The sequence below is a fragment of the Trachypithecus francoisi genome, unplaced genomic scaffold, assembly GCF_009764315.1.
Source record: "Trachypithecus francoisi isolate TF-2019V2 unplaced genomic scaffold, Tfra_2.0 Contig00781, whole genome shotgun sequence".
Lineage (NCBI taxonomy): Eukaryota > Metazoa > Chordata > Mammalia > Primates > Cercopithecidae > Trachypithecus > Trachypithecus francoisi.
Genome location: NW_022680893.1, coordinates 1 through 56,757, shown reverse-complemented (window position 1 = coordinate 56,757; position 56,757 = coordinate 1). Strand labels below are relative to the sequence as shown.

The 56,757-nt window shown below is 45.2% G+C and overlaps 2 protein-coding genes and 1 long non-coding RNA gene across 4 annotated transcripts; 2 read left to right on the top strand and 1 right to left on the bottom strand.

The window, feature by feature from the left end:
- The first annotated feature begins 4,704 nt into the window (after positions 1 to 4,704).
- On the top strand, positions 4,705 to 17,390 carry LOC117088709. Its single transcript, XR_004439288.1, has 3 exons — positions 4,705 to 4,724; positions 8,438 to 8,445; positions 17,249 to 17,390. It is a non-coding gene; the product is annotated as an uncharacterized LOC117088709 (long non-coding RNA).
- A 1,254-nt stretch (positions 17,391 to 18,644) lies between these two features.
- On the bottom strand, positions 18,645 to 23,829 carry LOC117088716 (protein FAM182B-like). 2 transcript variants are annotated; one of them, XM_033219907.1, is made up of 3 exons: positions 23,578 to 23,829; positions 21,238 to 21,337; positions 18,645 to 18,986 (listed from the first exon to the last, which is right to left on the bottom strand). In XM_033219907.1, the coding sequence occupies exons 1-3, from the start codon at positions 23,650 to 23,652 to the stop codon at positions 18,727 to 18,729; spliced, it is 435 nt and encodes a 144-aa protein (XP_033075798.1). In that variant the 5' UTR covers positions 23,653 to 23,829; the 3' UTR covers positions 18,645 to 18,726. The 2 variants fall into 2 exon arrangements, with proteins under 2 accessions (XP_033075798.1, XP_033075801.1); XM_033219910.1 differs by lacking the exons at positions 18,645 to 18,986; positions 21,238 to 21,337 and adding an exon at positions 21,515 to 22,107.
- Positions 23,830 to 24,574: 745 nt separating this feature from the next.
- LOC117088734 (chromodomain-helicase-DNA-binding protein 6-like) lies at positions 24,575 to 31,949 on the top strand. Its single transcript, XM_033219914.1, has 6 exons — positions 24,575 to 24,637; positions 25,909 to 26,030; positions 28,207 to 28,450; positions 29,616 to 29,792; positions 30,411 to 30,554; positions 31,844 to 31,949. Exons 1-6 carry the CDS (start codon positions 24,575 to 24,577, stop codon positions 31,901 to 31,903), a joined length of 810 nt encoding a protein of 269 aa, XP_033075805.1. The 3' UTR covers positions 31,904 to 31,949.
- The last annotated feature ends 24,808 nt before the right edge of the window (positions 31,950 to 56,757 follow it).

Genomic DNA, 56,757 nt, shown 5'->3' with positions numbered 1-56,757 from the left:
TTGGGAGGCTGAGGCGGGCAGATCACCTTAGTCAGGGGTTCAAGACCAGCATGGCCAACACAGTGAAACCCCGTCTCTACTAAAAATACAAAAAATTTAGCCAGGCGTGGTGGCGGGCACCTGTAATCCCAGTTACCAGGATGTTGAGGCAGGAGAATCGCATGAACCCAGGAGGTGAAGGTTGCGGTGAGCTGATATGGCGCCATTGCACTCCAGCCTGGGCAACAAGGGTGAAACACCATCTCAAAAATAAATAAATAGATAAACAAACAAACATCTATAGCAAAGACATCAGATTGACTCTTTGTGTCCATTTCTAGCATTTTGCTCTTTCCCACAAAATAACCATGAGAATGGAGCAACAACCTGCAATAGGCCACAGCAGCTCGTTCCCTGCCCTCCTGGAAGCCGGTGCTGCAAGAGGCAAGAGAGCAAGCCGACCTAAACTTTCAATTCCTTTTGGGGAAAGCAGCTTCTCCTGCCTTCGCCACCCTCCAGGACTCTAAGGTAGCCCAAGAGCTGCCTCTTCTCCTTTGATATGAACCTAGGACCCAAAGTTAGACCAGAAATCGGCAATTAGCAACACAATTCAAAGCAAAAGCATCCCCTTTGTCCCCCATGTGTATCCATCACTCAGCATCAAATAAGATCTTTCTCCATTTTGCTCCTCAAAATGTCCGAATGGGTGGCTTTGTCCAAATCCAAGCTAAATGTTCAAATTCTTATCAGGACTAGTTAAAACTTCAAAATCTGTCTTGCCATGGTCACGGCTTTAAAAAAGGAATACAAATATTATAACAAACAAAAATTCCTGGGTGCGGTGGCTTACATCTGTAATCTCAGCACTTTGGGAGGCCAAGGCAGGCAGATCACTTGAGGTCAGGATTTCGAGACCAGCCTGGCCAACATGGTGAAACCCCTTCTCTACTAAAAATACAAAAGTTAGCCAGGCACGGTGGCGGGCACCTATAATCCCAGCTACTGCAGAGGCTGTGGCAGGAGAAGCACTTGAACCCAGGAGGTGGAGGTTGCAGTGAGCCAAGATTGCACCATTGCACTCCAGCCTGGGCAACAGAGCGAGACTGTCAAAAAAAAAAAAGAAAAGAAGAAAGAAAGAAGGAAAGAAGGAAGGAAGGAAGGAAGGAAGGAAGGAAGGAAGGAAGAGGAAGGAAGGAAGGAAAGAGACAGAGAGAGAGAGAGAAAGAAAGAAAGAAAGAAAGAAAGAAAGAAAGAAAGAAAGAAGGAAAGAAAGAAAGAAAGAAAGAAAGAAAGAAGGAAGGAAGGAAGGAAGGAAGAAGGAAGGAAGGAAGGAAGGAAAGGAAGGAAGGAAAGGAAAGAAAGGAAAGGAAAAGAAAAGAAGAAAAGAAAAGAATTTAAAATAAAATCTGAAAACCTCAAAATCATTCCAGGAGACCCAAGTCAAGGGTGATAACCCAGGGCGATGTCCACTGTGTTGCACACCCCACAGAATACAGTGTCCACTGCATCCTGAGTTGTGCTATGAGGCAGCATTACATAGTGGGCAGAAGAGAATGGGAGCAACAGGTGACTTGTGCTGCATATTTCAGACGGCAGCAGACAGCACCAACACAGACACCAGCATTTACCACTGCTCACTGGGGCATTAGTGGTGGCCCCTGACTTAGCACAGCCCTCCTTATTTCACCTCCAGGCCTAGATCCCCCAGCCCTGCATCCCACTCTCTCTCTACATATACTCTATGCTAACCTTTGAAAGGGAGGCCCTGAGAATGAGCCACTAATTCAAACCAGAAAACTGAGGCACAGAACTGAAAAGGTTATTTCCAGCCTGTCTGAAAGATCTCTTGCTCGTGAGGATTTGGCTTGGTTACTCGGCTCACTGCTCTCAGAGCCAGAACCTATTTTCTTCACTCCTGCAAGTAAAAGGAAAGGAATATGTATATGTGGTTTTGCAGTGAGCTCTTTTTGTGCTTATGAAACGGGTTGGTGGTGAACAGACTGAACAGACAGCATGGACGTAGGTGAGAAGCAAAGGTTTAAAGCACTGGCTGCTGGGATGTGGTAATACATCTCTGAATGGATGATACACAGTATTGGTAGGTCAGGTGCTTGCTTCTTGCTCTCCTGTTTTCTAATCCTTGGAAATCAAACAAGTGCTTCTGTCTTCTTTTCTTTCTTCTTCTTCTTCTTCTTCTTTTTTTTTTTTTTCCTTTTGAGACGGAGTTTCGCTCTTGTCACCCAGGCTGGAGTGCAATGGTGTGATCTCGGCACTGCAACCTCCACCTCCTGGATTCAAGCGATTCTCCTGCCTCAGTCTCCCAAGTAGCTGGGATTACAGGCGACTGCCACCATGCCCAGGCTAATTTTTATATTTTTAGTAGAGGCAGGGTTTCATGACGTTAGCCAGGCTGGTCTTGAACTCCTGAGGGGTTTCAACATGTTAACCAGGCTGGTTTCGAACTCCTGAACTCAGGTGATCCACTCGCATCAGCCTCTCAAAGTGCTGGGATTACAGGCGAGAGCCACTGCACCCACCCAAACAATGTTTATTATTTGTGGCTCCTTCTCCTCGGATGGAAGAGGATAATTTATGGACTAACACAGAGGAGTTCCTTGGTAAGAATGAAAATTAAGCGCTGAACAACTGTTGACTTGTCAACACACCATCAAACGGCCCTTGCAGCCTCACATAAATGCAGGCAAGAACCAGGCTGTTACAGGGAGCTGACACACCTGCCTGGGTTTAGTGCCCAGAGTCAGAGACCACTCACAGGCGCAGCGGTTTAGTTTCTCGAATGAGAAGCTATTTTATAAAGGCAAAAAGCTGCTGTTGTCTAACAAAAAGCTAAGTCTGAAAAGCCTGGGAAGGTGGATTTCTGCCTGTTTAGCTAAAGGGATGAGACGTTACTTGTTTGTTTTCCCCAAGAAGTTAACGACCCCAAAGCTGCTAGGTCTCAACCCAAGACCACCACACTGCAGGATGTGAAAACCAGAATGTTGTCCACTGCGGATCTGTAGTTAAAAAATTAATAAATAAAAAGCAGCCAGATTTGGTAAACTCTGGCCATTCTCCTGGGGTACCCTTCCTAAGCGCCCCGGTGGAGCCTAGACAGTGGCCCCTAGCCCAAAGCCTCTCTATGAACAGCATCACTTTTCTAAGTAGCAAGTTCCTTCTGTGCTTTAAGAGTTGCAGAACAGACGCAGCCCGGAGCCAGTCCTAGCAGCGACCAGGCACACCTTGGGGACTATAGCTGCAGTGTCCTAGCGGGAGGGAACGTCTCCGGGGTGTCTTGGCCCCCAGGACCGGCCGCCCGACCCCAACCCCGGGTCCTCAGAGCAGCGCCTAGCCTGTGTGGCAGAAGATGGGGCTGCGCTCGCCCCTGCAGCGCGGAGCTCCGAGCTCACAGCTGGCGCGGGACGCCCCTCCCCTCCGGGCCCCGTACTCACCCACTGGCATGCAGAAGCCCGCGCGGCGGTCGCAGCGCCCTCTCCCCGCCAGCCCCTCAAGCCAACCGCGCGTCCAGGAGCAGCGCGTTCCGGAGCACGCGTTCCAGAGCACCGCCTTCCAGGAGCGTCGTTCCAGGAGCAGCGCGTTCCAGGAGCAGCGCGTTCCAGGAGCAGCGCGTTCCAGGAGCAGCGCGTTCCAGGAGCAGCGCGTTCCAGGAGCAGCGCGTTCCAGGAGCAGCGCGTTCCAGGAGCAGCGCGTTCCAGGAGCAGCGCGTTCCGGCTCTACGGAAGGCGCGGAAAACCGCGCGCCCGCCCGCCTCCTCCGTGGCTCCCGCAGTCTTCTGCGCCTCCAGCCAGCACAGCACTAGCGCCCCCGAGCCAGGCGCCAGCTGCACGGGTCGTGCCATGCTTTCGCGGGCGGCCAGGAGCCCGCAACCCAGGGCCTCCGCAAGTGCAGCGGCTGGGACGCCGCTCCCTAGGCGGGAGGATCGGCCGACTTCGCGTGGCGCTGGCTGCAGGGGCAACGGAGCTCCAGGGGGCGGGGCTGACTGAGCGTGGCTGGCCGGGGTGTGGTGGCCCCGCTTTGGCCGGCCGAGCGCTCTGGAAGGGTTTCCAGAGCCCAGCGTTTGGCTTAGTTGTCCACACCTGAGCAGCAACTCTGCTACCTGGCAACGCCCTGGACTTCCAGCCGCCTAGAGGTCCCGAGCTACCCTTCCCCCAGGGGCGCACTCTGGGGCTTTTCCAAGTCCCGGGCGCCCCGAAGCTCCTTGGAGAGCTTGGCTGGCTGCATCCATCCGCCCTGTGAACTACAGGGCGAGGAGTTCCCAGGGCTGGGAGACTCGCCTTCCACCTGGCTTTGGGGCCATTCCAAGTGAGAGGCCAGGAGGAAGAGCCTGAGGTGCTAGCGGGCTGGGGTCGTGGAGTGTGGGGGTTGAGCAGGAAACCTAGGTTTGAGTCTCAGTTCTGCGCCTAAGCTAGTTGTTTCTATTTTCATATTTTGAGGCAGGGTCTTCCTGTGTTGCACAGGCTAGAGTGCACTGAGTTCTGGGCTCAAGCGATCCTCTCGCCTCAGCCTCCCAAGTTCGGACTACAGGCGCCGGCCACAGCTCCTGGCCTGCTCCTAACGTGTTCACGCAAGTTGTTTCCCTTCTCTGGCCCTCAGAAATGTCCCAGCTACTATTTCACACCATAATAAACTGAGGACCCTTTCATCCATGACTTTCTGAAGTTCTAGGATCTGATCCCGCCCCGGAGATATCCCATACTCTTGAGTGCTGAGGAAAAGAGAATGGAGAGGTGCCACACTGACTGGTGAGGCGCAGTGGTGATAGCGTAGGATTCTGCCCTGGGTTAGATGTGAACATTCTTTTTTTTTTTTTTTTTTTTACTTTGGGCTCAAAGTACACAGAAGAAGGAGACTTCTAAGAAAGTGTGAACATTCTGAAAAGACGGACACTGTCCTGCCCCAGAAGCACCCAGGGGCAGAGGGAAAGCTTGTGATGTGTGGCGGCAGAATGTGACCCATGCCTCAAAGCAGTGAGGGCCAGTTCAGACTGAGGACCCAGACTGAGGCCCAGCGGGAGGACTCCTTGAGAAAAAAAAAAAAAATTTGAAAACACAACATGCTAAAAGAAGAGGAGGGGCCAGCGCGATGGCTCACGCCTGTAATCCCACACTTTGGGAGGCCGAGGTGGGCGGATCACAAGATCAGGAAATGGAGACCAGCACGACCTACAAGGTGAAACTCCGTCTCTACTAAAAATACAAAAATTACCGGATGTGGTGGCATGCGCCTGTAATCCCAACTACTCAGGAGGCTGAGGCAGGAGAATTGTTTAAACCCGGGAGGCAGAGGTTGCGGTGAGCCGAGACTGTGCCATTGCTTTCCAGCCTGGACAACAAGAGCAAAACTCCATCTCAAAAAAAGAAAAAAGAAAGAAAAAAAAAAAGAACCCTTGAGGAAGATTGAGATGGCTTATCCTGGAGAAGAGGGAATGGGATGTGGCCAGTGCCTTACAATGAACTGAGGGAGTGACCCCAAGAGCACCCCATATGGAGGAAACTTGCCTGAGCTTATGGAGACTAGACTCCAAGATGTCTCTGAGGCAATGCAGTCAGGACCATTGCAGGGCCTTTCTGAGCCAACACAGAGCTTTGGAGCTTGGTGGTTGGTGGAGGTGGAGGAGTAGCCCTCCACATCAGTACCCCATGGCCGCAGGTACCAAGGTAACCATCATGAGCATCAGGGCGCGTTTCCCCATTTTCTGGTGCTGGGAGTCAGATTTTATTTGGTTTAGAAAACTCAACTTGAGGGCCGGATGCGGTGACTCACGCCTGTAATCGCAGCACTTTGGGAGACCGAGGTGGGTGGATCACGAGGTCAGGAGATCAAGACCATCCTGGCTAACACGGTGAAATTCCGTCTCTACTAAAAAATGTAAAAACTTAGGCAAGTATGGTGGCAGGTGCCTGTAATCCCAGTTACTTGGGAGGCTGAGGCAGGAGAATGGCATGAACCTGGGAGATTGAGCTTGCAGTGAGCTGAGATTAAGCCACTGCACTCCAGCCTGGGTGACAGAGCAAGACTCCATCTCAAAAAAAAAAAGAAAAAAAGAAAAGAAAACTCAACCTGAGGCCCTGAGGCCAGGCGCAGTGACTCACACCTGTAATCCCAATACTTTGAGATGCTGAGGCAGGAGGATCACTTGGGCCCGAAGTTCAAGACCAGCTTGGGCAAGATAGTAGACTCCCATCTCTACAAAACTATTTTTAAAAGATAGCCAGGCATGGTGGTGTGTGTCTGTAGTCCCAGCTACTCGGAGGCTGAAGTGGGAGGATCTCTTGAACCTGGGAGGTCGAAGCTGCAGTGAGCTGTGATCTCACCACTGTGCTCCAGCCTGGGCCACAAAGTGAGACCCTTTCTCAAAATAAATAAATAAATAAATAAATAAATAAATAAATAAATAAATAAATAAAAAGGAAAGAAAAGAAAACTAAACCTGAAGGGAAACAAATTCATACCTGTTTTGTTATAACCTCTACAGAAGATAAATTGGACCTCTTTACACTCATGTCTGCCTCGTACCTTCCTAACTAAGGCAATCTGTTTTTCACACTCTGGAACCTAGCCTAAACCCTTTTAGCTTCATTTCCACTTCTGTCAATGCTCTCCTCCTAGTTCACACCAAGGACCTCATGCTCCTGCCGCACAGTACACACCTTCCAAGAGCACATGCTCCCACCATCTTTGCTCACATTGCTTCTGCCTAGAAGGCCTTTGCCCCTTTCCACCAGGTATTATCCTACAAAACCCAGCTCATAAAATCTGTGACACATACAGAAAGATTTCATTTGCTGTCCCAGATGTTGTTAACCCTTTTAACTTTTAGCCCTCTTAGCTTGTCTGATAAGAGCTATAATATTTTAGTTACCTGTCTCATCAGACAACCTGAGATTCCTTGAGGGCCCTGACACTGAACCCAGTGTCGGGCACAAGGATTTGTTCAACCTGAGTCAAATCAAATTTAATTAGTACTTGATACAAAATAATACTGCTTTTGCTGCTTTCTCACTAGCCTGGTGTTACCACACACAAGAGTATGTCTGGTTTACAGGGTGAATCACTCGGTTATCCAGTAGTCAATGGCCAGCATATAGCCTCAAGGAACAGGTCTCCTCCCATACCCAGACATCTAGATGTCAGTAGTTTCTCTGGAGTCTGTTTATAGCACATATGTACTCAGGATGATGTTTGGATTCACAATCTCATTTTTTTCATACCGAAATTCATAGGCTAAAGTTCCCTTCCCTTAACTCAGACAAGCCTTGACACTTAAAGCTGATTTAGAAAGCATTTCCTATCTGGATTATCTTTATTAGGACCATTTCCTCTTCTACAGCACCTTTCTGCCCCTTACCCAGGAAGCAAACAAACAAACCTGGAGACACTTCTTTCTAGTTCTCAAAAGGAAATGTGAGGCTTTGCTAAACAACTATGTTGACTCAAAGGAGGTGAGGGACAGGGGATGTTAAAGAAAAGTAGACAAGACCGGGTGCGGTGGCTCATGTCTGTAATCCAAGCACTTTGGGAGGCCGAGGTGGGTGAAGGGTCCAGAGATCGAGACCATTCTGGTGAAATGGCCAACATGGTGAAACTCCATCTCTACTAAAAAATACAAAAATTAGCTGGCCGTGGTGCCATGTGCCTGTAGTCCCAGCTACTCAGGAGGCTGAGGCAGGAGAATCACTTGAACCCGGGAGGTGGAGCTTGCAGTGAGCCGAGATGGCACCACCGCACTCCAGCCTGGCGACAGAGTGAGACTCCGTTTCAAAAAAAATAAAAGAGAGAAAAGGAGATGAGGGCAGGAAATGTTAAAGAAAAAGCGATTTGTGACACTTGCTAAAGATGGTACCAGGAAGGCTGTATTCAGGCAGACCATGGTGATAAGTATAGGGACTACTGCAATGGGGTCTGGCAGTGGGGGAGGGAGGGGACTCAATTCCCCTCTTGTCCAACAAGGAAAGTTACTAAGAGGAAACATCGGGGTAAGCAGGATTCTATTTTCTTTCTTTCTTTTTGAGACAGGGTCTCGCTCTGTCACCCAAGCTGGAGAGCAGTGGGGCTATCTTGGCTCACTGCAACCTCTGCTTCCTGGGTTCAAATGATTCTCCTGCCTCAGTCTCCTGAGTAGTTGGGATTACAGGCCCACACCATCAAGCTTGGCTAATTTTTGTGTTTTTGATAGAGAAGGTATTTCTCCATGTTGGCCACGCTGTTCTTGAACTCATGACTTCAAGTGATCTGCCCACCTCGCCCTCCCAAAGTGCTGGGATTACAGGTGAGCCACTGCACCTGGACTGTTAGTGAAATCCTTGTTAGAACAACTCGACAAAATTCTTGCTGAAAGCAGGACAGGGTAAGAAGATAGTGAGGGTGGTCAGATATTGAGGGTAGGGGGTTTTCACTAAATTGACAAGATTCTTGCTCAAACTGGATTCCACAAGGACAGAGAGGGAAGTTCAGTGTGAGGCCTAGTCAGAAGGGACTCAGAGAAGTTCGACTAAAGTTTTGATCAACGGAGACTTTGTTAGGAAAGGACATTTAATACCTTTTTAAAAAATTTCTTCCATTTGGCTGGGCACAGTGGCTCACACCTGTAATCCCAGCACTTTGGGAGGCCGAGGTGGGTGGATCACCTGAAGTGAGGAGTTTGAGACCAGCCTGGCCAACATAGAGAAAACGCCTCTCTACTAAAAATACAAAAAAATTAGATGGGCATGGTGGTGGGCACCTGTAATCCCAGCTACTCAGGAGGCTGAGGTAGGAGAATTGCTTGAACTCTGGAGGTGGAGGCTGCAGAGAGCTGAGGTCATGCCACTGCATTCCAGCCTGGGTGACAGAGCAAGACTCTATCTCAAAAAAAAGAAAAAAGAAAAAAATAATTCATTTGCTTTGTCTTTGCAATGGTCAGTGGCAAGAGTCCAAATATATATTTATATATTTATAGGAGAAAAAAAGATTCTTAGTTGGAATAGAGAAAAGTTGACTACTAGAAACCCTTTTCTTGCAGGGAGCAGGGGTAAGGTCTAGTTCTGTCACCCAGGCTGGAGTACAGTGGTGCAATCTTGGCTCACTACAGCCTCGACCACCGAGGCTGAAGTGATCCTCCCACCTCAGTGATCCTCCCACCTCAGTCTCCCAAGTAGCTGGGACTACAGGCACGCCACCAGCATGACTAGCTAACTTTTGTTTTTGGGTATTTTTTATAGAAGCAGGGTCTGTATAAATCTTTTTTTTTTTCTTTTTGGAGACAGAGTCTCACTCTGTTGCCCAGGCTACAGTGCAGTGGTATAATCTCGGCTCACTGCAACCTCTGCCTCCCAGGCTCAAGCCATCCTCCCACTGCAGCCTCCCTAGTAGCTGGGACCACAGGCATGTGCCACCATGCCCGGCTGATTTTTGTATTTTTTGTAGAGACAGGGGGGTCTCACTTTGTTGCCCAGGCTGGTCACGAACTCCTGAGCTCAAGTCATCTGCCTGCCTCAGCCTCACAAAGTGCTGGGATTACAGGAAAATCCTTTGATTCTGAGGTGAGGAGCCAGTTCACACTTCCCAGTACTCTGACTTTTCCCACCTTCTTAAAAGAACAAATACCCATGAAGCATTTAAAACATTCCATAATGTTTGAGGAGGATTGATTGAGGATTGGAATAATGATCATTATGTTAACAGAAATTATTTCTGGGTGGTGAGATTACAAGCAATTTTCTTTATTTATCTGAGCTTTCCTATACTTTCCAAAAATTCTACAACAAAGAAAGGCCTCAATAATTTTTGGTTTGAAAGGAGTTAAGGCAGCTGGCTCTCCTGCACTTGGGGCCATCAAAACCAGTAAGTTTTCTAACCAAAATGAGGAGACCCCACCATTCTATCACCCCATTGGACTTGGGGTCAAAGGACAGGTCTCAAAGCCTAAAAATATTACCTCCTTGAAAGAATGCTGGAGCCCCAGTCTGTCAAGAATGTTTGCAACCAAGCACTCTGGCACAAGAGCAAGTTAGCAAAATTCTTATTAATTGAAACATGGAAAATCAGACTGACCCTTCTGGCTATCAAAAAAGAAAAAGAAAAAAAGAAAGAAGAAGAAGAAAGTATGAAAGCCTAAGGCAAGATGACAAACCTAGTTTCAGGATTATAAAGGAGAAATCACTTCTCTTCAGTTGTGTTATAACAGAGGGTGTAAAGCTGGGCCTCATATCCCACTCTTTACATGCAAATCCCATCAAAAATGAGCTGGCTGCACTCCAGGTGCCCAGATCTCAAAGGAACTCTGTTTCCAATGAAGCCCCTGTCCTCTAGCCCCAACTTTCTCTTTTCTCTGCTTTCTTATGGGAGAAGGAGAGAAAGGATGCCTTGGATCTCTTTCCTTTTACCCTGAAATTGGTTGAAAAACAAACTGCTGCTTTCTCCCTTCTCACATTGCACCTATTACCAATTGTTTTTTGAGACTGAGTTTCTCTCTTGTTACCCAGGATGGAGTGCAATGGCGTGATCTCGACTCACTGCAACCTCTGCCTCTTGGGTCAAGGGATTCTCCTGCCTCAGCCTCCCTAGTAGCCTGGAATACAGGTGCTCGCAACCACACCGGGCTAATTTTTTGTATTTTTAGTAGAGACAGAGTTTCACCATGTTGACCAGGCTGGTCTCAAACTCCTGACCTCAGGTGATCCACCTGCCTTGGCCTCTCAAAGCACTGGGATTACAAGTGTGAGCCACTATGCCCAGCCCTATTACCAATATTTTTTTTTTTTTTTTTTTTTTGAGAGGGAGTCTCGTTCTTTCACCCTGGCTGGAGTGCCATGGTGCAATCTCAGCTCACTCCAACCTCCACCTCCCAGGTTCCAGCTATTCTCCTGCTTCAGACTCCTGAGTAGCTGGGACTACAGGCGTGTGCCACAATACCTGGCTAATTTTTTGTATTTTTAATAGAGATGGGGTTTTACCGTGTTAGCTAGGATGATCTCAATCTCCTGACTTTGTGATCCACCTACCTCGGCCTCCCAAAGTGCTAGGATTACAGGTGTAAGCCACGGCACCAGGCCTCGAGACCAAAACTTTTACATGATACCCACAATACTCTGGCTAAATGTCATAGAAAAAAACTGGGTCCACCCCCATCTCACAGTAAAGGCCAGTTGGAGAGCCTAGACTTCCATCCTTGCCAGGTTGTAAAGATGTATCCCCAATTGTCCTCATGTGCCACCCAATTTATGCAGTGGTGATGGAGAAGGCACAGTGGGGAGCACTTCATCCTGGACAGTGTCAGAGGAGACCACATGGGGAGCTCGGACTTCTAATGTTACCAGCTGAGATAGAAATTCAAGCTCCCTATGGGGAGAACTCCACTCCATGCCCCACTGCCCCAGGTAGTGTCAGAGACAGCCTAGTGGAGTGAGGACTTTGACCACAGCTCTGCAATAACAAGGCCACCCTCTGCAGTGTCAGTGGAGGCCGCGTGGAAAGCAGTAACAAGGAGCCCTTCTACTTCCCAGCCAAGGTGGTACCAGCAGAGGCCTAGTGGAGAGCCTGAACATCTCTCCCCACCCAGAGGCACCAATACCTCCCCACTTATCTCTCCTTTCACTGTTAAGGATGCCTGAGTGGAAAACCTGGACTTCCACCCTGATCTGGCAGTAAAAAGGTGGCAGCCATTTTCTCCCACTAGAGCAGTGTCAGGGATTTGAGTGGTATTGGCTTAAATAACAGATTTAAATAAAATCCAGAGTTTTATAATATCAAAATGTCCAGGTTTCAATTACAGACCACTTGTCGTAGAAAAAACCAGGAAGATCTCAAAGTGAACAAGAAAAGACTCTGGCTGGGTGAAGTGGCCCATGCCTATAATCCCAGCACTTTGGGAGGCCAAGGCGTGCGGATCACTTGAGACCAGGATTTCAAGACCAGCCTGACCAACATGGCGAATCCCTGTCACTACCAAAAAATACAAAACTTAGCATGGTAGCGTGTGCCTATAATCCCAGGTACTTGGGAGGCTGAGGCATGAGAATCACTTGAACCGGGGAGGTGGAGACTGCAGTGAGCTGACGTCGTGCCACTGCCTCCAGCCTGGGCAATAGAGTGAGACTCTGTCTCAAAAAAAAAAACAAAAAAAGGAAAAAGAAAGAAAGAAAAAAAGAAGGACAGACACAAACACAGGCATGGCACAGATGTTAGAGTGATCTGACAAAGACTTATGTCAGAGGCGTCTGAACCTAAGGAACTCCATCTTGAATAGAGGCTGAGTAAAATAAGGCTGAGACCTTCGGGGCAGCATTCCCAGGAGGCTAGGCATTCTAAGTCACAGGATGAGGTAGGAGATCAGCACAAGATACAGGTCACGAAGATCTTGCTGATAAAACAGGTTGAGGTCAAGAAGCCAGCCGAAACCTGCCAAAACCAAGATGGCCATGAGGGTGACCTTGGGTCATCCTCACTCCTCATTATATGCTAATTACAATGTATTAGCATGCTGAAAGACACTCCCACCAGCACCATGACAGTTTACAGATGCCATGGCAATGTCAGGAAGCTACCCTATATGGTCTAAAAGTGGAAGGAAAAAATTTTTTAATTAAATAAGTAAATAAATAAGTAAAAGGGGGAGGAATCTTCAGTTCTGGGAATTACCCACCTCTTTCCCAGAAAACTCATGAATAACCCACCCCATGTTTAGCACATAATTGAGAAATAACTGTTAAGTATCCTTAGTCCAGCAGCCGTGTTGCTGCTTTGCCTATAGAGTAGTCGTTGTTTCTTTCTTTACTTTCCTTATAACCTTGCTTTCACTGTACTCTATGGATTGGCCTTGAATTATTTCCTGCATGATATCCAAGAACCCTGTCTTGGGGTCTGGATCAGGACCCCATTCCAGTAACCCTTATAGCAGCCATCATAGAAACACTTCAGTGAGCGATTAAGAACCTGATTGTGCCAGGCAAGTTGCCTGTAGTCCCAGCTACTGGGAAGGCTGAGGAAGTGGGATCACTTGAATCCTGAAGTTCAAGACCAGCCTGGGCAACACAGAGAGACCCTGTCTCTAAGCTACAACAACAAAAACACACTTGAGGCTGGGCATGGTGGCTCATGCCTGTAATCCCAGGACTTTGGGAGGCTGAGGCAGGCTCGATCATGAGGTCAGGAGATCAAGACCAGCCTGGCCAACATGATGAAACCCTGTCTCCACTAAAAATACCAAAAATTAGCTGGATGTGGTGGCGGGCACCTGTAATCCCAGCTATTCAGGAGGCTGAGGCAGGATAATCGCTTGAACCCGGGAGGCAGAGGTGGCAGTGAGCCAAGATGGCACCATTGCACTCCAGCCTGGGTGACAGTGTGACTCCATCTCAAAAAATAAATAAAATTAAAAAATAAAAACACACTTGAGACAAACAAAAATTAGGCTGCTCTGTCTATGGAGAAGCCATTCTTTTGTTTTTTTACTTCTCTAATAAACTTGCTTTCCCTTTATGGTCTCAGCCCAAATTATTTCTTGCATGAGATCCAAGATCTGTCTCATGGGGTCTGGATATGGACCCCTTTACCATAACATTTTCCTGGCCAGCCACAACATGATGATACTGGAGAGACCCTTGACCCAAAGGAAAATCGTCTGCGCAGCAGACTCAAGGTGTACATCAGAACCCAGGTTGATCTTCAGGCCCCAGATCGACACCAGGTAATAGGTGGACATCAGGCCACTGGAGGATATGCAGGTGCCAGGTGGATATCTAGCTCTAGGTGGAACCCCCAGGCCTCAGGAAGACATCAGGGACCAAGTAGTCACCCATGCCCTAGAAGAATATCCTGGACACATGCAAACAACAGGCCCCAGATGCACACTTAGGCCACAAGTAGACATTAGGCCTGAGGTGGACATCAGGCTCTAGGTTGACACCCAGGCCCCAGGTGGACAAAAAGTCCCAAGTAAACTCCAGGTCCAGCTGAACATCACTTCCCAGGTGGTCTCCCAGACCCCAGGTGGAAATCAGGCCCCAAGTGGACATAAAGTCTCAGGTGGATAAAAAGGCCCCTGGTGAACATCAACCCCTAGGTTGCCACCCAGGGCCCAGGTGAACACGAGGCTTCAGATGAAAACCAGGTCCAAGGTGGACATAGGCCCCTGACAGACAACAGGTCTCAGGTGTATAGCTAAGCCCCAGGTTGCTACTAGTTTCCCGGAGAATATCCAGGCCTATTAGGACACTCAGACCCCAGGTGGATATAGGCCCCAGGTGGACATCGGGGTCAAGTGGACACACAGGTTCCAGGTGTATATCAGGCCCCAGGTATACACCATTTTTCTGGTACATAAGGTGTACATCAGGCTCACAGGTGGACACCCAGGCCCCATATGGACACCAGCCTACAGGTGAGCATCAGGCTCCAGGAGGATACCCAGGTGTCAGGTAGCTATCAAGCCCTAACAGGACACCAGGCCCCAGGTGGACATCAGGGCCCAATTGGCATTCAGGTTCTACGTAGACACCCAGGCCTCAGGTAGCATCAGGGCCAAGGTGGATACTAGACTCTAGATGGACATCAGGCCCTAGTTGGACACTAGGCCCTAGGTAGACACCTGGGACCCTGGTGACCATCAGGTCCCAGATTAACTCCAGGTCTTAGGTGAGCATCTGGTCCCAGTTGGATATCAGCCCCCAGGAGCACATCCGTCCCCAGGTGGATATCAGCTTCTAAGTTGACATCAGGCCACAAGTGGACACTGGGCTTGAGGTGTACATCAGGCCTCAGATGGACACCCAGGCCTCAGGTGTACACCAGGCTCAGGTGGAAATCAAGGCACAGGTAACACCATGCCCTAGGTGGTTACCTATGCTTCAGGTGGACATCAGACCCCAGGTGGACACCTGGGCCTCAGGTGGTCATCAGGCCCTAGGTGGAAACTCAGGCCGCAGGTGCACATCACGCTCCAGATGGACACCCAAGACCCAAGTTGATATCCAGGTTCCAGGTGGGCACTGGGCCCCAGATGAACATCAGGCCCCGGGGTGGGCTCCAGGTAACATCAAGCCTCAGGTAGATAGTCCTCAGGTGGAAATAAGGGCCCAGTTCGACACCACACCCTGGGTGGATACCTAGGTCTCAGGTGGATGCATAGTCTCCAGTTTAACATCAGGATCCAGGTGGACACCCAGGCCCTAGGTGAACACTGGGTCTAGGTGGACATTAGGCCCCAGTGGACAACCAGCCTTAACATGGACATCAGGCCCTAGGTAGACAGCAGTCCAAGGGCACATGAGGCTCCAGGTGAACACCGGTCCCCAGGGACACCTTGTCCCCAGGTGAACACCAACACCAAGGAAGACATCCCCTCCACCTGGACACCATTCCCAGGTGTATACCTAGGCCCTATGGAGCACCAGGCCCCAAGTGAGTACATAGATCCTGGTGGCCATTAGGCACCAGGTTGACACCCAGGGCTTAGGTGGACATGAGGCCCCAGATGAATACTAGTCCCCAGGTGGATATATCCCCCCATACATCGGTCCAAGGTTCATACTCATCTTCAGGTAACACTAGGCCCCAGGAAGACACCAGACCCCAGGTGGATACCAGGCCCTAGGCACACCAGTCTGCAGGTGGACAGCAGGCCCCCAAAGGACATTATGCCCATTATACCCCAGGTTGACACCTAGGCTCCGGTGGACACTAGGCTATAGGTGGTTATCCATGCCCCAGGTGACATCAGCTTTAGGGGAATTCCTAGTCACCATCTGAACATCAGGCCACAGGTGGATGCCCAGGCTCTTGGTGAATATCAGGTCTCACATGGACATCAGGCACCAGGTGAACATCAAGCCCCAAGTTGATACCTAGGTTCCTGGTGAACATCAGGACCCAGGTGGCACTCAGGCCCTAGAAGAACACTCAGGCCAAAAGTGGAAATCAGAACATATGTGGACACTCAGGGCCCAGGTGGCTACCAGGCCCCAGGGAAAACTACAGGCTCCAAGTGAACACCTGGCCCCAGGTTCCAGGTAGACACTGGAATCCAAATCAGCACCAGGCCCCAGATGGACACCTAGACCTGAGGTGAACATCAGACCCCAGAAGATCGTCCGGCCCGAGGTGAACATCAACCCCCTGTGGTACCAAGTCCCAAGTGGATATCAGGCCCCAGTTTGACTTCAGTCCTGGGTAGATACCTAGCCTCAGGTGGATATCCAGTCTCTAGGTAAACATCAGGCTCCAGGTGGACCCAGGCCCTAGCTGACTGGGGACTAGTGTTCACATGGGGCCACATGTCCATCTGGATGCTTGTGTCAACTTGGGGCCTGATGTACATCAGATGCCAGTGTTCATTTGTAGCCTGATGTCAGCCTGGGAGCTGGTGTTCGCTGGAGGGCTGAAATCCTCCTGGTGCCTGATGTCCAACTTGGGACTTTGTTTCCACCTGGAGACTGATGCCTACCTGGGACCAGATGTCCAGCTGGAGCAAGATGTCTACCTGTAGCCTAGAACTTCACCTAAGGCTTGATGTTCCCCGGGGCCTATGCATCTACCTAGGGACTTGTGTCCAGGTGGGGCCTGAGGTCCATCTTGGGCCTGGAATTAACCTGGGAGCTGATGTCCACCTGGGGCCTGGGTGTTCCCAGGGACTTGGGTCCATCTGGCCCCAGTAAACATCAGCCTGGGCCTAGTTGTCCATTTAGAGACTGCAGTTTTCACTTAGGCCTGAAGATCACCTGGTACCCAGGTGTCCACCTGGGACATCAGGCACTAGTTTACACCCGGGCCCCAAGTGAACATAGGCCCTAAGAGAACTCCAGACCATATTTAAACATCAAGTCCCAGGTGGAATGCCCAGGCCCCATGTATACACCAGGCCCCAAGTAAACAGTGCGCCCTGAACATCAGCCCAAGGTTGACACCCATACTACAGGTGGATATCAGGCCCCAGATGAACACCTATGCTTCAGGTGTTCATCAGTCCCCAGGTGAACATAGGCCGAGATGGACATCAGGGCAGGTGCACATCTGGCTCCAGGTAAACATCAGGCCTTAGGTGGATAATCAATCCCCAGGCGGACATCAGAGGCCAAGTTGACACAAAAAATTCCCAGGGTGTCACTTCCCAGTGGACATCCAGGCTCCAGGTAATACCCCAGCCCACCATAACCTAACCACCATACCGAGAAATGGTAGGTCTAAATACCATCATGCTCATTGCACACAAAAGGAGCTTAGCTATTTTATTCAAAACACAACTTCATTATCACTCTGAGCAGCAATGTACAGAGAGGAAAAGAAAAACCAGCCTCAAGGAATCCATCCAAAATGAGTTAGATATTATAAGGGACAGAAATCCCCAAATGAAATGTTATAGTTGACTTAGAATAGTCTTTAAAATCCATTAATTTCTTGCATGTTTGATCCAAACATTATTTCCAGAGACTGAACCTAGAAAGGTATTACTTAAGACTGGAAGTCTTGTTCTGGTCTGGATCCCACACTATTGAACATCTGTAGGTACTACACCACATTATACATAGCACTGGCATGACCTGTGCATTTAATTTTCTAATACTTGTTCATCTCTGGCATACTTTATATATAGATATATATTACATATGACATACATACATACACACAAGTACACACACACAAAGTATATAAGGGTAGGATAGTATATTGTGCAATAACGTTTTTGTGAAAGTGGTGCAAAGTGGATTGCTTTGGGCGTCCTGCTGGAATGTGGCCTCCATGGCAGAAGTAAGGCTTCAAAACTAGTCGTTCTCATTTTTTCTCTAGCAATGGGAATATTAATAATTGAAGATGTGCCGGTATAAAAATAATCATAATAATCACAACAAAGTGGTGTTAACAATTATATCACAAGATATAATAGACATATAGATATTAAAGATGTCAAAAAAAGTCATAAATCTTTGAAATGATTGACACGTTAAATGCGGCCCCTTGTGCCGCCCTGGGGCGCCACTCTAGCTGGGTTCTTAGCGGTGCTCGCCCTGCTCTGCCTGCTCATCCCAGTTTCCTGCGACCCCGAGTCGCGCCATGGGAGCGAGTCTTTTGCCGCGGCCATAGACAAGCAATGAGGAGTGGGTGCACGTGGAGTCTCCGCGGAAAGGCTGGACTCCTGCGAGACTTCGCGGATGGGCGCAGCCTCATCTGCAAGCCTTGCTCACTGCCCGGTGCCTGCTGCGCCCTGCAGCTCCGCGGCGGGGAGCCAGGCCCGCGCTGCAGGCTCTCGGCCCTGCCCTCGGACCCTTGTCCTTGGTCTTGACCGTGGGACCCGGGCTTCAGCTGGCCCACGGTTCCCGAAATTAGCTGACCATGGGCTGGCGTCTGGGACTGGGTCGTGGGCCTTGTGCTCTGCCTGCCGCGTCACCAGCGCCGGGCCTCCCCGGGGTGTTGCTGGCGATGCAGGATGCAGGGGCTCGCGCTCTGCTTGGTAGCCTGTCGCTGCGAACCCCGGCACCTTCCATCGCGGCCACCAAGCTGCCCGCTAGTCAGCCGTGGTCTGCAGCCTTCCTGGGACCCCTCCAGCCCCAAGGCGGCATCACTCACATCCACTTGCGACACCGGGGCCTAGCTGTTGTGAGCGAGCGCTGGTGCTGCCTTTCTTATCCAGGCAAGAGGGGATCCCCCAAACCAGGGGCCCACACCGTCTGCACCTCCGCCGGGGCTGCTGTGCAAGAGTCTCCAGCCAGCCAGCTCTTGCTGGTGAGGGGGACTTTCCGCTCCCCAAGAAGATCACCCTCAGCAGGGATACACGGCTACGGAGAATGCAGCGGACACCTTCCAAAGTTTGTGGAGACTCTTTTGCCACGCCAAAAGTTTCATCATCAGCTGTGATGCCGACTGGGGCTCAGAGACCCCTCTGGGATATGGAACAGTGGTGCCTTTCCTGGGCACCCGCAGTGCTGACCAAGTGCAGACACCCAATTCGTGTTCCTCCTCCTCCACGTTCCACATCCAAGGTTCTCTCACCGTTTTGAAGCAGGAAAAATCAAAAGAAACTGAAATCAGAAAGAAAGAGAGAGAAAGAAAGCCATGAGCAAAAAGAAAAAAGAAAGAAAAAAGAGCAAAACCTTTGGAAACCATTAAATACCCCAAAGCTAATAACATATTCTTCTCTCTTCAAACCTTCTGGGCTTCTTCAATGATGAATGATTTTTTTTTTACCACTGGCAATTCGTAATTATTAAATTCTCTAGCATTAATGAATAGAAAGTGAATGAATTTTCATTAATGAATCCTATGTGGGAGTGTAATTTGAATTACACGAAGCTTTTCATAAAAAAAATTGTCCAATTTTTCTCCATGGATTAACAATTAAAGGGAAATTTTCAACATTGCTGTGTTAATGTCTCCAGAAATAATTAGATGTGAATAACCAGGAGTCCCATCATCAGGACCTCCTTGAGCCAATTTCTATTGGGGTGGGGGGGTTCAGGGGGCCTGCTGAGGTCATCTCATGAATCCCCGAGATCCGATTCTGGATCCCTCTGGGGAAGAATGGATGAGCTGAGCACATCGACTGAGGCAGGCAGGGCTTGGCTGCAGCCCAGAATGATCCCATGGGCGTGGAGTCAGCTGAACGTTCACTGACCCGTGGAAATTTGCCTCCCTTCTTTTAAGAGGGGTGACCTGACGTGCTTCTGAAGGGCCTGGGGCTCCATCAAGGTGATCCTGCTTTCCAGGACACCTGTCAACAGGTCAAGGGGCAAATCTAAGGTGGAGCCAAAGTGGGGCACCGGCGTACTCTGGAGCAGATGGTGTGAACGTGTGTCACTGAGGGCACACGGGCCGATGGTAAAAGAAATAATGGTGTCCAGGCATGCGCCCGGTGGAATGGGGGCACAGGTGACCTTTCCATGAATGCCAGGGAAAATCAAAGAACATCTGGGATCTAGCAGTGGGCCAAAAGTTTCAGGGGGTCATTCCACCCAGGAGCAGAGGGGGTCTCATTCTCAGGAATGAGACTGGGTGTGCAGAGGAAATGCGACAGCACCTCTTCCAGAAGACAACCACTTGTTTTTCAAAGGAGGAGGGAGGGAGATGACTCAGAAGCGTCTGTGAACTTTCAGTTGACAGCACGCCTTGAGCCTGTGGGATGTTTGTAGGCTGCAGCGAGACCCTGTCTACCTCACTAGATGTGCTCAGTGCATGCATTCTCACTCGGAGAAGTCCAGAATCAGATCTGAAGCGGAGCCTTAGATCCCAGCAGGCACCCTGAAGATCTCCCTCCCCTGGACGAAATCGGCTCAAACCGAAGCAGGTTTGGAGCGAAAAACAATCATGACAGGGATCTCCAGGAAGTGTCTCCCTGATGGACTGGGAAGTGATCCTTACGGAAGACATCCAGCCAGACCGAGAAGCGTCCAGGCCCTGGAGAAACAGGGGATACACAGCCAGAGGGAGGACGAAGCAGAGGCCAGAGCCCAGGTGGGGAAAAGGACCATGCAACCACCACAGGCTTAAGGGGAAGGGTGCCAAAAGGGTGGCTTATCCAGTGAGACCAGCGTTCCAGTGACTGGGATTGTGGCCATCTCCCATTTCCGGCTTCCTCTTTCAAACTGTGTCTTGGTGTGGCTTCTTTTCTGAGAGAAGAGCCCTGAAGAGATACAAGCCTCTTCTGTGATGTGGGTCTGCTCCTCTCCTGCAGGACAATGAGCTCCCATGTGGCTTTTGTCCCTGGCTGCAGTGTGTTCGTCTTGATCAATGTAAACAGGATGTACAGGCTGGGGATGAGATTTCAGCTGCTCTGGGAGCCACACATCTCCTCACGTGGTCCAAGCCTTCACAAACCCAAAGTGGAACCGCCTCGAAAACGATTGAAAACTGGACACATGACCCAGGCACAGAGGCGGAGGGAGGCTCACCAAAGACAGGCCGACATGAAAGAAATCGCTTTTAGGCGCACGGTTCAGTTTCCTCCAAACACACACACACAAACACACACACACACAGCCGAACCGAAAGAGAGTTTGAGAAATTCACAGAGAGTGAGGGACAAAGAGACAATCGAAAATAGGACACACACAAACACATAGACACACAGACAGTCATGCAGGAGTGGCACAGAAACAAACAATCCCAGGCAGCCACTGAGGATACGGCGTTCGGCTCTCGACCCAGAACGACGCTCCGTGGAGAGATCAGCCCACGGGTCTGCAGGCCGACCCGTCCTCGAGATCACGGGGGGGTGGGGGGGTGGGGGGGGGTGGGGGGGTGGGCGGGGGGGTCACGACTTCAGGGGAGACTCACCCAAACAGCGTCCGGGCGGGCCTGAGCCTGGGATGCGGCGCTGCTTCCCCTGGACCCCGCCTGTGCTTTCCACATCCTGGTCAGCCCTTTGCCAGGACTCCTGCCATCGGGAGACAGTCCTGTCGACCCCGTGGAGAGGTCAGGCTGTAGCCTCGGAGCCCCGCCACCCAAGCACTGCCAGGGAGGGCTCCTGTTTGCCAGGCCTCAGGGCGTGGTTCCTATGACAACCGTGGGAACCACTGTGACGCGAGCACCCGCTTTCCGCTCGCACCCGCTCGCCCGTTCGCCGCTCGCGCATGCGCATTGGCTGTGCCGCCCCGCGCTCCGCTGCCAGCAGTCAGGCTGCCTCCCCTTTAAAGGACGGCGGCCGCTGGGCGCCAGGGGCTCTCCTGCTGCAGCCTTGGCAGCGGCTGCATCTGGGGTCCTGTAGGGCCCGCGTGGGAGAGGCGGCCGCAGGCGGCGTCCCACGATCCAACCCCCAGGAGTCCCGACTTCAGAATATCCTGGAGCCGATTTCCACCAGGGGAAGGGGAGCTTCAGGGCACCTGCTGGGGTCATCTCATGACCCCCCATCGGATCCGATTCTGGACCCCTACGGGGGAGAATGGATTGGCTGAGCACATCACGTCGACTGAGGCAGGCAGGGCCTGGCTGCAGCCCAGAAGGATCCCATGAGCCTCAAGGCGGGGAGTCAGCTGAAAGTTCACTGAGCCCTGAGCCCTCTGCCTCCCTCCTTTCAAAGAGCGGTGACCTGCCGCGCTTCTGAAGGGCCTGGGGCTCCTTCAAGCTGATCCCGCTTTCCAGGACACCTGTCAACAGGTCCAGGGGGGGCGAATCCGAGGTGGAGCCAATGTGTGGCACTGGCGTGCCCTGGAACAGATGGTGTAAGCGTGTGTCACTGGGGGCACACGGGCCGACTGCGAAAGAAACAACGGTGTCCTGGCATGTGCCCGGTGGAAGGGGGGCACAGGTGACCTTTCCATGAATGCCAGGGGAAAATCAAAAAACGTCTGGGATCTAGCAGCGGGCCAAAAGTCTCAGGGGGTCAGTCCACCCAGGAGCCGAGGGGGTCTCATTCTCAGGAACGAGACTGGGTGTGCAGAGGAAATGCGACAGCACTTCTTCCGGAAGACAAGGACCTGTCTTTCAAAGGAGGAGGGAGGCAGAGGGCTCAGAAGCGTCAGTGAACTTTCAGTTGACAGCACGCCTTGAGGCCCGTGGGATGATTGTGAGCTGCAGGGAGACCCTGCCTGCCTCAGTCGATGTGCTCAGCCCATCCATTCTCCCCCGTAGGGGTCCTGAATCGGATCTGAAGCGGAGTCCTGAGACCCCAGCAGGCGTCCTGAAGCTCCCCCTCCCCCGGACCAAATGGGCTCAAACCGAAGCAGGTTTGGAGCGAAAAACAATCACGACAGGGATCTCCAGGAAGTGTCTCCCTGATGGACTGGGAAGTGATCCTTATGGAAGACATCCAGCCAGACTGAGAAGCATCCAGGTCCCGGTGAAACAGGGGATACACAGCCAGAGGGAGGACGGAGCAGAGGCCAGAGCCCAGGTGGGGTACAGCACCGTGCCGCCGCCACGGGCTTAAGGGGAAGGGTGCCAAAAGGGTGGCTTGTGCAGTGAGGCCAGCGTTCCAGTGACTGGGATTGTGGCCATCTCCCATTCCCGGCTTCTTCTTTCAGCCTGTGTCTTGGTGTGGCTTCTTTTCTCGGAGAAGAGCCCAGAAAAGATACAAGCCTCTTCTGTGATGTGGGCCTGCTCCTCTCCTGCAGGACAATGAGCTCCCGTGCGGCTTTTGTCCCTGGCTGCAGTGTGTTCGTCTTCAGCAATGAAAAGAGGCCGCACGGGCTGGGGATGAGGTTGCAACTACTCCGGGAGCCAGGCATCTTCTCACGTGGTGGAGGCCTTCACAAACCCAAAGTGGCACCGCCGCGAAAACGGTTGACAAGCGGACACATGACCCAGGCACAGACGCGGAGGGAGGCTCGCCAAAGACAGGCCGACGTGCAGGAAATCGCTTTTAGGCGCAAAGGGCACTTTCCTACATACACACACACACACACGCACCCCAAACGAAAGAGAGAGGGCAAGAAACTCACAGAGAGTGAGAGACAGAGGGAGAATCGAAAATGGGACACACACAAACACATACACATACAGAGAGTCATACAGCAGTGGCACAGAAACAAACACCCCCAGGCAGCCGCTGAGGCTACTGCGTTCGGCTCTCGACTGAGAAGGACCCTCGGTGGAGAGATCAGCCCACGGGTCTGCAGGCCGACCCGTCCTCGAGATCACGGCGGTGAGGGGGGGGGCACGACTTCAGGGGAGACTCACCCAAACAGCGTCCGGGCGGGCCTGAGCCTGGGATGCGGCGCTGCTTCCCCCGGACCCCGCCTGTGCTTTCCACATCCTTGTCAGCCCTTTGCCAGGACTCCTGCCATCCGGAGACAGTCCTGTCGACTCAGTGGAGAGGTCAGGCTGTAGCCTCGGAACCCCGCCACCCAAGCACTGCCAGGGAGGGCTCCTGTTTGCCAGGCCTCAGGCCGTGGTTCCTATGACAACCGTGGGAACCACTGTGACGCGAGCACTCGCTTTCCGCTGACACCCGCTCGCCGCTAGCACACTCTTGCCCGCTGGCCGCTCGCGCATGCGCATTGGCTGTGCCGCCCCGCGCTCCGCTGCCAGCAGTCAGGCTGCCTCCCCTTTAAAGGACGCGGCCGCTGGGTGCCAGGGGCTCTTCTGCTGCAGCCTTGGCAGCGGCTGCATCCGGGGTCCTGTAGGGGGCCGCGTGGGAGAGCCGGCCGCGGGCGGGGTCCCAGGATCCAACCCCCAGGAGTCCCGACTTCAGAATATCCTGGAGCCGATTTCCACCAGGGGAGGGGGAGCTTCAGGGCGCCTGCTGGGGTCATCTCATGACCCCCCATCGGATCCGATTCTGGACCCCTACGGGGGAGAATGGATTGGCTGAGCACATCACGTCGACTGAGGCAGGCAGGGCCTGGCTGCAGCCCAGAACGATCCCATGAGCCTCAAGGCGGGGAGTCAGCTGAAATGTCACTGCGCCCTGAGCCCTCTGCCTGCCTCCTTTCAAAGAGCGGTGACCTGCCGCGCTTCTGAAGGGCCTGGGGCTCCTTCAAGCTGATCCCGCTTTCCAGGACACCTGTCAACAGGTCCGGGGGGGCGAATCCGAGGTGGAGCCAATGTGTGGCACTGGCGTGCCCTGGAACAGATGGTGTAAGCGTGTGTCACTGGGGGCACACGGGCCGACTGCGAAAGAAACAACGGTGTCCTGGCGTGTGCCCGGTGGAAGGGGGGCACAGGTGACCTTTCCATGAATGCCAGGGAAAAATCAAAGAACGTCTGGGATCTAGCAGCGGGCCAAAAGCCTCAGGGGGTCAGTCCACCCAGGAGCAGAGGAGGTCTCATTCTCAGGAACGAGACTGGGTGTGCAGAGGAAATGCGACAGCACCTCTTCCGGAAGACAAGGACCTGTCTTTCAAAGGAGGAGGGAGGCAGAGGGCTCAGAAGCGTCAGTGAACTTTCAGTTGACAGCACGCCTTGAGGCCCGTGGGATGATTGTGGGCTGCAGGGAGACCCTGCCTGCCTCAGTCGATGTGCTCAGCCCATCCATTCTCCCCCGTAGGGGTCCTGAATCGGATCTGAAGCGGAGTCCTGAGACCCCAGCAGGCGTCCTGAAGCTCCCCCTCCCCCGGACGAAATCGGCACAAACCAAAGCAGGTTTGTAGAGAGAAACAATCATGACAGGGATCTCCAGGAAGTGATCCACCTCTCTTGGCCTACCAAATTGCTGGGGTTATAGGCGTGAGCCACTGCACCCGGGCCAGAGCTTTTATTAAGGTGTAACTAACTTGAAAAGAGAATCAGTTGTTAAATAATATGGTTATAGACTGGAATGATAGTTTCTGTTTAAAAAATAAAAATTCCCATTTGTATATGAAAAACTCTTATCTAGTTCCTTGTTAATATTGTTTGTTGCTTTTACATCACTGGAAGGTTGATACTCAGAATATTAAACTTAGTTCCCTATAGGAGTCCATTCAAGAGCAGTGTTTCGTTTTTTTTTTTTTTTTTAGCATATGAAAGGTAGATACAGGTGTCTTGAGATGCAGAACTGTGTAGAAACTTACATAGTTCATAGTGTTTTGATTACATGGTTGATTATTTTTCTTTCAACCCTCTCCCTTATATACTGTTTTCTGCTTTTAGTTCACCTTGTCAGTCATCTATTAAGCATTTGCTATGGGTTGATTCTTTTGTGAGATATCATAAGAAAGAAGGTACAGGACCTGCCCTCAGGAGCTCACAGTTTAATGGAAGAAGCATGTGTGTACATGGATAAATAAATACAGCACCAGGCTAATTGTTTTATGTGGCGTAATGCAGTGACGGGCCAGATAGAGAGCAGGGAGAGTTTCATTCTGAAGCTAATTGTAAGTTATTATCTAGAAGCAATCAGGATTCCTACCCATTCTCTCAGCCTGACTCCTACTTAATTCCCCCAACCTATACATTACTCAGAAGGTAATAACTGTAGTTTGAAACCAGCCTTGGGACAATGAGATTTACCACTGTCTTCATTAGTATCCATGTTATGCTCCTAAAACATCGTTCTCTATCTAGTATGCTATTTGCTTTCCTCCCTAGGAGCGGCCTGCTTCAGACTCCTGGCAGAAACTCAAGCGGTCTCGCGAGTATAAGTACAGTAACCAGCTCCGGGAATACCAGCTGGAGGGGATGAACTGGCTTCTTTTTAACTGGTATAACAGGTAAGGAACCAAAACCAGCCCAGATGTTTGTACCCAGAGGTATATTATTGCCTTAGCCTGGAAAACCTAGAGTCGCAGTTGCAGACTGGTAAGAGGGAGCAGCATGGCCATCAATTTAGGGTGGTAATCTTTGCACATTAATCATCCAAGACTAATTTTATTTTTGTCACTTGTTTCTCCAACCAATAGGAATGACATCATTGACTTTGTGCCCTTTTTTTTTGGCCAACCTCACCAAAAGGTTGGGCTCAATCTAGATGAAACAAAATCCAGAAGATCATTTAAAGCTGTTTTCTATTTCTAAATCCTTAACCAAAAAAAAAAATCTATATCTATATCTATATATGTGTGTGTGTGTGTGTGTGGGAATATACAGCTATACAAAAACTTTTAAATATTTTAAAACTTCTTGATTCTTTGTAATAACGCTTAAGAGTCAAAAAGTTTGTTAAAAATTGAAAGTTCATACAGTAAAAAAGTTACAGTAAGCTAGGGTTAATTTATTGAAGAAAAAATATTTTTAAATAAATTGAATGTAGCTTTAGTGTACAGTATTTATAATGTCTACAGTGGTGTGCACTAATGTCCTCGGCCTTCACATCACCCACCACTCACTCACTGATTCACCCAGAGCAACTTCCAGTCCTGTAAGCGCCATTCATGGTAAGTGCCATATATAGGTATACCTTTTTTGTTTTTGTTTTTTAATGTTTATCTTTAGTTCTAGGGTACATGTGCTGGATAGGCAGCTTTGTTACAGAGGTAACTGTGTGCCATGGTGGTTTGCTACAGCTATCAACCTATCACCTAGGTATACTGTGGGGAAAAGAGAGGTCAGCTTGTTACTGTGTTTATACAGAAAGAAGTAAATCTAAGAGACTCCATTTGCCTCTGTATTTGAGATGCTGTTAATCTGTGACTCTACCCCCAATCTTGTCCTTGCTGGAGACATCGCTGTGCTAATTAAAGTTGAAAAGATTTTGGGCTGTAAGGAATGTGCTTTGTTAGGCAAATGCTTAAAGCCTGCTTGTGGTTGAAGGTCGGTGCCATTCTCTTAATCTCAGTAAAGAAAAACATCTGTCTCCTGCCCGTCCCTGAGTAAATGGAACATCTCCGTGTATCTGTATGTCTTACTGCTGATTTACTCCCTTATCTTTTGGCAATAAATACTGAGGGAACTCAGAGACCGGTGCCGGCGTGGGTCCTCTGTAAGCACAGCACCGGTCCCCTGGGCCCCGCTTTTCTTTCTCTATACTTTGTCTCTGTGTATTATTTCTTTTCTCAAGTCTCTCGTTCCACCTAACGAGAAGCACCCACAGGTGTGGAGGGGCAGGCCACCCCTTCAGTATACCATTTTATTTTTTTATTTTTATTTTTGTTGAAACAGAGCCTCACTCTGTCACCCAGGCTGGAGTGCAATGGTGTGATCTCAGCTCACTGCAGCCTCTGCCTCCTGGGTTCAAACAATTCTTCTGCCTCTGCTCCCTAGTAGCTGGGATTACAGGTACCTGCCACCTCGCCCTGCTAGTTTTTGTATTTTTAATAGAGATGGTGTTTCACTGTGTTGGCCAGGCTGGTCTCGAACTTCTGACCTCAGGTGATCTGCCTGCCTTGGCCTCCCAAAATGTTGGGATTACAGGTGTGAGCCACGGCGCCTGGCCAGGTATACCATTTTTAATGTATATTTTGCTCTATTTTTACTTTGTCTTTTCTGTGTTTAGACATGTTTAGATACACAAATACTATTGTGTTATGACTGCCTGTAGTATTCACTGCAGTGAAATGCTATATAGGCTTATAGCTTAGAAGCCGTGGGCTATATACCACACAGCCTAGGTGTGTAGTAGGCTATACCATCTAGGTTTAGTAGGTACACTCTCTGATGTTCCCACAATGACACAGTCACCCAATGATGCATTTCTCAGAATGTGACCCCATCCTTAAGTGACACATGACTATATTTTCTCCCAAATTAGCACAGTTCTGTTTTGGAAGTAGGCAAGGTATGAATAATAATAACAACTAACCTCAGTTTAATATGTAAAATGATGATAAAGTCTTCAATGATAATCTTATAGGTAAACGTCTATTTGTGAAGCATCTTTTCAAGTTATAACCAGCCTCTATAAGTTTCCTATATTGATAATGAATTACCTGTATTTCTCACTCTCTGCAGAAAAAACTGTATTTTGGCTGATGAGATGGGCCTAGGGAAAACCATCCAGTCCATCACATTCCTTTCAGAAATATTTCTACGAGGAATCCACGGCCCTTTTCTCATTATTGCCCCTCTCTCCACCATCACTAACTGGGAGCGGGAGTTCCGGACATGGACAGAGATGAATGCCATTGTGTACCACGGCAGCCAGATCAGCAGGCAGATGATCCAGCAATATGAAATGGTGTACAGAGACGCCCAGGTGAGCCTCACATGAATCAGAGACCCAGGGACTGCCTAAGCTCGGAACCACTTTTCTGTCACTTAACTTCAGAAGTTCCAGTGCCCTGCATCTTGTGTTAATGTGGAATGACTTTGTAATATGTTTGTCAAGGCTGACTCCTGCTCTCCCTGGTAGTTCATTTTAATTTATGATACAACACAGGATTGTAGGGCATGCTGTCTCAACTCTGAGATACACCTTTTTTAGGACACTGAAAATTTGACTTACCTGTTGGTTTATGAAGTTACTTTTATATGCAAAAGATTTTATCTGAATTGTTATGTGTTCAGTGAAGAAAGTGAGCAAAAGAATTACTCTACAGAGAATGGATTCCCAGCCAGGGAGTTTGGAGAGGAGGTTAACAGATTTGACAGAGAAGGATAAAGAGAAAATAGGTTTCAAATAATTAAATACACAACAGCAACATTTTCTCTTTTTTTAAGTTTTTAAGTGCTATCATTTAGCTGAATATAGTTGTGTGTTTGTCCTGCACACTGGTTTTTATAATTAAGGTAAAAATTAAACGATTTCAATCAGAGGAAAGCCAGTGGTCTCCCCAGAGGTTTCAGAGACAGCAGAGACACTTGGAAGAAATTTAAGAATTGCTCTCACATGATGCGGCTCTGCTCTTGAAATGTGTTGGCAACACCAAGGCAGGCTGAACAACAAAGCTGTGTCCTGCCTAGTAGCACTTGTCTTAGGTGAATCAGGATCATTACCTTAAATCTGTTCTAGAACTCAAATTGTAAGGTGAAATTAAGTCTGAAAAATAGCAGAGAGTTTCCTTTGGGCATTCAAACTATGGTTTAGACTCCTGTCTGGGAACTTGTGAACCAACACCCATCTGATTTCCTTATCGTAGCAGCTAATAAGTAAAAATACTCCCTTGCTGTGCCTTCCATATTGCCCATCCTCACCTTCGTGAGGGCAGATGTTTCGCTTCTGTTTCATTGATGGTGTGTGAGGCCTTTTGGCTAACTAGCTCGTTCATTCTTATATTCTCTTTTCTCACATGAGGAAAAGCAGTGCTTGTCTTCTCACCTAGGCCCCAGCATTTGTAGTGCTGCCTCCTCTCATTCAGCAGATACTAGCAGAATTCTGTAGCCATGGTGTAAAGCTTTGCCTTTGGTTGTGTCATCCTCAGGGAAACCCCCTTTCAGGAGTCTTCAAGTTCCACGTCGTCATCACAACGTTTGAGATGATCCTGGCAGACTGCCCAGAGTTGAAGAAGATTCACTGGAGCTGTGTGATAATTGATGAAGCCCACAGATTAAAGAACAGGAACTGCAAACTTCTGGAGGGTCTAAAGCTTATGGCCCTGGTGAGAGTTAGCAGCTCTTTACATAAACACAGGTTCATTCTGTTCAGTTTGGAGGAAACACTCCTTAGCCATTCTGCATGTAGCTTATTTCTGCCTGGTCCTTTTACATTCGATTTTCTTTTTTGGTCTCTATAACTGCAAGAGTATAGGAATCAAGATTTTTTTTTGTTACAAACTGGGTCAACAAGGGCCTTTGCCACAGATTGATTTCCATAGACTTAGGAGGACTCTTAAATACCATGAAATATGTGACTTGGAAATGTAAGGTGTTTTGGCTTGTTTCCAGGCCCCTAAATGAACTGCTACCAAAGATGATGCCCTTTTAACATCACTGCCTTGGCGTGGTGCCCAGCATCTGGTGGGGAGGCCCTCAATAATATTTAGTGAATGAGTGAATAGTTGCTTTAATTAACGTGAAATGGCTGCTGGAATCAATGATGTGAAAGGAAGGTTGATTCGTTTATTGACTGTACCCTACGAGGGTGTATTATCTTTTCGTTAAAGCAGATCAGAATTGCCCCAAATTGAGCACTCAATGCCCTGGCTTAATTTTCCCCACGCAAATGCACTATTTCGATGGCTCAAGCACTATTCATCATGTGTGTTTAATTTGTGCAGGAACATAAAGTGCTTCTCACGGGAACACCCTTGCAGAACTCCGTGGAGGAGCTCTTCAGTTTGCTAAATTTTTTGGAGCCATCACAGTTTCCTTCAGAGACCGCTTTCTTGGAGGAATTTGGAGATTTGAAAACAGAGGAACAGGTAATTAGGGACCCAAAGAATTGAGGAGACAATGTGATCATTATCTTCATCAAGAAAAGAGCAGGATGCTATGGGGCCAGGATTTCGCAAGTTGTCACATTCCTGGCAAAATGAGCATTACCTCCTTTATTTTATGTGTTTGTTTGTGTTGGGGAAGGTAAGCTGAGTATTAGCGGTTCTTACTGCCCCAAAGGATAGATGGTGTATCTTATGTTTGTGTATCGGGCCTCCTTGCTTCACTAATTTCGCATATTGTGTGTTCACTGATTTTGCTTATAGCTCTGGCCTTAGGAGTATGGTGCTTTCTTCTGCTTCCCTCATCCTTCATCCTTTCCCCTTCAAAATCTGCAATTCGTTCCCAGGCCCATCTTCTTGAGTACAACGCAATACACAGGTAGTGAGGAAAAGAAGGTAGTCACATACCTAGAGTAGTTGATAAGTCCACTTTTGTCCAGATCAGCTGCGTTTCTGCAGTTTTCAAGGTCCAGTTCCAAGTCACCTTGTTGGACTCAAAGCTAATAAAAAACAGCTGATAGTAATAAATACTTATTTCATATGAGTAGAAATCTCTACTAGGGATTATAGAAATAACCCAGACAAATTTACGTGCCATAAGAGGAACAAATAATAGAGTTGGTCCTTCAGAGGAGAGACAGGTCACATCTATTTGAGAATCAGAAAAGACTCCAGGGAGAGAGTATAATTTGAAAATGCATCTTGAGGGATGGGCAGGTTTTCACAGGTACAGAGAAAAGAGGTGGTAACCACTTTGCATAGAAAAAAAAAAACAGCAAAATCAGAGTCATGGTAGTTATTCATTAATGGGGAAACATCTGATTAAGCTGAGAACAGTGAATGAATTGGAAATATAAGGCCAGAAGGCTTTAGGGTTATATTGTGGGAAGATCTTGAAAGGTAGTTTGAAGAATTTAGTAGGTAACGGAGAAGCCGTACAAGGCCTTATTACAGGAATGACATAATTAGCTCTGCCAAATTAATCCAGCAATGGCGTGTAAGTGGGTTGGGGCAAAGAATGAGGGGGAATGAAAACATTTGGGAATTTTGCCCACATGTCAAGTGTACACTCTGGGGTTCCAATCTCTTGCTACTTCTGATGCAAGTCAGGCTTGCATCAGAGCAGTGAATAATCAAACTTAATTCCTACATTTGCAGTATCTATTGACTTTCAAAAGCCAGCTCCAATCTTCTCTCCGTTTTTGGACCATTAGAAATGCATCCTCTTCTCCCATTGCACTTAATTTGTGGTATGCATTTTTTCTTCTTCCTAGACAAAGATCTCCTTGAGGACAAGGCCCACACCTTCTCCCAAGTTGTGTTTGTTGTATTGACCAGCACAATGTCTGGCGTATAGTAAACTCTAAATGATTCAAGGTATGAACCAAGTGAAGGGCAAAAGCTGAACCCAGCATGTGGCAGATTGACATTGTCCCTATCTTTAACAATCAGCTAGCTGAGTCTTTTCCCTTTAGGTTCTTATATAGTAATTCCTTACCCACATGGGGGATCAGATTTCTAAGTACCCTTCGTTGGTAAAATGAAGGTCTCATAAAAAGATTAAGTTTAAGATTGGAGTTAGGTAGGAGAAAACCATACAAATTACATCAAATATTTTATTTGATATTTTATCTTTAATATTTATTTTTATATAATTAATTATTTTTAATTTTTTGGCTTTCTTTATTTTTTAATTGACAAAAATATGTATTGATCATGTTCAATATGTTTTGAAATATGTATACATGGTGCAATGGCTAAACAGAGCTAATTAGCACATGCTTTTTGTGAGAACATTCCAAATCCACTCTCAGCAATCTTCAAAAATACTGTACATTGTTATCAACTGTAGTCACCATATTGTTCAGTAGATCTCTTGAACTTTCTCCACCTATCTAACTAAAATTTTCTATCTTTTGAACAATACCTCCCTACCCCGCCCCACCCCCCAGTCCCTGGTAGCCACCACTCTAATCTCTGCTTCTATGAGATGTCTGTATTTTAAAACACAGTAAATAAAAGTTCTGGAAAGCATCTGTTTCCAAAATAAAGCAGGTTCATCATTGTCTGAAATCTGCTTTTGTAAGTAATTCTTCTGAATCACTCTCTGTAAATCACTTTGTATTTCTTCAGGAAGCAATCCTGCAGCACACAACTTGTTTATGCAGAGTCTACCCCTTTTAAAATTTATGAACAGCCATTTCTGACTTGAACCTTGATTTCTTTTGCACTTTCATCTTCCCTTATTTTGTTTTTCTGCCAGAGTTAATCTTACTGGTATCATGTTTTAGCTCCAGGTTAACTCAGGTTCTTGGACTTTGAATCTTTGTTAATTCAGTAATTCATGAAATGAAAATGAAAATACTCATTCTCATTACAATTACAAATTAAACAGATCATAATTTTGATCTACATGATATTCTATTTTAAACATTTCCATTTTTTTCAGCATTTTAAGGGACTCTATAAATGAATATCCCTTTTAAGTAGTTATGAATGTTTCCAGTTATTTCTTTAGGATAAATGTCAGTGCATTTGATACACTCAGTATTTACAAAATGCCCTCTAGTTAAGAGTGTTTTATTTATATTCATTTCTGAAATATCGTGTGAGAATGCTTTTTTCATATTCTGATCAATATTGTTTTTACTTCTTAATCTTTGTTAATTCAGTAATTCAAAATTATGATCTGTTTAATTTGTAATTGTGGTTACTAATGAGAATGAGTATTTTTTCATATTTATTAGTTATTCATATTTCATTTTTGTGGATTGATGTTTTCCTGCATTTTTCTCTTGGTCTTTGACTTTTTGTTCATTAATTTATAAGAATTATTTGTTTACTTGAGAACATGTTGCAAAAACTTTCCCATGTATTGTTTTTGTTCTTTAATTTTATTTATGAGTATGGGTTTTCATTTATTTTATTTTTTGATGTCCTAAATTTTGTAGTAGTCAAATCTTTGTCTTAAAACAACTTTAAATCCTTTTTTAGGCCTAAACTTAAGCATAAATTAATGTGCTTTAAAAGACTTCTCTCTCATCTTAATTGTGAGACCCATATAAATATTCTGAAGTATATATATATATATATTTTTTTTTTTTTTTTTTTTTCTTTTTCTGAGACAATGTCTCGCTCTGTCACCTAAGATGATAAAGTACAGTGGGTCAATCACTGCAGCCTCAAACTCCTGGGCTCAAGTGGTTCTCCCATCTCAGCCTGCTGAGTAGCTGAATTATAGGCATACACCACCATACCCAGCCCTTCTTTTCATGTTTATGGCTTCTTCACCCAAGTTGCATTCAACAGGGTTCTTCTGGCCTTAATATTATCATTGTCTTTCTCTTTTTAGTGTAGTTTTTATTTTCATTAAAGTTGTACATGCACATGATTTAAAAAGCCATGTCATTCTATTACACTTACGAAACATTATGTGCCTATTCACCCTCTACCTTCCCCCAGTTTCTCCTATCCCAGAAGCATTTACTTTCAACTCTTTATGCTATTTCTTTTGGTATTTATAGCTGTATCTAAATAATGCTATAAGTTGCAATATCTTGGTTTTTTCAGTTGTAGGTATTATCTGTTCTCACTGTGGAAGATGAATGTTGAGCCTTCTTTCATTGCTCCTCATACCATCATGTATACAGCTCCCTGTCCTCTCATCTTCCCAGTATGCCACATAATACTTGGAGTTAGGTTAATATTTGTTGTTTATTATGACTTATGAAAATGTGAAATTACAGCTGAGCTATGTCATGTGCTGTTTAATTTTCATTCTTGTACAGTTTTTATTTTCTTCGAAACTAAAAATTATCTTTTTGATTGCTTATTTTTCTACACACCTATTATAATTCAGCAGCAAACTTTACCCTGGTTGTCTAAATCCCCTCTGGTTATGTTCCAACTCATCAGTTTCTTCTTCTCTAGGCCATACCTTCTGGGGCCTCCTGACCTGCTCCTGCCTGGCCTGTTGCTGTTCCCCACAGAGTACACAGTTGTCAGCTGTGATCTGCCTTCTTTCTCATGCTGACAGCTTTCTTTATTTTCCTCTTAAATCAGATCTTCTTGTTGGTGGATTCCATGTTGGAGCACCTCTTCCAGGAGCTCCTGAGAAAGGGTGAATGATAAGTAAATTTTGAGACATTGCCTGAAACTGTTTTACTCTGCTCTCATTCTTAAGGAATCTTTTCTCAGGATTTGAGATTCTAGGTTGTAAATCATTTCCCTGCAGAATTTTGAAGGTGTTAATCCACTGTCTTCTAGCCTCCAGGGTTACCATTGAGAAATTCAGAGCCCTTAGGATTCTTAGTCTGTCTATGTGTTATGTTTGTTCTTTTTAGAAGTTTTTATGTATTCTCTTTGTCCCCAGTCCTGTGAAATTTTATAATGAACTGCTTCATTGGTGCTGGATACTAAAAAGATCTTTCCCATCTGAAATCTAACTTCACATGCTGGGGAATTTTCTTGACTTTATCTTTCACTATAATTATATTTTTTAATTTCACAGAACATTTTTTGTAATTTTTCCATTTTTAATAGCACCATTATTTCACAAGTACGGTGTCGTCTCCTATCTTTCTATGGCTTATCATGACGGAATTTTTTTATCTTCATCTGTTTTCTCCAAGTCATATTTTTTCCCATTTGTTTATATCTGTCTTTCATATTAGAATTTTAGGTTCACTTTTTTTTCCTTTTCTTCCCCTCCAGCTCTTTACAGTGTTAGTCCACTGTGCCCTGGCCCCTGTGATTTCTTATCAGAAGTTCTGCAGTCGTTCACATTGCTGCTCCCTGTGTGCAATACATTGATTTATTCTGGCTACTTCTAAGATTTTCTTTTAATTTTTGGTTTTTAGCAGTTTAACTGTGATCATTGGGATTCATCCTGCTTACTGAGCTTCTTGAATTTGTAAATGTATGTCTTTCATCAAATTTGAGAAGCTTTTGATCATTATTTCTTCCATTTCTTTTTTGTTTTTGCCCCATTCTCTTGGTTATTTGTGAGACTAATTACCTGTTTATTTGACCTTGAGATATTCCCCACAAGTCCATGGGCTCTGTTTTTTTAAAAATCCTTTTTCTCTCTCTTTTATCTGTCTTCAAGTTCACTGACTCTTTATCATCTCCATCATGCTTATTAAGCACACTCCATGCTTTATTTATTTATTAGTTCTAAAATTTCCATTTAGTTCTATGTTTATTAACGCTTTGTTTCTCTGCTAAGTTTTCTTATCTTTTTATTCATTACTTAACATTCCTTGACTTCATTAAGCGCAAGCATAATAGCAGCTTTAAAGTTCTTGTCTGAATTATAACATTGTAGGTTTGACGTTGACGTCTGTTGTCTGTTCCCTTGAGAATGAGAATAACTGAGTTTTTCCCTAGACCTAGTGAATAGTATGTTCTAGAGATAGAGGATTCTGTTACAGTGCTCTGAAGATGTTGATGGGTTTTATTTGGAAGCAGCTAACTAGGTTATCCTCAAAGTGCAAACTCTGTCAATGTCTCCGCTAGACAGTAATTCCCATTTCAGACTACCACAGTCAGCCCCGAGCAAGTGTGAGTCAGAAGTCAGCCAGAAACTTGGGCAGAGTTTATACCCAGAGTTTGGAGCTCCCATCTCTATTTCTCTGCTTTCTGGGGATCCCCTTTCACTCTCTGGCAGTCTTAGTTGCCCTAGGCATCTTCCCCTCATGTGTGTCAGAAAGACAACAACTTTTATCAATTACAGCTGATCAACATCTTGCCACCATAATTGTGGCCTCTCCTCTGGCTGAAACCACAAATTTCTTTTCTTCTCCAAGATCTGTCTGTTTTTGTTAACTCACCCGTGCCCTCAGGTAGGTTTTTCTGTTCATTCATTTTGGTTTTTATAGTTTGTCCAGAATTTGTCATTTGCTAGAGGGTTGGTGTGTTAGGACATTGCCCCTCCTTACCAGAAGCAGAGGCTGTCTGTTTCATATCAGCCTCATGTCTGATATCTTAGGCCATCAGATGGGAGGCACTGTGGAGCCAACCAGAAGCTCTGAGTATGTGAGCAAGGCTTGTTGACTGTGCATTTCACTTTCCATATGTGAGCACTGTGCATCTGGCTGGACCATTTTCACTGGGGACCCTCCTGTATCAGCATTTTGAGGTCCTGTGCCTCTTACTCTCCCCTGCCTATAGGTGGAAACTTGACTGTATTTAGAGCTAATTGTGGGGGAGGGGTGAGAAACAGTAAAGGCTCCCACTATTTCTGTCTCTCTTCCCCTTTTCAGCGTGGCACATTCACTTTTAACTATGGTTAGTATCTTCTAGAGTAGGGAGGATCAAGATCTTTTATTTTACCCTCTTCAAGGCTGGAGTAGGTGATCTAGAGGCTAAGTAAATACTTCAGCAAATATTCCACCAGTTTCCCTGTTTTTAGACTCTTTGTGTTGCTGCTTTCAGGGGAACCTAGTGCCACCAATGTTTGATCCCGTCAGATGTTCTGCACCATTAAATTAGGTTGTGTCTTGCCTGGGATTCTGCTTTCTTCAAATCAAATACGACTTTCCAGATTCCAGAATTTTATCACTTCTGTTCTTTTGGTGTATTTATTTGGGGAAGTGATTATACCTTTTTAAAAAATCCTTTACTGTCATTTTACTAGAGGTTTGGAGAGATCAAAGAATTAAATGTGTATGTTCATTCATAATCTTTAACTGGATTATTTGATTTTCTTTTTTCATTTAAGTCTTTAGCCCTTCTGTAATTTTGGTAAATGGCCTATACTCGAAGTCTGATTTTCATTTATTTCCAAATATATTGAATTTTCTCATTTTCTCTTTATTAAAGTAGTCTATTTCCCTCACTCATAAAATTCTGTGAAATATGGGGAGATATTGTATATACTGGATATATGTCTAGCCTTTCTATTCTTTTGATCAGCAGTTTTATTCCTTTGCACATTTAGTATTCCAGATGAACTTCACAATTATTTATTTATTTATATTTAGAGAGAGGGTCTTGCTGTGTCTCCCAAGCTGGAGTGCAGTGGCATGATCATAGCTCACTGCAGCCTTGAACTCATGGGTTCAAGTAATCCTCCGACCTGCTCCTCCTGAGTAGCTAGGACGATAGACACATTGGCCACCATGCCTGTCTAATTTTTCTTTCTTTTTTGTAGAGGCGAGGTCCCACTATGTTGGCCAGGCTGCTCTTGAACTCCGGGCCTCAAGTGATCCTCCTGCCTTGGCCTCCCAAACTGCTGGGATTACGAGTGAGCCACCATACCTGGCTTATTTATCTGTCTGTGTCTGCTCCAGCCCCTAACTCCAGAAAAATGTGTATGTATAGATATATGTGTACATACATACACATTTACATGTTTATATATACATATATTCGTGTGTTGGGATTTTTTAAGCTTTTTTTTTTTTTAGACTGACATCTTTGCAAAATCAAAGAACATGCTTTTCACTACACTTAACTTGGGTCCTTCATATACACTGTTGTCTCGGTAAATATTTATAAAGTGTCTGCATTGTGCTAGAACTTACAGTCATAATGGTGAACAAAGCATAGCCCCTTAGTGTTATGTTACCAATCCTTCATATTTCTTACTGAATTAAATCCTAAGTATTTTATATGCTTGTAACTGTTGTGAGTGGTTTTTTGTGCTGGGTTTTTTTTTTTTTCCTTTTTTTAAATTAATTCTTCATGTTTTCCAGTTGATTATTGCTGGGAGACCAGAAAGTTGTTCATTTCCCTTCAGGCCTTTCTAAAGTCAACATTTTTTGTGCCAAAAACATGTCACTCCACTCCCTACCAGTCTGCTCCCGGCCAGTCACATAGAGGTTTTTTCCAGAGTGTCACCTGCTGCTTGTTGATACTTGATAGTATTTGATAGTGACTCAGAATTACAGTTTGAACCATATCAGCTCCTAGGGATCTTGTTAAAAATACAGTTGTCACAGAGACTTAATTGCTGTGCTGAAGTTCAGTGTGGAAAATTTTATGATGTCTGATTTCTTCATTCAGACTTATTTGCCCTCAAGGTTTTCTTTGTTCTTGAGCCTCTTTGCCTCTCCAGCTGTCAGTTTGGTTTTGTTCCCGTATAATTTCATGCCAGACTCTGATACAGGAATGAGGGCATGGCCAGCGGATCTGGCTCAGAAGTGAGGGAGGAGCTCAAGTAATTCAATTTTTTTTTTAAGTTTTGCGTTCTTTGAGAGCACTCCCTCAAAACTAAACAAGTGATAGAGAGTTACTCCGTTCATCTTGTTCTAAAAGTTCTGAAAGTGTTGTTACATTATAATACAGAAAAACACTTATCTAATTTTATGGGAACGTTTTCCCTAGGTAATGGCTGAGCTGTATCATCACTGTCTGTTGATTTCCCCTCCCCATTAAGGCTGTGCTAATTCCCAGCCTCACTCTGTTCCATGTGGTATCTAACTCTTATCTGATGACTAAGGGTGTCTTTTCAAAGAGCATGGAGTCTGTTCCTGCAGCATTAATCATTCATATGTGTGATGGTGGTGGAGGGTGGAGGAGGGTAAATGGCTGTTCTTTAATTGAATCTCAACCTGGTTTTTGACTCCAAGTATTGTGCTTCCTCTGTTGCATCACATACATGGCTAAACTTCTGTAACTGTTACAGATCCTCTGAGCATTGATTTATCAAAAACGTTTTGATACCTAGTTATAGTTTGTGTTTCCACCTCCTGTTAGAGTTACAAGCTTCCAAAGTTTACTAGTGTCCCTTATGTATTCTCCATTTCTCCTCTTTATTGTTTAGGAAAACCTTTCTGTCCTAATGCATTGAAATGTAAGGTACAGTGTGAAAGCTATAAGTCAAATGGATATGGGTTTAGCTCAACCAGCTGGATGACTGAGCAAGATATTTTACTTGTATAAATTTTTGTTTTGTTCTGTTTTTAGGTTTTGTCAGTGTAAAATGAGGATGATAATAGAAACTACCTCATAGGATTATTGTGAGAATTAAATGTAATGATGTATACCAAGCATGTACCACAGGGTTTGGCATAGAACTGACACTTAAGAACTTACTGCTAATATTATTATTGTGGTTGTTATGAATCATGGTGATAATTTAATCTATAGAATTCAGACATCTAATCCTTAGCCTTTGTCTATGACACAAAATCTTTTTAGTCTGCCTTCATGACAGTCCTATCACCACCACCCATTTCATTTCCTGCTGAAGTTTTCATTTATTATTCTTGAGTGTATTATAATTTTAAATAAAGAGGAAACAAAAATTGTGCCCTTAATTTTAGGCATGGTTGTATTGTGGCTTTGTAAAAGGCAGACAGCATTTTCAGACTTGTTTCTTTACTTTATACATGTCCCTTATAAGTCTGAGTTGGTCAGGTTTCTTCATGTGCATTTCCTTGGGTGTTTTCTTTTACATGGTTTTTCTTTTCTTCAAGGAAGTCAAGATCATATTGCCAGATTTAGTTTTCCAAAGCCATCCTCACACAGAATTATCTACCCCTAGGGTATCTATCCTTATTTTCTTACTGCTTATTTATGTAAGTTTTAGAGATCTGATTTCCCAAATTCTCGTCTGCTGATAGGATTTTGCCAGGATTCATGATCTTGGCTGTTGTCGGTTTGGGATGATTTGGTTCTTTTCTCACAAGTTTCCTATTACTTCTACTTCACTAGCCAGTTCATGTTTATAGGTCAAAATTGGGCCCAAAGTAACATCCCCCTTGTTAATTCATATGTTGTCAGGGGTAAATAAGAAAAGAATAAGATGCCCAGCAGCTGTCCAGATCTTCTATGTTAATCCCATGATCTCCAACATAAAGGTCCCTTCTATTTTCCCTCTAGATGGACATGAGTAATATGTTCCCTTAACAGTTTCATTTCTTATTCTCTTTCCTTTTACCCTTACCTCTACCATACACTCCACCCCGTTTCTTGATTTTCCACACAAGTGTATATCTTCTCAATGATATTCAGCTTTACTTTCTTACTTTATTTTCCTCTTACTATTCATCAGTTCCTTCACCCCCACCCCACACACAACACCTCAAAAACCTTTCCTTTCCTGTGATTTATACTTGGCAATATATTGCCCAGAAGACCTTGGTTTCAGCTATAAACTTGGAGGTTTTGCTATGTACCTCCAAAGCTTTGAAGAGCTTGGTAGGCTAGAAATGGCATAAAAGGACTGCCTCACAGTGTAATCTTACCATTTCTGGTTTACCCTAAAGTAGCTGGAAACTGATGAGAACTCAGTCCTTTTTATGAGCACTACTCAAAGTAGATGGGAAAGGCTTTTGTTTGTTTTTCCTGCTCTTATGATTAGATTTAGTACAAGTATAAACTGGGAAATACTTGAGAGAGTAAGTTGCTTGGGCTATGGGGATCAGTATTTTATGATTTAATTCTTCTAGTCCTTAGTTTACAGCTGGGTTTTTTTTTTTGCTTTGTTTTGGTTTTTTGTTTTGTTTTGAGAGGGGGACATTTTGCAATACAGTTTTAAGTGTCTGCCCTGCTGCATATGTAGGGGGCGGGATTCCTTCTAGACTGCTGTCATTTAGTCCAAATTTAGAAGTGAGGGATTTAAGGCCATCAGTCAACAGCTCCTGCATTTTGTGCTGTTCTCCATTGAAGTCATGATTAACGCCTGGGCTTTCGTTCATTTGGGTCCCCTCAGATACACCTATGAGCGAATTGATGGGCGAGTACGGGGAAACCTGCGCCAGGCAGCCATCGACCGGTTCTGTAAGCCAGATTCAGACCGCTTTGTCTTTCTTCTGTGCACCAGAGCGGGAGGCCTGGGGATCAATCTCACAGCTGCTGATACCTGCATCATATTTGATTCTGACTGGAACCCACAAAATGACTTGCAGGTAACCACTAGGATGATTGCTCTTTACCTTAGCTGCCCTGGATCCCAGAACATCATGATAGGGCCTGGCTTGGCTACAGAGCATCCAAGATGCTCAATGCTGTGGTGTCAGCTGGATGACAGGCTTAGGGCCTTGGTCAGGGGGTGAAACTGAATGGAAAGTAAATGTCGACCCTTCCAACTAATTAGAGAGTGTGGTTCTTTCCATTAAATCAAATGATGTTTGACAGTGGTAGCCTCCGGATACAGACTAGAACTACTAATTATTATTATTATCAGAAATAAAGATACTAAGCTTGACTAATTCTCTAATTCTTGATATGCAGATGATTCAGGCATTTTCACTCAGTTTGTTGGTTAAGAAGGTCATGTTTCATGTACACTAAATGAGTTAACCCAGAGGGGTGGGGAAGTTCCATGGCGTGGCAGGGGCAACAGGGACGGCCTCACTTGTTCCTTTGCTCTCCACACAGTGCAACACGTTAGAGTGTATGTGTGTCCAGTTAAGTGGCTTTATGGATTCTATTTTCTGGTTTTAGCCAAACTAAATAAGCTGTGGCTTTAAAAGATTACTACAAAGATTGGAGTTGATACATTTTTTAAAAGCTAACATAAACAAGCAAGAAAATGGCAGGGTCCTGTTTGGAGTTCTTCATCAATCCTGTATCAAAGTAAAAACAATGGCATTCTAACTATATGGGATGTGAAGTCAGCCAAAAAGGATTCTAACTTGTCAGTAAAACTATTTGGAATATAGATTTACAGCCAATATCATTAATGATGAACTTCATCTTAAGTGTATATTTTATATATCTTGAGATATTTACTAATACTAGGATGATTATGGGTATGTGGTGAAGACGGTGGGTGGGTGTCTCAAAACCTTTTTCATAATACAGGTGATTGATCAAAAGAAGTTTGGAGGCTGCTGTTTGACAGGATTCAAGAGGTACTCTAGGGGATACTGCAACAGAAGAGATGCAGGGAAGAGGGCACTAAGCTGATGGGTATCTGGGCTTCTTCGGCTTCTTCTCTACCCACCCACTCCTACAGAGTTGCTACTTTGTCTTTTTCTTTCTCTCTCTCTCTTTTTTTTTTTTTTGAGACAGTCTTGCTCTATTCCCCCAGAGTGGAATGCAGTGCCACGATCTCAGCTCACTGCAGCCTCTGCCTCCCAGGTTCAAGTGATTCTCTTGCCTCAGCCTCCTGAGTAGCTGGGATTACAAGAGCCTGCTACCACGCCTGGCTATTTTTTGTATTTTTAGTAGAGATGGGGTTTTGCCATGTTGGGCATGTCGGTCTTGAACTCCTGACCTCAGGCGATCCGCCTGCCTTGGCCTCCCTAAGTGGTGGGATTATAGGTGTCAGCCACTGCACCTGGCCCTTTGTCTTTTTCATTTAATGAGTTTCCACATAAACTTGTGTTTGAAAAAAGCAGGCTATTAGTTGAAAACTAGTGCTTTAAATTATTAAGTTAGTGATGGTTAAAACTCTGAAAATAATGGTCGGGCATGGTGGCTCATGCCTGTAATCCCAGCACTTTGGGAGGCTGAGGCAGGCGGATCACAAGGTCAGGAGATTGAGACCATCCTGACTAACATGGTGAAACCCCATCTCTACTAAAAATACAAAAAAAAATTAGCCGGGCGTGGTGGTGGACACCTGTAATCCCAGCTATTCGGGAGGCTGAGGCAGGAGAATGGCGTGAACCTAGGATGCGGAGCTTGCAGTGAGTTGAGATTGCGCCACTGCACTCCAGCCTGGCCAACAGAGAAAGACTCTGTCTCAAAAAAAAAAAAAAAACTCTGAAAATATTTCATATTATACATCATAAAGTAAACTATGTTCAACATGCAACCTCAAAGAAAACCAGTGATTATAACTATCTTTCTACTGGTGAAAAGGTGGCTGAAAATGAGTTGCTAAATATAATGAATAACCCATTTTTAAAGGAGTAACACACTGAACACTAAAATAATAATAAGCAAAAAATATTTGATCAGCTCATTATCAAGAACTTACTTACAACAATGATACAGATTGAGGGGTGGAAAATGATTACCTTTTGGCCTGCTGCCTGTTTTTAAAAATACTTTTAATGGAATATAATCTAACCCATTTGTAAGTATATAATCTATGGCTGCTTTCATGTTACGGTGGCAGAGTTGAATAGTTGCAACAGAGACCTCATAGCCAACAAAACCTAAAATATTTACTTTCAGGCCCTTTTCAGATTTTTGCCAACCCCAAAACATGATTTCTTAAGTCCTTGACAGTTATAAAGTTCTCGGCTTCTTTGTGATGCTCTCCTGACTGTGAGGCATGGCAGCTGGGAGAATAATGGCACAGGAAACCAAAGTTGAATGGCCAGTTTGAGAACACGTGGCTGGACATTCCTAAAGGGATATCCAGGAGGATCAGTGGAAGCATGGGGCTGGCAACAGCTCATGGCCGGAGGCAAAGATTTTGGAATGACCATGCTTCACCGAGGTGAAGTCTAAATATTACCAATTGAATAGGCGCAGTGCCAATGGGAAAAGCAAGAACGTGAATGTTCAAACCTAGTGAAGAAGGCTAAGTTATCTGAGGTGACTGATTTATATGTGTAGCAACCAAAGAGGTTGGGTGGGGCTGTCCAGAATAAGGGTCTTGGATGAAGGGAGAAGCTTTGGAGTAGCTGTTCTCAATGTCCACTGCTGGGGAGCTGGCAAGAGATGAATTAAGGAATAGCAGTGAAGTCCAAACTGAAATTGGATAGTGTGAACTTTATTAGTGTGTTGAGTCAGTTTCTGAACTTCCTCTAATGCCCAGCCTGAATGAAGAAATGAAGAAGACCAGCACTGCGGAAGATCCAAGGTGGAAGATACAGGGTGGGAATTCATATGGAGAATGCAGCAAAAGGTTACCACATGAGAGAGAACATTTGTACAACTCAGAAGGAATCATCCTTTTTTTTTTTTTTTTAATGTCAAGCCAGTCTAGGTAGAGATGAAAGAAGTGAGAAATGTAGAGCAGTTTTAGGACAGGGGACTAGAAGAATGGCTGTTAGTGAGTGGGACTGGTGGGCTATAAAAAAGATGTGATAGAGGAAGTTCCAAATTCTGTGTCTCCCACAGAGATGGAGCAAGGTTCTTGCTTGCTTGGTGTGATGAGGAAGAGAGCAAAAGGGTTTTTCCAAAAGCAAGAGGGCTGGAGACTGTCCACGGAGCAATGCACACTACCCACACAAACACACACATTCCCATGCCCCTTGGCATTTGCCCTTGCACCCACGTGCTATAAATATAGAATATTTAATCCAGAGAGAGTGTGGAGACTGGGACGCTGAGATCATCGTGTTCCTCTTCCCAAATTCTCTCCTCCTCTTGCTTTCCAGAAAATGAAGGCACAGGTTCATTAGGATCCAGGATAGAAACTGCATACTACTTAGGAATAACAAAAGAGATTAAAGTTAGCACTGAGAGATCTTAACAATATTGTTGTTTTATCTGGACTATGAAAGGAAAACCAATTTTTACATCCCTTTAATGGGGAGATCTTATCTAGAGTCAGGTAAGTGCCACACCCTCTCTCAAACCTTGAATATGTCTGTATTAGCATCAATGTGTGTGCAAAATTGAAGGGTATCAGTTCGCCTTTTCTCACCATCATTTAGAAGACATAGGCTCTAATTTAGTCCTGGCACAGCAGCAGCAGCAGCAGGTGTTGTCTAGGTTTCCGATAACACCTAAGGTTAAGAAGTGACACAGGTCGATAACAGCAGCCTGAGAAGGAAAGACAAATGAAAAACTGGGTTTTTATCTTCTCTCTTCTTAGAAGTAGGCCACTGTTGCTGCTACCCCTGAGGGCAAAGGCAGACCTCTTGGGAATAATATGGTATCATGCCCCCCTCAGAGACAATAAGCACGTTCCCCTTCCATTGTTCCATGATACTTCTGCTTCTTATTCTCTGGGGGACCTTTTGCACCTGGAGGCAAGAGTTCCTTAGGGTTGAAGAGGGTTCAAGATCACAGTGGTGGGCTATACAGTTCTGTGTCTTTCCTGCTGCTAAGGACCCTGAATGCGGAATTCAGAAAGTGTGGGAGCATATGTCCTGGCCAACAGCACAGCCACAGGATAATGCAGCTGCTGCATGTCTGCAGGATTTTGGAAGTGAGTTGGGAGTCCAGAGTGAGGAGCCAGGCCCTTTCCACAATCACCAGAAGGAGTTCTCAGGAAACTCCCACACTGCTCCGAGGGGGAGAGGTCACTGGACCCCTGTGCCTCTTACTCTGCTGCCACCATGTTGCTTGCACCCCCTATTTCTTATCTTTTTAATTTAATTTTATTTTTTCAGAAGACAAGATCTCACTATGATGTCCAGGCTAGACTGCAGTGGCTCGATGTCAGTTCACTGCAACCTACACCTACCTCAGCCTCCCGAGCAGCTGGGGTTACAGGTACAATCCCCATGCCTGGCTAATTTTTGTAATTTTTGAGGAGAAGAGGTTTCACATGTTACCTAGGCTGGTCTTGAACTCCTGAGCTCAAGTGATCCACCCACCTCAGCCTCCCAAAGTGCTGAGATTACAGGCCTGAGCCACTACACCCCGCCTGCATCCCCTATTTCTTGACAGTGTGTGTGTCTGGAGTTCGGAGGATTGCACTTGTTGAGTTTTCTTTGCTATGAGAAAGTAATGATTTGTAAATGTATACACAAATAGTATACTATGTAGTCATTTATTCAGTGACTATCTCTTGATCACTGGGACATGCCAGGTGTTACTTAAAGTATTGGAGATACACTGGTGAGCCAGACTGACACTTTTATTTCAGTAGGATAGGCAGACAATAAATGAGGAAAAATAAGATAATTACAGATAAGCAATATTTACTGCAAAGAAAATAAAATAAGGGGATAAGAATGATGGGAGTTGAGGCTGGGCGCAGTGGCTTACGCCTGTAATCCCAGCTCTTTGGGAGGCCGAGGCGGACAGATCACCTGAGGTCAGGAGTTGAAGACCACCCTGGCCAATATGGTGAAACCCCGTCTCTACTAAAAATATAAAAATTAGCCAGGCATGGTAGTGGGCACCTGTAATCCCAGCTACTCAGGAGGCTGAGGCAGGAGAATTGCCTGAACCTGGGAGGTGGAAGTTGCAGTGAACCAAGATCATGCCATTGCACTCCAGCCTGGGTGACAAGAGCAAAACTCCATCTCAAAAAAAAAAAAAAAAAAGAAGAAGAAGAATGATGGGAGTTCTTTGCTCTGATTTAGATAAGAGTCGTCTAGGAAGACTTCTTTAAGAAGATGACATTTGAGCAGAAATAATGAAAAGGATCTTAAATTACGAGATAAGAAGGAAGAATGTTCCAGACAGAACAAAGAGTATGACCATGTAGAGTGGGATGTAAATAGGTGGCACCCCTGAAGCTCAGGATGGGACAGGCACTTATTACACAGCACCAGTCCTAAACAGAATGAATCAGGTTCCTTTTGAGTATGCTGCTGCCTCTCCTTGTCAATGTCCTCTTTTTTTTTTTAACTCCTTTCTGCTGCCCAAAAGCCCCCCTTTCCCATTCTGTGAATTCATCTGTCCTTCCTGTTCTCAGCTAGTTCTTGACTTATTTACCTGACAGATTTAACCTTAGAGAGGGTCTTGTTATGTTGACAGCCCAGACTGGTCTCAAACCCCTGGCCTCAAGCAGTCCTACCTCAGACTCCCAAGGTGCTGGGAAGATGGGCAAGAGCCGCAACACCCAGCCTGTTTTTTTGTTTGTTTGTTTGTTTGTTTGTTTCATTGTCAGAACATCGTTACTCATTTCTCTTTGGCCTTTGTCCACCACAAATGTATTAAAAAATAAAGAACAAATTGTGATCCCGCAAATCATTAGAGCTCTATAATTTTCTCCAGGTATTAGGGCTGGGGTATTGTAGCACCACCACCCCCTAATTGTGTTTTACTCCAAAGGTTTTTATATTTATACCTTTGCTGATGCATTTCCTTTGAACTTCATCTGAGTTCCTGGCCCTGGTTCTGAATGTTTCTTTCTCTATCTCGTGTTTTTCTGGTCGAGTTCTCTTAGGAAAATAAAGAATGGTTTGAGATTTGACTGTAAAATGATGAGTCTCTTAAATGTAATGGGACTCACCCTGTTGTCCTTCAGGTAAGTCATCTTGGGGGAGAACATGTTTATTTCTATGTAATTTAGCTGCTTATGGCCTTGGCTCTCCCAAACAGGGATTTATTTTTCTCGGTTAACAAGTCCAGAGGTAGGCAGTTGAGGACTAGTGAGGCGACCTCATAGTGTCGTCAGTGTCCCGGGTTCTTCCTGTCTTTCTGCTCTACTGGCCTCAGTATGTGTGGTTTACAGCCTCTTGGTTCCATCCCAGAAAGGAAAAATAAGGAAAGAAGGCATGTTGGTTTTTACAGGAAAGCAGAACTTTGGCACATATCTTCAGGAGGCTCCGTTACACCTCATTGTCTAGGACTGTGTTACCTGGCCATCCCTGGGAGGCTGGGAGTGTTTTGGTTGAACATGTTGCTGCCCTGTACAAGAATCAGGGTTCTGGTAATGAGCAAGAAAGAGATGGGTGCTACGAAGGCCATTAGCAGTGTCTGCAGGGCTCCTCCCTGATACTTTTGCTCAGAACTTTTCAGCTCCCTCTTGTAATTTACCCTCAACACTGTATGAGCCAGAAAAAGAAATCAGGGTCAGTACTTAAGAGCCATAAAAGATTACTGCCTTGAAGGTCTCATAAACCATATTGGTTAGCTTGATCACTTCCTTAATTTGCAGAATCATTCATCATACCTTCTCCCAGTAGCAGAGATTTGCTGCCACTAAAGATACAGAAGAAGGTCCAGCAACAAATTATAATAGCCAAAGACTACACAACTCTGTTGTTCAGCAATAGATGACTAATTGAATAAACTGTAGTATATTCAGCTTTGAAAAAAGAATGAAGAATATCACTGTATCCTGCTATGGAATTGTACCCTGGATATATTGTTAAGTGGGGAAAAAAATAAGGTGGAAGAAGTTTGTACTGTATGCTAGTTTATCTTAAAAGGCTGTGTGTCTTTGTATCTGTCTGTCCCTTCCCTACCGAAGATAAAACTAAAACAAACTTCGTGTGTGTTTTTGTTTTTGTTTTTTTGAGACGGAGTCTTGCCCTGTCACCCAGGCTAGAGTGCAGTGACGCGACCTCGGCTCACTGCAACCTCCACCTTCTGGGTTCAAGCAGTTCTCCTGCCTCAGCCTTCCGAGTAGCTGGGATTACAGGCACGTGCCACCACGCCTGGCTAATTTTGTATTTTTAGTAGAGACGGGGTTTCACCATGTTGGCCAGACTGGTCTCAAACTCCTGACCTTGTGATCCGCCCACCTTGGCCTCCCAAAGTGCTGGGATTACAGGCATGAGCCACCACACCCGGCCTACAAACTTCGTTTTTAAATGGTTACCCTTAGAGAACAGGATGGAAGTGACAGGGAAATAAACTAGTTTTTCCAAATATGCCGTTTTGCGTATTTGACTTTGGAACCATTTTAAGTATTTTACCTCATTATTAAAACAGAATTAATTTTTTAGCCTTTTTAAAAAGTTGCAAAAATTATGTAGAATTCCGATGTATACTTCACCCAGCATCCCTTAATGTTTACATTTTATATAACCATAGTATAATGATTGAAACCAAGAAAGCAACATTGATATGATACTCTTTAACTAATCTACAGACCTTATTCGTATTCATTCCTTCAGTTTCCTAGAAATATTTTTTTTTTTGGCCCAGTATCCACATTCCATTTAGAAGTTAGGACTCCCTAACCTTCTCCAGTCTGTAACAATTCCTTTGTCTTTCCTCATCTTCCATGACCTTGACACTTTTGAAGGGTACTGACCAGCTGTTTTGTGGAATGTTCTCAGTTTGTATTTGCCTTATGTTTTCTTATGGTGAGATTTGAGGTTATGCATTTTAGGCAAGAGTATCATAGAAATCATATTACATCCTCCTCAGTGCATTTTATCAGGGAATGCATGATATGACTACATCTTACTACTTGTGATGTAACTTTGATTACTTGGTTAACGTGCCATCTGCCAAGTTTTTCCACCATAAAATAACTGTATTTATCTCTAAAAATTAGTATCTTCTGAGTGAATATTGTGAGACTCTTATCCTGGTTTTCGTCCTACTTCTGTTCATTAATTTTAGCTTCCATCAGTGGTTCTTGCTTTCAGTAAATTATTACCATGGTGTTTAGCTGATGGTAATTTTCTATTCTCATCATTCCTTCTACATTTATTAATAAGAATTCTATTATAACAAAGTTGTCCTTTGTCTCCCATTTATTTATATCAGTATTGACTTGTGGATATTTCTTTTATTTTATAATCCATTACTCTATTTTGTTTTCAAGTTGTTCAGATTTGGCCATTGGTAGCTCCTTCACATTGGCTTCTATGTTTTTTTGACATGCTCCTATCGTTTTTTGAGTGCTTTTTTACTTTCTGGCACCATGAGATGTTCAAGTCCATGTTACATTTTTCCTGCCCCCGCCTTGGAATTGACCATTCTCCAACGATCCTTGCTTGCTTTTACTTGAGAATAGCATTTAGAAACCAAGCTCTGGCTACTAGGTATGCCCACTGCTACTGGAATGTTATTGCTTCTAGAACCTCTGTGCACATGAAGCTAGGAAACAGATGTATGCATACTTACACAAGCACTTACACCACACAGCTATATTTATTCTGTATATATTCATCCATAGTGAATTTTCTGATTACAGTGCAGCATCACAGCGTTCATTATAGTCTCCTCCTCTTCCTTATTTGTGACTTCTTTCTCTGGCAGGATGAAGCCTGCACCTTGTTATCATAACACAGTATATTTACTCATTTATTTCATCCTAGTATACACATCAAGTAGTTTTAGAATTGCTAACCCATATTTTGTGAAAAATACATTTACCAGAATATAATGTTGGCCTATAATGGGTTTTGGGCTTTAGTATTACAGTATATAATCAGAATACTATTTGCCAAAGTTGCTTAGTTTAGTTGTTTTCTTCACCACTTGCTTCAGTGTGGTTAAATTAATAGGGGGAAACATCAATTCCTAAAATTCAAAAGCAAAATGAAACAATTGAATCTAGCTGTGTATCAAGTGAATAGCATATAACTCATAGAAAAGGATTATTTCAAGACTCTATATTTGATGTTTATACATTTTTATTTCTATATAATTTCATTTTGCAACTCCAGTGTACCCTTTATCCAGATTCACCAGCTGTGTTTACATTTTGCCTCATTGACTCTATCATTTTTGTCCTTTCTCACTCTCTCCTTTGTGTCTCTGTCCCTTTCTTTCTCTGAGTACATGTATAGACACCTACATCACTTTTTGACTGAGATATTTGAGAGTAAGTTGCAGGCACTGTACCCCCTTGTCCCCTAAATACTTTCATTGTATATTTCACTAAGTACAAGGACTTTCTCTTGTTTATTCACAGTTCTGTTCTCAGAATCAAGAAATAAAAATACTGTTCTCCAATCCACAGTTCATATTCAAGTCTTATCATTTGTTTCAACATATTTTATAGCTGTCATTTCCTCAGTCCAGGATCCAATCCAGGATCACCCATTGCCTTTAGCTGTCGTGTCTCTTTAGTCTCCGTTAATCTGGATCAGTTCCTCAGTTTTTCTTTTTATTTTATGACCTTCAAGCTTTTGTAGAGTACTGGCCAGTTTTTTTGTAGGTTGTCCCTCAGTTTGAATTTGTCTATATTTCCTCAGGGTTGGATCTAAGTTTAGCACTACCACAGAACTGACACAGCCATCTCAATATATCACATCAGGAATAACATGGTGTCCATTTGTCTGATGATGGTAACTTTGATCACTTAGTACAGTGATGTCTATCAGATTTCTCCACTTATAAAGTTTCTGTTTTTTCCTTTGAAAATAATAAGTAATTTTGGAGAAATAAATTGGAACTGTACCTATTCCTCATCAAAGTATCATCCATTGGTTTTAGCATCCATTGATTATTTTTGGCTGAATCGGTCATCACTTTGATGTTTACAAAGTGATGATTTTCTAACTGTCGCTCTGAACTGGTTAGTTAGCATTCTACTATAAGGAAGAGTGTTCCCTTTTTCTCCCACTTATTTATGTCAATATGAATACATGGGTTCTTTTTTTATGTAGTGAGTTATAATCTGTTACTATCTTTATTTCGATGTTCTGTCCGTATAGTTCTAGACTCAGCCAGTGGAGTCTCTTCAAGCTTTTAAGTGTTATTCTCATATGTCTCTCTCATTCATTGAGTACTTTCTTACATCTGACACAGTAATATGTTTCAGACTTATTCTATACTTTCTCTACCACAGCCCTAGCTACAGTTAGCCATTTCTCTAGCACACTGTGTCTCTGTTGTATAGAGAATGATTTTTAGCAATCAAGATTCAGGAGTTAGGTGCATTCATTGCTACTGCAATGATGTTTCTTCTAGGCCCTCCCAGTGGACATAGCTGGAATACACACAGAAAGAGAGACTATAAATATGCATATGTGTAAATATGTGCATTCATTTGTATATGTGTGTATACACACAAGTGCATACATAAACATACATATCCATATCTATTTCTGTACCTTTATGTATATGTATATGTGTGTATAAATACACATGTACACCTAACCATGAGTTAACACTGATACCTCCAGTTCATTCTAGCACCACAGATTTTATTTTAGTTTTCTTCCTTTCCATGTTTATAATTTTCTTCTCCAACAGTGAAAGCCCTTACTTTTGCTACCCCCAGTATCTTTACTCATTTGCTGAATCCTAGATTAAACAGAAAGTAGTTTGAGGATTGCTAACCTTGCAACTATAGAAAAGAAACCTACTTTCAAGTGTGTATTTAAAACACTATACATACTTAGCAGGATATAACCCTAAGTGGCTGGGGGAGAGAAAATCTTGCATGTTTTTGGTAATTATGTTTCAAATGAGTTGTAATGGTATTGGTTTTCTGAAAATGTTATATTATGGGACAAATCAAATGAGTACTGATATTGATGTGGTTGAAAATTGAGTTTTTCAACATGGTTAAAGAAATACAAATGTGAGGTTGATGAAACTAAAATCCCTCAATCATAATTTGAACTAAAAATATCAGTATGACCTCATGATGTATTTTGTTTTATATATGCATATGTTTATATACACTGTGCACACACAAACACTTCCTATATTTGCCCACTGAGTAGGCCCTGGAAACCATGACCATCCCTAGTAGCAGGGACCTCCCCTAGGACATCCAGATTGTTTTCTGTAAGTTTTCTACTCCTATCTATGACTAGACTGTTTCTCAGCCACTTACCCTGCAGCCTGGCAAGAGAGAGGAAAAATTAGCTATTCCCATGCTATGAAGACCTTTGCTCTGGTCTTCCTGGTGACTCTGCTGTGCACAGAGAGCCCGGGGTCTGTTCTGCTGCCCATGCTTGGTGGCCTCACACATAAGCCCTTGCCTGCCAGCTATGTGCTCCTTCCTCAGTGAGGTCTGAGTCTCCCAGGAAGTGACCAGCATTGTTGAGTCTAAGAAAGTTACAGTGGAGAACAAGTTCAGCCCTCCCTCCTGCCCCAAGAACAACTTGGTAAATCAGGATGTATTGGTTCATTTTCACACTGCTGATAAATAAATACCAGAGACTGGGAAGAAAAAGAAGTTTAATTGGACATACAGTTCCACATGGATAGGGAGGACTCAGAATCATGGTGGGAGGCAAAAGGCTCTTCTTATGTGGAAGCAGCAAGAGAAAATGAGGAAGAAGCAAAAGCAGAAACCCCTGATGAGCCCATCAGATCTCATGAGACTCATTAACTATCGAGAGAATAGCATGGAAAAGACCAGCCCCTATGATTCAATTACCTCCCCCCCCGGGTCCCTCCCACAATGTGGGAATTCTGGGAGATACAATTCAAGTTGCTATTTGGATGAGGACACAGCCAAACCATATCGCTCTGCCCCTGGCCCCTCCAAATCTCATGTCTTCACATTTCAAAACCAATCATGCCTTCCCAACAGTCCCCCAAAGTCTTAACTCATTCAGCATTAACCCAGAAGTCCGCAGTCCAAAGTCTCATCTGAGACAAGGCAAGTCCCTTCTGCCTATGAACCTGTAAAATCAAAAGCAAGCTAGTTACTTCCTAGATATGATTTGGATACAGGTATTGGGTAAATACAGCCATTCCAAATGGGAGTAATTGGCCAAAACAAAGGGGGCCCATGCAAGTCTGATATCCACCGGAGCAGTCAAATTTTAAGACTCCAAAATGATCTCCTTTGACTTCAGGTCTCTCATTCAGGTCATGCTGATGCAAGAGGTGAGTTCTCATTGTCTTGTGCAGCTCCACCCCTGTGCCTTTGCAGGGTACAGCCTCCCTCCCAGCAGCTTTCATGGGCTGGCTTTTCCAGGAACACAGTGCAAACTGTCAGTGGATCTGCAGTTCTGGGGCCTAGAGGATGGTGCCCCTCTTCTCACAGCCCTCTAGCCAGTGACCCAGTAGGGACTCTGTGTGGGGGCTCCAACCCCACATTTCCCTTCTGCACTGCTCTAGCAGAGGTCCTCCATGATGGCCCCGCCCCTGCAGCAAACTTTTGCCTGGACATCCAGGCATTTGCATACATCTGAAATCTAGGTGGAGGTTCCTAAACCTCAGTTTTTGACTTCTGTGACCCTCAGGCTCAACACCATGTGGAAGCTGCCAAGGTTTGGCACTTTCACCCTCTGAAACCACAGCCTGATCTGTGCGTTGGCCCGTTTCAGCCACGGCTGGAACAGCTGGGACAGGGCAACAAGTCCCTAGGCTGCACACAGCACAGGGACCCTGGGCCCAGCCCACAAAACCACTTTTTCCTCTTAGGCCTCCAAGCCTGTGATGGGAGGGCTGCCATGAAGGTCTCTGACATGGCCTGAAGACATTTTCTCCATGCTCTTGGGGATTAACATTAGGCTTCTTGTTACTTACACAAATTTCTGTAGCCGGCTTGAATTTCTTCCCAGAAAATTGACGTTTCTTTTCTATCGCATAGGCTGCAAATTTTCCAAACTTTTATTCTTTCCTTCCTTTATAAAACTGAATATTTTTAACAGATCCCAGGTCACCCCTTGAACACTGTACTGCTTAGAAATTTCTCCCACCAGATACCCTAAATCATCTTTCTTAAGTTCAAAGTTCTGCAAATTTCTAGGGCAGGGACAAAATGCCACCGGTCTCATTTCTTAAACATAACAAAAGTCACATTTGCTCCAGTTCCCAACAAGTTCCTCATCTCCATCTGAGACCACCTCAGCCTGGACTCTGTGTGGGGGGTCCGACCCCACGTTTCCCTTCTGCACTGCTCTAGCAAAGGTTCTCCATGAGGGCCCCGCCCCTGCAGCAAACTTTTGCCTGGACATCCAGGCAGTTGCATACATCTGAAATCTAGGTGGAGGTACCCAAACCTCAGTTCTTGACTTCTGTGACCCTCAGGCTCAACACCATGTGGAAGCTGCCAAGGTTTGGCGCTTTCACCCTCTGAAACCATTCCATATCTCTGTCAGCATTTTGGGCAAAGCCATTCAACAAGTCTGTAGGAGGTTCCAAGCTTCCCCATATTTTCTTATCTTCTTCTGAACCTTCCAAACTACTGTTCCAACCTCTGCCTGTTACCCAGTTTCAAAGTCACTTCCACATTTTTGGGTATCTTTTCAGCAATGCCCCGCTCTACTGGTACCAATTTACTGTATTAGTTCGTTTTCATGCTGCTGATAAAGGTATATCCAAAACAGGGAACAAAAAAAGGTTTAATTGGACTTAACAGTTTCACATGGCTGGGGAGGCGTGAGAATCATGGCAAGAGGCAAAAGGCTCTTCTTATGTGGCGGTGGCAAGAGAAAAATGAGGAAGAAGCAAAAGTGGAAATCCCTGATAAAGACATCAGATCTTACTAACTATCACGAGAATAGCACTAGCAAGACTGACCCCTGTGATTCAGTTACCTCCCCACTGGCTCCCTTCCACAACACATGGGAATTCTGGAAGATAAATTCAAGTTGAGATGTGGATGATGACACAGCCAAACCGTATCATAGGATATGCAAATTTTGGGCACCAAGATGAACTTCAGGCTTTCTTATTGCAAGGAGGACATCTATAACACAGTGGACCAAGTGGTAGGAGGTGCCTGGGATCCACCCTCCTTTAACCCTGCTCTAATGGTATTTTCCTGTACCCCCTGCCCCAGTGGCTTCTCTTCTGTCCCAGTACTTACTGGGCTTCTTAGTCTTTGGGTCACTTTAGTACTGAATTATAGGAATTCTGGTGTCATTTTCAGCCATGAGGTTAGAGGAAGAATGTGGGCAGGGTATGGATGGAGGCTTCCATATCCAGGGATTCTGACACTGGGTGAGTCCCTTATGGACAAATGTAGAATTCCTGCTTAGACTTACCCCTTTCTCTGGGTCCAGTAACTTCAAATCCAACTCAAACAGCCTGGCCTCAGACATGGGGGACACCCATTGCTTGCAATTCTGGACTCCAGGATCGAGATCATGGGGCAGAAGCAGAAGTACAAGGCTCCAGTCTTGCTCTGCCACTCACAGAGGAGCAAGGGCCACATTTCTTACTGCTCTGGGCCAAGATAAGGAAGGACCTTGGGTGTCCGGTGATACTCGCAGGGCTCACTCACATGACGTGGCCACCTCTTCCTCTCGGTGTCAGTAATCACCCTTCTGCTTGCTTACTCAGGGGGGAAAAACATTTCCACTAAAAGAAACTAGGACTCCTGGAAACATAATGGCTGAAGCCAGGTCTGGACAGGAAATGTATAAGAGGAATGTAGAATATGTTGAAAGGAAGGGAACTATCAAAAGACTACTAGTCTTTGGTATAACATACAAACATAAATGTACACATATCCATACCTATTTCTATATCTGTGTATGTGTATGTATATGTGTGTATATATACATATACACCTAACCATGAGTTCATACTCATACCTTCAGTCCATTCATATACCACAGAGTTGATTCTCATCTTCGTTTTTTCCACATTTGAGTAGGTCATGTTGAAGGAACTCAGGAGCCAACTTAGTGAGGCTCCCATGGGCCAAATGTAAACAGCAATAAGAATAATAACTGCAGTGCAGTAAAACATGGCAGATATATTTAAATGCATGCCTTCATTGTATCCCATAAAGAAGTAATTAAAAAAAAAATTCATCGCTCACTTTTTGGGATGTTATTTTGGAAACTGATTACATAAAGAGAAAGAATCAAATATTTAGCTTGCCCTG

Excerpts from the sequence above, each read along its gene's own strand:
- LOC117088716 (XM_033219907.1), bottom strand. The coding sequence starts at position 23,652 with ATGTGGAAAGCACAGGCGGGGTCCGGGGGAAGCAGCGCCGCATCCCAG. Across the intron at positions 21,338-23,577 it reads CCCGCCCGGACGCTGTTTGG|GAGTCCTGGCAAAGGGCTGA; the intron begins GTGAGTCTCCCC and ends TCCCGATGGCAG. Across the intron at positions 18,987-21,237 it reads CCCGCCCGGACGCTGTTTGG|TTTCTTTTGATTTTTCCTGC; the intron begins GTGAGTCTCCCC and ends TTCTGATTTCAG.
- LOC117088734 (XM_033219914.1), top strand. The coding sequence starts at position 24,575 with ATGAATGCCAGGGAAAAATCAAAGAACGTCTGGGATCTAGCAGCGGGC. Across the intron at positions 26,031-28,206 it reads CTTTTTAACTGGTATAACAG|AAAAAACTGTATTTTGGCTG; the intron begins GTAAGGAACCAA and ends CACTCTCTGCAG. Across the intron at positions 28,451-29,615 it reads TGGTGTACAGAGACGCCCAG|GGAAACCCCCTTTCAGGAGT; the intron begins GTGAGCCTCACA and ends TGTCATCCTCAG.